The 72089-nt window shown below is 42.2% G+C and overlaps 4 protein-coding genes and 1 long non-coding RNA gene across 5 annotated transcripts in view; 3 read left to right on the forward strand and 2 right to left on the reverse strand.

Moving 5' to 3' along the window:
• The window catches only part of LOC143119654 (collagen alpha-4(VI) chain-like), a 7111-nt gene extending 3286 nt beyond the window's left edge, over positions 1-3825 (forward strand). Inside the window, exons 5-8 of the mRNA XM_076281273.1 lie at positions 631-1191; positions 1280-1930; positions 2346-2924; positions 3611-3825. Of these exons, the coding sequence (XP_076137388.1) occupies positions 631-1191; positions 1280-1930; positions 2346-2924; positions 3611-3630 (1811 nt within the window). The 3' untranslated portion in view covers positions 3631-3825. The remainder of the gene's footprint in view (positions 1-630; positions 1192-1279; positions 1931-2345; positions 2925-3610) is intronic.
• Positions 3826-18727: 14902 nt separating this feature from the next.
• On the reverse strand, positions 18728-20373 carry LOC143119283 (casein kinase II subunit alpha-like). Its single transcript, XM_076280668.1, has 2 exons — positions 20314-20373; positions 18728-19080 (listed from the first exon to the last, which is right to left on the reverse strand). The coding sequence occupies exons 1-2, from the start codon at positions 20314-20316 to the stop codon at positions 18760-18762; spliced, it is 324 nt and encodes a 107-aa protein (XP_076136783.1). The 5' UTR covers positions 20317-20373; the 3' UTR covers positions 18728-18759.
• Positions 20374-23423: 3050 nt separating this feature from the next.
• LOC143119284 (uncharacterized) lies at positions 23424-25002 on the forward strand. Its single transcript, XR_012986266.1, has 4 exons — positions 23424-23644; positions 23940-23985; positions 24380-24442; positions 24551-25002. It is a non-coding gene; the product is annotated as an uncharacterized LOC143119284 (long non-coding RNA).
• A 3265-nt stretch (positions 25003-28267) lies between these two features.
• LOC143119282 (uncharacterized) lies at positions 28268-33720 on the reverse strand. The gene is made up of 5 exons (XM_076280667.1): positions 33663-33720; positions 32279-32438; positions 31868-32006; positions 31555-31662; positions 28268-30514 (listed from the first exon to the last, which is right to left on the reverse strand). Exons 2-5 carry the CDS (start codon positions 32425-32427, stop codon positions 29555-29557), a joined length of 1356 nt encoding a protein of 451 aa, XP_076136782.1. The 5' UTR covers positions 32428-32438; positions 33663-33720; the 3' UTR covers positions 28268-29554.
• Positions 33721-56534: 22814 nt separating this feature from the next.
• Positions 56535-72089, forward strand: part of thsd7ab (thrombospondin, type I, domain containing 7Ab) — a 107589-nt gene continuing 92034 nt past the window's right edge. The window contains exon 1 of the mRNA XM_076281274.1: positions 56535-56688. Coding sequence (XP_076137389.1) covers positions 56535-56688 — 154 coding nt within the window. The remainder of the gene's footprint in view (positions 56689-72089) is intronic.

Consider the following 72089-nt stretch of genomic DNA (forward strand, 5'->3'; position numbering starts at 1 on the left):
TTGTGATGGTTAACTGTGTGAAATGCTGGCCAGTTTAATCTCATATGGTGACTGAAAACAAACAAGAGTTATATTCAAGACTTGTCTCATCATCTCTGCCACTATTGTGATATAATGTTACTGGTGAGCAGTCTCTGCTGGATAATATTGGTATTACAACCAGTGAAAAAGGCAATGGCCTGGTAAACCAGTGTTGGTCAAGATGTGCTTTCTTCATGAGCTGGGAGGACACAAAATCGATGTAGAAATAGTTTTAGTTTTTTTCTGTGATTTTCAGTAAGATTATTAAGCAGTTTGTTTCTGATGATTGTAAATTTAACAATAATAATAATAATAATAATAATAATAAGCTTTATTTGTATAGCACCTTTCATACACAGAATGCAGCTCAAAGTGCTTTACATTTGGAACATGTAACACAATAATAAAAAAGAATCAGTCATTCCTCTTCGTTGCTGTGGCCGTTTATGATCCAATCAGCAACATATCAGAAATAGAGAAAAAGAACATGTAACACAATAGAAAAAAATCTGTCTGTCTGATCAGTCATGTATGAGCTTATACCAAATGTAATCAGGCTAATATGTATATGTGTATAGTCATAATGTGTTATGTGTGTTTCTTTATTAGACTGTATCCAAACAGACAAAGCAGATATCTATTTCTTGATTGACCACTCAACCAGCATTCGCTACAAGGATTTTCGGCATATTAAAAAGTTTGTTTTGGAGCTCATATGGATGTTTCGTATTGGCCCGCACAAAGTACGTGTTGGCCTGGTAAAGTTTTCAAACAGTCCAAAGCTGGAGTTCAGACTGTCTCAATACACAGACAGAGAGTCTCTGGAGGACGCTGTGATCGCTGTCCACAAAACCGGTGGTAACACCTACATCGGACATGCTTTAAATTTCATGAGTCCACTTTTTAAAGAAACTATGGAGGACCGTGGTCATGCGGTTCCCAAGTACCTCATTGTAATAACAGATGCAAACTCACATGACCGTGTTGAAGTGCCAGCAAAGCGGCTTCGCCAGCAGGGAATCACCATCTATGCCATTGGTTTGAAGGGTGCCAATGAGAGGGAGCTGGATTACATTTCTGGTGACCCTAAGAGGAAGTACTTAATTAATAACTTTAATGCCTTCATACCAATGAAGGATGATATTGTGAAAGACATATGCTCTCAAGCAGGTGAACTAAATGCTTTTTTAAAATTATTATTTCCAAGCTGTTCTGTGGATCAAATTAGTTTGACCAATCTTTGATTTATCCTCCACAGCATGCAAGAACATGCTGGCTGATGTCATATTCCTGGTGGACGGCTCTGGGAGCATTGACTCGGATGAATTCTACAAGATAAAGAGATTCATCAATGTGCTGATTCAGCGCTCCATCCAGGTCCATCCCGACGCTGTGCGTGTGGGTCTGCTGCAGTACAGCGGCACCCTAAGGGTGGAGTACACGCTGTGCGCCCCCCAAACTCTCAGGGGCTTCTTGCAGACGGTGAACTTCATGCGGCAGCTGAGTGGGACCACTCTGACTGGTGGAGCTCTCAGTCTCACTTCACAGTTCTTTGACACCTCGAAGGGCGGGCGTCCCGGCGTCCCAAAGATCCTCATCGTTCTGACCGATGGAGAGGCACGGGATGATGTGGTGAGGCCCGTGCGAGCTCTGAGGAGGAAGAACATCATCATCTACTCCGTTGGTGTGGAGCGCGCCAACGTCACCCAGCTGAGGGAGATTAGTGGCCGCCCGGGCAGGCTGTTTATGGAGACAAACTTTGATGCCCTCCAGAATTTGGAGAGTGATATTTTGCCTAAGATCTGTCAGCCCGACAAGCCTGACACTACTTACAAGCCAGACAAGCCTGACACTACTTACAAGCCAGACACCACTCACATGCCAGACACTACTGACAATACTGTCATTAGTAAGTAGTTGTACACTGTCTATCCCTTTACCTCCATCACTCTCCCTCTCTTTCTGTCCCTTTACCTCATTACTCTCTCTCTCTATCACTCTCTCTTTCTGTCCCTTTACCTCCATCACTCTCTCCATCACTCTCTCTCTTTCTGTCCCTTTACCGCCATCAGTCACTCTCTTTCTGTCCCTTCACCTCCATCACTTTCCCTCTCTCAATCCCTCTATCTCCATCACTTTTTCTCTATCTCTCATTCACTCTCTATCCCTCTCTCTCCATCACTCTATCACTTTCTCCACCACTCCCATTCACAATCTCTCCCTCTGTCTCTCTCTCCACCACTGTCTACCTCTCAATTTCTCCCTCTCTCACTCTCTCTCTCTCACACACACACAACTACAAGTGTGTTTCTGTTCCCTTGTAGATTGTTCAACAACTCAGGTGGCGGATATGATCTTCCTAGTGGATGGCTCATCCAGTATTTTTCCGGATCAATACAAGAGCATGGAGCGCTTTATGATGTCAGTCGTTGACAGCATGAATGTCGGTGAGGACCATGTCCGTTTTGGGGCCATTGTCTACTCAACCGCCGCAGAGTCAAAGTTCACTCTGAACCAGTTCAAAACCGCAGAGGAAGTACGGAATGCCATAGCGAACCTTAACCAGCCAGGAGGAATCACCTCCACTGGTGCTGCTCTTCGCTATGCACTGGACTACTTTGGACAATCGTATGGTGGCCGTCGGGAGAAAAAAGTCCCCCAGATCCTTTTTGTAATTACTGATGGAGCTGCCACAGACCCTGAATTGCTTCCTGTATCGTCTCTAGAGGTCCTGAGTGAAGGCATCATGATATATGGCATTGGGGTGGCTGGAGCCATGATGACTGAGCTGCAGGTAATGACGGGAGGCAAAAATAAGAGGGTCTTTTATGTGGACAATTTTGATGCTTTGAAGACCCTACAAAAGAAGATCTCCAAAGAGCTTTGCGAAGACGACAAACAAAGTAAGTTCTCTTTTCTGACCACATGAACAGCCTCAGGCAGTTCAGTTCTCCCATTTATGCTGGATTATGTACAGTAGTTCTGTTGCTTTGAAGGTTTCGACGTTTTTTTCTTGTTAAAGGGACCCTATGCAGTTTTGGAAATTTTGCTGTTTTCTCGCTTTTTGCTCACAGTTTTCTCTACAGAGCAGAGCTCCCCCTACAGCTTCAGAGTATATATTTTACAACACTCCTCGCTCTGCCAGTCTGTTGTTTCTTCTCTCCCTATTCCTCCGCCAACGGTTTACTCACTTTTGGCTTCTTTTCGCCGGCTTTGCCATGACGAATGTCTGAGAAACTTCATCGCCACCTTGTTCTAGCCAGTGCCTGGCGTGTATGTGTGTAGTGCCGTAAAGCAATTTGTTCCATTGCGAGACCGCAAGACTTTCTGACTCTGAGGCCAGCAGCTTACCGGACCAAAGTTGCAAGGCTGGTTTTTCTGCTCAGAGACGTTAAGGCTAGGCGAGACGGCCACCATTCAACCCGGAAAAAGTCATATAACCATTTCAATGACTTCAAGGCTGTTAAGTTAACGGAAATTAAGCTAAAAAAGCTGCATAGTTCCCCTTTAAGTAGAAAAAAGAAGTAACTTATTTTTGGAAGGTTAGGTTTATTTAAGATTATATTAATATGTACTTCATGTTTTTTAGATGTGAGTCTAAGGCCCTGAGTTTGGCGGCGGAGCGGGAAACGGTAAACTACGTCAAGGCTGGGGCTCTGATATGGGCGAGACCTCTCTGGTGAAGTGAATTAGAATAAACCAATGACATGCATCCTGCGATATTGGCTGCCCGTCATGACAGGGTGTCCAAAACAGTAGCCTATAAATGTGTCATTGTGTCATTAAAGTAATTTGTTGAATTGATATTTGGGGTTCAGAGTGGTTTCACTTCATTATTCAAACTAATCTCTAATCTCCACGTCATGCGTGACACTAATTAAATGAGTGTCTAACTAAACTTCAGTTCAAGTTCACAAGCCTGTTCACATTCACACCCTCTGTTTCCATATACGATTTTGCTGATATTTCAAGTAGTCTGGGCTAATGTCCAAAGGATTGTCTTTTTGCAAGTTCCGAATATATGGATGGATTATGGCTTGATGAAAAAAGGAACGACCTCAGGCTATGGCATGGTACAAATTTAAATCAGGCCTACAGTAGTCGTGTCATTGCTGTTCGATCTTAGTCCACTCTCTTCTGTTCATAGAGTAAGTGCTTAATTTGGAAAATAGTAGATGCATGAGAAACATGCAGGGGCTCAAAAGTATTGTCACTTAAACACTCTAAAACAGTGGTCCCCAAACTTTTTCTTCTGAGGGCCAGCTCGCTATGCCTGGCTCTAAGAGAGGGCCAGAGACTCGGAGTATATCAGTAACCATAAATATCTTAGAACTTTGAACAACAGCAGTCTACTTTAGTTGAATATTCCATTACATTTAATCATGTAGGCTACTGCAATTTAATACCATTGTTAGCTGTGTTTATATTGCCATCATGCCATATCAGTGTAAAATGTAGCTCAAATGAAACTACAGATGAAAATACTAATAAAAAGACGTAAGCATTCCCAAAAGTATTAGCAGGGAGTCCCAAAAGTATATTTTATTCAAAATGTGTGAACTCTGAACTCTGTGTCTTTGCCTACACAGCTCAAGTTGTGAACAAGCAATATCCTACAAATAATTTAAAGTTCTCAAACTATGAGAGGTTTATGAAGTGCTGACAAAAACATCTGAAATTACCATTTTCACTCACCTTATGAGAACTTTGTGAATTGTGAATTTGAATGAACATTTGAATGAGTGGATAAAAAATAGAAATAATTATCCCAGAAAGACCCAGAAATAAGACTTGAATAGAAGTTAATTAGTTATTAACAATTAATTGATAAACTTTTAGAATACTTTGAGCACTGATGCAGTCAGCATAGGCCTCTTACATTGTTTGCAGGTAGCCCTACATTTCATTCCGTTTTCGATGGCAAATGTGAAACAGTGCCAAAACAACCACCAGTGGACAAAAAGAGTATTACATGTGTACAGTTAAGACTCGCCATAGAGAATGAATGGGGGAAATTACGGAGGTTATAGTTTGACGATGTCGTACTCCCGTGCAGGCCAGATAGCCTCGTGAGACCATCCTGATCTCGCGAGCTTCAGGGTTTCACTCGCAGATCAGTCTGGATACTTTCCGTTAAAGAAAATTTGGAGCAGTTCACCAAACGAGCGTCCAATCAGCGTCGGCTTTGAGGCGGGTTGAGTTGTGAGGCAACGAACAACATGACGGCATCCACAGAGATGAGCATAGCTATCGAGCAAGTTTTATTCAAATTAGAAAGTATTCCTGGGTAAACTGTGAAGCTATGAGTCTCAGCCATGCAGCTGGGAGGAATGAACGACACAGACATCCTCCATGGCTGATTCCAGTTCATAATGGAGGAATATAGGCCTACTATCTTCAGAAGTGTAGGGCCTACCGTGAAAACTTGATGGGAATTGTCGTTGATTAGGTTCATAAATGGTAAGTTAAAACATCTTAACGTTTGTCACGTTACCTAACTTAATTGTATGTTAAACGGCATTAGAAGAATACTTTGTTCATCTAATTGGTTGATTTGGCCCGTCGATAACCAACAAAGGTGGTGATAGACAGATGGTTTATCCAATCAGCTAACCAGTATGTCCGCCCCCTCCCAAAAGTTCTTCAATGAAAAGTTCCCAGATGGATATGCGGAGCAAATCCATCTGGCGGAGTCAGGTTACAGGCCAGATGCCACGGACATGTTTTGGGGGGCCACCCAAAATGAGGTGGCGGGCCGTATCCGGCCCGCGAGCCGTAGTTCACTGCTCTAAAACATAGGCTACAAAACCCATACATAGACAACAACAGTTGGCTATATTATTTACAACCATAATCTGTCAGTACTTCAGTGCATGACCAATGTAATGGCTTGCCTATAATTCTAATATACTAGTACACTTATAGCAGTATTATGCTGAGCTGCATAACTGCCCACACTTTAGTACAATTCCACACATCAATACAATCGTAGGTAGCATAGCGTCCCCTACTGGTGTGGTGTGATAAAACATGGTAGGCTATTACCAATACATCACAACCAACATATGAATGAAGACCACCAATTATCAAAACTTGCGGTGTTGTCGGCTAATTCATCCATTATCTGTTTGTGCACGTATTTTTAATTAATACAGGGGCGTAACGGGCCCGGACCAATCAGGGGCCCGCATCACACTGGAAATACATGATTGACGGCCGGGCCCCCTATCGCAATAATCGTCACTCGCGACCGGGCCTTTCACTGTAAAACGGACATTGTTCAGAGTTTAACACAGCCCAGCATAGTCCATGTTAAGATTATCTTTGTTGGACCAAACCAGGTAATAAATAAACTTGTTTGAGTTTAGGAGCAATGCACCTTGTCTAAAGTTATTCATTAGCCTTTAGGTTAATAGACTAATGATCTCTGCCTATTTACCTATTGCCCATCTTAATGGTTTAAAGTTCACGTATTCTCCATCAAATAGACTCGTTATACATTTTCGCGTGCAAAAATGCAACATACGGTTAGCTGTCTAATATTGTTCACGTTAATGACATTGAAAAAATATGCTTCTTGCTACACTAGGATACTCACCGTTTTTTCCTAACATAATTTGAATTTGAATTCTCAAGTTTCATGTAGCTCACCTGTGACATCCATCACCTCTGCTCGGCGACTCACATCACTATTCCAGTTGATACATCGGGCGCACCTATCTGCGCTCACACATAGCCTACTTTCGCTTTCTAAGAATATCAAAATTACGTTATATATATATATATATATTTTTTTTTTTTGGTAAGGGGGGCAGCTCAGTCAAAGAGGGCAGACGGGCAGTTCTATTATGCACTAGTGCTATGTTTGTGGCTAAATTAACGATTTAGCATAACATAATGACTCATTAATGCAATTTCATATAGTAGCCTAACCAGCAGTGTTTTTTCATGTGTTAGGCTATAGTGCGCCGTCACCAGCAGTGTTTTTTCATGTGTTGTGCGCCTTCACCAGTATTTTTGTTTTTGTGGTGCACGTACTCCTGATTTTGTCAGTCATCTCATCTCTTATATGCTGTGTCTCAAGGATCCTATCCTGTCCTATTCATGGTAGCCTACTCGTGGACATTGCGTTATCACGTGCTGTAGAAGGGGGGCCCGCCTTGATAATCCTGCATATGGGCCCGGTGTTGGCTCGTTACGCCACTGATTAATAGTAATAACAGACAAGGATAGGCCGATTACTATGGTAATATATCATAATCAGATATTAACTCCTAGGGTCATTTTTTTGGCATCATCACGGAGTAGCCTAGGCTATATCCCATCAGGATTCCATTGGAGATGGACACACGACTCATAATTGAGAAGCCTATGCAATATCACATACTGTAGGCTATGTTTTGCTGGATTAACAAAGTAGCAGTCTGGTCAGATGTGATACAAATGGGTCTGAAAAGCTACAACAATTTTTTCGGGAATTTAATTGCTTGGAAAAGCGGAAGAAATGCTACTGTACATATTATTATTTGAAAAAGTATTCAGATCAAATGTGCAACATTTATCAGCTGACACATTCCATTTAAAGGAATTGCTCAACACTGAGAAACACTTCTATTGGTCGGTGTGATCGGGATGGCTTTGCCAAGGATTTATTTCCACCTTGGTAGCAGGTAGCACGCCAGTCAGGAGAAATAGGAAAAAGAAAAGCCAAAACTTCTAACAATAATTTTGAATTAACCACTAAACTTCCAAAAATATATATCAAAATTAACTTTGACTATCCTCTTCAATTACAGGAGGGGTTTCAAGCGTTAGGAGTCTTAGTCCTATAAGCAGGTGCACTCAGTTGCTCATCTCAGACCATTCTACCTCCTGCCATATTCCTACCCTGAAAATCCAGAGTTCTCGCGAGAGCACAATGGAATTGTCTCTGCAAGACACTCTGGCAAAGAGCAATGATGCACATATCTTTTACCCCAACATTCCAAACCAGCTAAACTGATGAAGACAGTGCTGCAACGTTGGAGGACAGTACACATTGGTGTACATAGTGTTATCCGATTGCGTCAAAGTCCGAAATAATTCAGAGTAAACATGGTCTAGTGTTATCCAATTGTGTGCAGTGAGATTTTTAAATGCATGCTTGTTGCCGCCCTTCGAGTTGGGCCATTACATTGTACACCATAGCACAATCAATCAACAATCCATTATCTATCAGAATACACTCGTTATAAATATCCAGAAATACATTCAATACCATAAAACACAGTTTCATAACAAAGCAATCCTATTATATCATTTCATGACCTAATACATAGCATAAATTACCAGAATGCCCAAATACCCCTCTTGTCCTACACACTTGACCTCTGCTCATCTATGACATCACATCAAATAAACTTCAAAATGCTACTTTCTGCGGGTCTTTTCTTGAAGCAGGAAGTAAACATGCAACCAAAACTTAAGTATTTGCAAACGTAAGTAAGGTTTCTAAGTGTCCATATTTCCTCAACCTTCAAGTGGCCAACCGGAAAACAAGGCTCTTAAAGAAGCCCTATGCAGGTCTGGTTATTCCTTCGCTGTTTCTGGGTTTTCGCCGGATTTGGGCTTGCATTTTTCATGACATAGCTCCCCCTGCAGCTTCGGTAGCAAGTGACTGCTACACTAAACCCCCACTAGCTAGCGAGCTAGCCATCAAGAAACCAAGCTAAACACATACAGGGCTCACAATAAAACAGTCGAGTAAACACATTGTTCAAGAGATTATCAAACCACAAAAACGAAGTTCACCCAAGGGTAGGCTACTTACAATTTCAACAGCAACAAAGCCAAGTGGGCGTCCGTTTGGATACTTCCGCTGAGTCACATTCGGGTTCAGAAAGTTGCATATTCGTTTTTTCCGCGGAGAAGCGATAGGGGGAGATGAAGCACCCACCAAACAACCCAGAAAGTGTTGTAGAACCATCAGAACGACTCTCAACCTCCATAATTAAGGCCATTTTTACTAAAAAATATTGCATAGGACTTTTTTAAAGGTGCTCTAAGCCATGGCACACATTTTTTAGGCTAAAACATTGTCACTTACTGCAAACATCACCTAACCAACCGCTAGCTGTCTGTGTCCTGAATACACTGGAGCTCTGTGGACAGCCCAAGCTCAAAAAACGGCAACAAAAACAATCTGGGCAAACCTAGCCTATAAGAACATAACAAAACAAAAAGCAAATCACAGAAGAGATGCGCGTTTAGGAGAGTTTCAATTGCACGGGAGCAGCAGGGGAGGGAGGGGGAGGAAGTAGCGAGCTAGCTCTGTCTTGTTTGAAAGTCAACAGCAGTAGCAGCAACTGGAATCCATGCATTTCCACAAAATTATTTTTGGAATTGATCCCTTATCATACCTGTTCATTCCACTCGTCGCTCGACTTATCATGACTAAATTCAAAGTGGCGGCGGTAAACTTTGTGAAGGTACTGTCTGTATAAATCGTCTTGTGAATAAACTACCCGTGCTTTTTCAAAGTTCTCAATGTCTCGTTTTAAATGTCAAGGCCCTGGGAAGTCTACCAATGAAGTGTAGAGCTACTTTGAGCCTCGTAAATGATGTAAAACAGTAATTTATTTTAATGGCTAGGCCGATGCCCTAAGCACCTCCATCGAAAAACTGTTGGTAGCATCGGCTAACTAGCGCCAGATTTCTGAGTGCAGGGGACAAGCCGAGATGAGCTATGAGACATACGTTCACACTCGGTATCATGTTTCAACACACTTTAGGTCAATATCACACCGGAATTCTCCTTTAAGGGGATTTGTTTCGTAGTTATTCCCAGAGAAACTTTTGTTTTGGTTAGGGGACAGGCTGCCACCACTTTTTCTTTTCTTTTCAGTTTTTGGAGTCTGAGCTGCCTATAAATAGACCTTTTTTTTACAGTGTACTCAGAATGGGCAGCTGGTGGTTGAGGAGATGATTGCTCAATGTGACAAAAAAAATGTATGGGCTTGAAATCATGTACAATAATACATACATAATATGCTATCATCAATACTTACATAATATGCTATCATCTTCACTGGTGCATCATCTTCACCCACCCCCACGCAACAAAACATTTTGTAAGTGTATAATAACAAAGTGTATTATACTTTGTATAATAACAAAGTGTTAATATTGTTGTCCGTTTCTAGATTTTCGGTTTGTGCATTAGTCAGCTAAAAAGTAAACATAGCACTAACAACATTCACATGCAACAACATTCATGCATAGTAACCTATTCATTTGGACAATTTTACACAGCCCTAGCCCTGTGTGTGAAGCTAAAGTTACCTTTATTTTTGTTATAGTTTAACTTACTGTTGTGTATGGCTTACAGTAGCCACATTTACATGTTTACATGACAGGTTTTTTTTGTCGTTCTGATTGTATTCCGATCAGGTGCTCTCAAGAGCTTTAGGGCGCTTTCACACCTGGCTCTTTGAATCAGAACGTGGAGCATTTCCCCTAAAGATCGGTTTGATTGGGTATATGTGTATATATTCACTTTCTTTTTTATTTCCCTGTGTGAGATTTTGCAAATCTGCACCATGAGACATTTCTTGATTAGGTGTATGGATGCGTATGTAATCATATCTATAACAGATAAACAGAAATTTGGTAAATGGTGAAATTTATTTGTTGCAGTGTTGGTTCATGAATAACACCTTTCAAAATTGACATTCTATAGCGTGAAGTACAACACTTTATTACAATTTAAATTGTGTGGTTTATGTACTGAAACCATGGGCGTAGCTATAGAGTCAACATTTGGGGGGAGCAAATCTATCCAGCCCATCCATATACCACACACTGCCTGCATGAAAACCTTTACTGACATGGGATGGACATGTATGATGGGAATGACTTGTTAATAAGGGTGTGTGTGTATTATGACAGAAACAATGTCATTCCATTCAAGCCACAGAGTTCCTGGAAATAATAAAATCAACCTTGCGTGGGCCTTGTATATGCAATTTTCACCTGTGGAGGTGACGGCTGAAATCTGCTTCTTACAGGTGATGGGCTTCTCCTCACCTCTGCTGGAGAGGGTACATTCAAGCCCCCTCTCTGTTACAGCCCTGTTTTGTCGTTACCGACACCAGCAAGACCAATGCCAGCCTTAAGATCAGGATGAGCTGATGCTGCCTCCCCTGCCCGAGCCTCCTCTCTCACCTTTACCTCTGCTTTCCTGATATCAGCCATCACTAACGCCATGGGGGTTCTGTAGCCAGGTGAACGTAAACGAAGGAAAGCCCGGACAGGCAAGACTGACAAGTAGCAACAAGGGGCCTCATGTATAAAGACTTTGCATGGAATTCCTACCAAAGACACAGCGTAGCCTACGCGAAAACCTGGTTTTAGATTAGAAAGTTGTGTTTTATTTTCATAATCTTTGTTCAGTGAACACATACAACCGTCAGTTTGTTAGTTAACAGACATTTTCTGAATATGACGCTCATGAAGTAGATAGTGCAGTGGTCACAGACATGGTTTAGTATGTGGAGACCAAGGTTTGATTCCCGTATGATGCATTTTGGCAGAGTGAGTGCGCCCTTCTAACTATACATTGATGCAAACAGCATACCTTATTCAGAGTTTCTATTACACAGCTGCGCTATTCACACCCTGTGACGTAACAACAAAAACATGTTGCTCATTATTTTTTTTATTACATTGTGTGATCAATATGCCAGAGGAAATGCACAGGGGTGCAATAGCATACACTGATATTTGTACCAGACGGGGTATTACTAGAACACATTGCTGTGTGCACCAGGGTATGAATAGAATTAATTTCTAATTGCACCAGAGTACGAATAGCATACAAGGCTAACTGTACCAGGGGTGCAAGTAGCCTTACCTAAAACAGCTCAGAGGGCAACACTTATTATTATTATGTTACTACATTCGTTATCACCATCAATTATTCATATCGCAGACTATGAGGTTTGTAGCCAAGGCTGAAGCCAAATAGGTCTACACTAAACTGCAAACATTTTCAGTAAATCACATTTAGTAAGATATTGATATTAATAATATTAATATAGCCTAAATCATACCTCTCCTGACAGTGCGACCTACTAGGCTACTTGTGCTGACAGCTAGCCTAAATAAAGTTCCTGTTCACAGTGTAGTCTGTTGGATTCCCTGGTTGTTGTGTTGTGGTTTAGTTCTAATGTCTGTATTGAAGATGGTCAATAAAGCTTGACGGCTGGATCAGGATCGGCGATTAGATGATGATTTATTATAGATGGTACAACAATGAATATAAGAACACAGGCTACAGTAAGTCTAGAAAAGTAAAACTGCACAGAGTCTAACAGTTGTTGTGGTTGTTATTAGAAGCGGGCTACTTGAGCTTTCCGACAGAAGATGCTCCTTGAGTCTCTTCCTTGATCCGTCTCAGAGTTAAAACCTAAGACAAAGCCTGTTATACTAAAACATACAAATGTAAATCATGCCAATGTGGCAGGTGCCAACCAGTGTACAAGACCGGCTGTGACCAGATGGAGATTCTAGCCTGAAAAGAAAAACTCGCTATCTCCCTTGGCCCATGTTATCATGATGTTCCTCGGATGTTCCTAAACCCAGGGCCATATGACCTTCCTGATGGTAAATAGACACAGGCCTAAGCTTCCCTTAGTGTCCACATCTGGTCAGACCTTTGGTATAGACAAAGTTATGCACAATGGTATGGACCTCTCCCCATTGTACAGTATACTACACACAAGTAATATATGAACACATCAGAATACAGCGAGAATAACCCAGAATTCTACAAGTCTAATGCGACATTCATTTGAATTAATGCAAATTATTTTATGTTGACTTCTGCTGACATTGACACAGTGGTGTAGTCTAGTTAGCTATAGTGGGTATACAGTACTGTGATGTATTCTAATTAGCTGTAGTGGGTATACCGTGATCAACCCCAAATGATATTTACCTTTCCTTGCATATGCAGCTTAGTGTCTGGTTTCTTCCACACACAACACTGGGAATTAGGACCAAATAGTTCAGTCTTCGTTTCATCAGACCAGATTTTACTTACTGAGAGTCGTTCATGTGCTTTTTGGGAAACTCCCTGCAAAAAATGGCTTCCATCTCTGTCCACTCAACCATAAAGGCCTAATTGGTGAAGTGATGCACTGATGTTTGTCCTTCTTTACGTTTCTCTCATCCTCTCAAAGGAACTCTGGATCTCATTTATAGTGACCATTAGGTCCTTGGTTACCTGTCTGACCAAGGCTCTTCATCCCAAACTACTCAGTTTGGCTGAGCAGCCAGATCTAGGAAGACTGTTGGTTGTTCCAAACGTTTCCATTTGAGAATGATGGAGGCTACTGTGCTCTTGGGCGCTTTCAATGAAAGAAATTTTCTTGTATCCTTCCCAGATCTGTGTCTTCACACAACGCTGTCTCGCAGGTCTACGGACAATTCTCTCGACCTCATGACTTGGTTTTCACTCTGACGGACACCATCAACTGTGAGACCTTATATAAAGAGATGTATGTCTTTCCTAATAATGTCCAGTGAAATAATTTAGGCACAGGTGGACTCCAATCAAGTTGTAGAAGCATCTCAAGGACCATTGATGGAAGTAGGATGCACCAGAGCTCAATTACAAGCGTACAAGGGTGTGAATACTTATGTAAATGGAATATTTCAGTCTTTTATTTTTTATAAATTGACAAAACACTCCAAACACCTGTTTTTTTTTGTGGAGTGTTGGAGTATTGTGTGTAGAGTGATGAGAAAAAAACCTGAGTCCATTTTAAGATAAGTGAAACATAACAAAATGTGGAAAAGGTGAAGCTGTGAATTCTTTCTGTACTATGCACTGTATGTGTAACTGACTCATGCCGAAACTATGTACATTACCAACCTAATTTGTTTCCAATACCCCAATGTTGAGGAAGAATTTAGCTTGTAGCTAACACTTACCATAATCTCCATTGTAGAATGGTTTAGCTTGCTAGCAAGCTAACTGTGGAACTTCGGTATAACGTAGCCTGGGTGGCAGGTCATGTCAAGACTGTTTTCGGGAACACTTCTCATCTTCCACCACCGCATAGATTTATCGCAACTCATCGCAAGACTCATTTTGTTTGTTTGTTTGTTTTAGTGTTGTCATGCTCTGTGTGTGCTCTGTTTGTGTTGAATTTGAGTCTGAGAAAGGCACTATATTAATACAGTCAAGTCAAGTCAAGTTTATTTATATAGCGCATTTCATACACAGAGGTCATTCAATGTGCTTTACATAAACAAAAGCAGACAGTAATAGCAACTAGAAGGATAATAGTCAAAGAATAGTTTAAAAATAGTAGTACAGTTACAAAATATGACCGCCGCCCAGTCCAGCAGATTTTTCCACAAAAATAAATCACCCTGAAAGGCTTATATCTAACTGTCTCACTAAATTGCATTATCCACACTCAATTCTCACTGGTATCTGCTAGACAACAAGTACCAAAACATGATTAGTTCATAGATTTCACATGTAAAATTCATTGTATACAACCCCACCTCCATCTTGCCTGTTCATAATTCTGAGAAATTCTTGAAATGTGTGCATGTACATGTTTATGTTATGTGTGTGTGTGTGTGTGTGTGTGTGTGTGCGTGCTTGTGTGTGTGCCTGCGTATGTGCCTGTGCATGCATGCGTACATATGTCTACTGTGTGAGTATGTGTCATACGTATGATTACTGTGAATGTATGTTTGTGCGTGTGTATTTGTTTGTGCACCATGACCCCTGGAGGCAAACATACGGAAAAAAATGGTCATTCTAGGCCCTACAGTTCTCAAGATATTCACAGAGAACTGTGTCTGCCCTACCCTCCTTTCGGGGGGTCCAGTCCAGCAGGAGGGCTACAGATCAAAACGAAAAACGACGGTTCCATGCTATCCATGTGGGGTTACATGTCCACCAAGTTTTGTGTACCCCGGTCTTTCAGTGTCCAGGGAATCCTTGTTGGTGTACGTCACTAAATGTACACATAAATTATTTTATTGTAAGGCCCCCCATGAACGAAAGTACACAAAACTTGGCATGCATTCGGAGGGTGTCATAATGATCCTACACTTTTAATTTCTTGCAGTTTTGACCATGTCAGCCAGAGATATTGTGCTGAAAACTTTGCTTTTTATTTTTTAACTAGGTGGCGCTATACATGAAATAAGTGGTAATGGGATGGGTTGACATCTTTCAGTGTCCCGGGAATCCTTGACGGAAATTTGGGCATGCGAAAAAAACTAAACGTATATGACCGCCGATTCGCTGCGCGGCGGTCATAATAATTAAAAAGACAAAATAAGACACAATGTAGAATATTTTTCAAAGCAGATTCAGAATTTGTAACTCAGTGCAGTTAGCAGAAAGCATCTGAGAACAGTTTGGTCTTAAGTCTAGATTTAAAACTGGCGCCTTTTTGATCGGAAAGTTAGTTCCAGAGCTGAGCCGCATAGCAGCTAAAAGCTACTTCACCGTGTTTAGTTCTAACAGCAGGTTTTACAGCTCCATATGTTTCCATTCAATCCAAGCTTCCACCTTTCGCCTAAAAGGGGGCAGGTATGTGCAGCACATACAATGTTCCCGAATGTGCCAGTTGTACTTATAATGTATTGTCCGCCAGTCATTATTGGAAAATAAGTCCTGACAGGGCAAACAGGACAGTCTTGCTTCGTCCTGAAGGGACTTATTTTCTGATGACCGGTGAACAATACATTATCTCACTTATTACACGGCTACTTGCCAAAACGAGTCAAGAAACTTAACTCTATGGGTCTTTTCAAATTATTTTGAGCCTAATTGAATATATTAAATATGATTACTGCCTTGACTGAAACATTTTCTATCTTATGTCTCACATCACATCACAGTGGGCATGAATCATTTGTGTACTTCGGGGATAATACACCATTGTTAAGCTTTGCAACAACTATTCCATGTTAACTTTAAAGCCTTCATATTTTGTAATCTTTCCATTCTCAGTCACCACTTCTTTTGTTTCAAGGACCCCACCACCACTCCTAGAATCATAGACATAGCGACTGTGTTGGACTCTGCCTGTTTTGGGAATGTTGCAAGGGAATGGCGTCATCTGCTGGAGAAGCTGTGTAACACCGTCACTGGGCTCGGTCTTGACTGGAACCAGTGTCTGGATCTCTTCTCGTTTAGGAGGGTTGCGTTGTATCACTGTTACTGGAGGTGACCATTTTTTCTCCGGAACAACCTGTGGAAGAGGTATTTGTTGGGGGGCTCTTAGCTGCAGCCCTACCGCTCCCCTCCCCCCAAATTGAGCACCTGTTCCAGGGTTCACCTCCACGGCAGTCTTGACCTCTTTTCTCACCTGTGGAGGTGACAGCTGAAATCTGCTTCTTACAGGTGATGGGCTTCTCCTCACCTCTGCTGGAGAGGGTACATTCAAGCCCCCTCTCTGGTGCTGCCCTGTTTTGTCGTTAGCGACACCAGCAAGACCTACGCCAGCCTTAAAGGAACACGCCACCCAATGTCAGTAGTAGTATATGTTCTTACCTTAACTTTCACGAGTTGAGTCATACCTCTCCCGTGTCCGTACGTGCACTCAAACGCTCTGGTGCGCGGCTGGACTGTGTTAGCATGTTGCTATGCTAGCGGGCTTTGACGGCAACTAAGCGTAGAAGTAATCAAAAACATCCACGTTTTACCGACTTAAATACAGTTGCACGAGTAGTTGATAGAAATGCTACGGCCACGCAACATGAAACGTGGCGATTTTCCAAGCAAATAAACCGGAGAACTACAATGTGTGGCGCAATAGCACTTGGGAGTACTTCGACCTAGCGTAGTAGTATTGTTAACACCTAATTGTAGATCCTATCCACCACAGAGTTTAGAATCCATGCTGGATCGACCCTCAGCCTCTCCCTCCCCTCTGAGCGAGAGAGAGGCACACACACTAGAGATGCGCTGATGGGCTATTATTTCAACCATAACTGCATAGCAAAACTTATCATCCATCAGCCATCCATCAACACCAAAGTTTTTTGACCAATCTTCGAAACGGCACCCGCCCACCATCCGCTGGTTGTTTTAATGTAGGGGCTGATGCAGCGCTGCTGACGTGAGGCTAGAAAGCCCTTGCCTGTTCTAGGAAGACTGATCCAATGCAGCAAATATATTAAAAGTCGTACATTGGCTATGTTGTAGCCTATCCCCAGAATATCAGCAGCAAACTCAGTCTCTGTCTCGCAAAACAGTCTCCAAATAAAACGCACATCGGCCTGTTGCCTATACTGCCAGCTTGTGACAATATATCGTCCAAAATGCTTGATTGCATTGCATTCTCCACATTTTTAGCTACATTTTCATGTACCACATCAGCATTTTTGTTCAGTGAATCTTTTGTAAATTGCTTTACAATTACCGTCGGGCCTATAGGCCTATTGCCTGGCTTGCCTCAGCTTCGGTCACGTCCTTTTACAATTTTATCATTGTAATAAAAAATGCAATTTGCCACATAATTTCAACATGCTCCTGGCCTACTAATTAATGCCTATTGTACTTTATTTTTTGCAAAAAGAAAGAAATCCTTGATAAAATAACAAGTCATTCACATTATAGGCTACTTTACACACTGTTATGTCAGGGTGACTGAAAGCCTGTTCTGAAGACTCCCATTCATTTTGACTGCACGAGCGCGTCTTTTTCAGACAGCGCAATTCATTTTAAAGTAATTTACAAAAGATTCACTGAACAAAAATGCTGATGTGGTACATGAAAATGTAGCTAAAAATGTGGAGAATGCAATGCAATCAAGCATTTTGGACGATATATTGTCACAAGCTGGCAGTATAGGCAACAGGCCGATGTGCGTTTTATTTGGAGACTGTTTTGCGAGACAGAGACTGAGTTTGCTGCTGATATTCTGGGGATAGGCTACAACATAGCCAATGTACGACTTTAGCCTTTTAATATATTTGCTGCATTGGATCAGTCTTCCTAGAACAGGCAAGGGCTTTCTAGCCTCACGTCAGCAGCGCTGCATCACCCCCTACATTAAAACAACCAGCGGATGGTGGGCGGGTGCCGTTTCGAAGATTGGTCAAAAAACTTTGGTGTTGATGGATGGCTGATGGATGATAAGTTTTGCTATGCAGTTATGGTTGAAATAATAGCCCATCAGCGCATCTCTAGTGTGTGTGCCTCTCTCTCGCTCAGAGGGGAGGGAGAGGCTGAGGGTCGATCCAGCATGGATTCTAAACTCTGTGGTGGATAGGATCTACAATTAGGTGTTAACAATACTACTACGCTAGGTCGAAGTACTCCCAAGTGCTATTGCGCCACACATTGTAGTTCTCCGGTTTATTCGCTTGGAAAATCGCCACGTTTCATGTTGCGTGGCCGTAGCATTTCTATCAACTACTCGTGCAACTGTATTTAAGTCGGTAAAACGTGGATGTTTTTGATTACTTCTACGCTTAGTTGCCGTCAAAGCCCGCTAGCATAGCAACATGCTAACACAGTCCAGCCGCGCACCAGAGCGTTTGAGTGCACGTACGGACACGGGAGAGGTATGACTCAACTCGTGAAAGTTAAGGTAAGAACATATATTACTACTGACATTGGGTGGCGTGCTCCTTTAAGACCAGGATGAGCTGATGCTGCCTCCCCTGCCCGAGCCTCCTCCTCTCTCACCTTTCCCTCTGCTCTCCTGATATCAGCCATCACGCCATGGGGGTTCTGGTATCAGGATTGCTGTCCACCATTTTGGACACTGCTACGCAGTAAGGATGGGCAGCTAGGGTCTCCTGGATTTTGCTGGGCGTGACGGCGTGCGTAGGTAGTCTGACCCTGGCGCACAGCTCAGCGATGACATTGCCCATCGCCCAGACGTCTGAGCGTTTGTCCCGCACACCCTGCCGCAGCAGGATTTCAGGAGCGGAGTAAGCCTCGTTGCCTAAGTTTATGGCCGACGTTTTCCCATCCTTGAAGAATTTAGCCAGTCCTAGATCTATGATGACGGGCCGGTTAGTTTCATGTTCCACCTGTAACATTACACAATACCAAAGGAAGTGAGGAAAAAAATGACATTGTGTAATCAAAGCTGCCAACCCTCACGCATTTGATTGGTGTAAGCGCGTTTGGAGCCAATCAAATGAATGAATCTCATTCTCAATGTGTGAGAGTTGGCAGCTCTGTGTAATTAGTTTGTGCAATGTAGCACTGCAGCCAGCACTACGAGCTGCTACAAGCTGGGATAATGATACTTATACTTTAGGTAGAAGAGACAGGTAGAGACAGGTAGAGACAGGAACACAAAAAATACAAAAACAGCGCACATCCAGATCCAAACAGGTGCTGGACCCAAATATTTCAGTAATAAAACATGACGTTAGTCCGCACACTGAAAACTCCTTATAAAAAAGATTTAATCACCACATGTGACGTTTCGGGCTGAATGCCCTTCTTCAGACGGTGACCTGGGGTGTGTGTGAGCGTTTGATGCGGTGTTGATTGGCCCGGGCAGCTTGGGATGGTGACCCTGGCAGGGATACTGCAGAGGTGTTTCAGCGTCTCAGAGACGGTGCCAAAGCGCGCACTTCAGAACCAGAGGGATGTTGAGAGACATGTCTGAAGAAGGGCATTCAGCCCGAAACGTCACATGTGGTGATTAAATCTTTTTTATAAGGAGTTTTCAGTGTGCGAACTAACGTCATTTTTTAGAGACAGGAACACATACATATTAGGGAAATTACTTTATTCCAAGTCTCCCCTAGAGTTAGATAAGATGATACATACCCTTCTCTCGTCTGTGTGCAATAACTCAGTGTGACGCACCCACTGTTAGCCTAGTTTAGCATAGCTCATTGAGGTGGGAGGATACCAACAAGCCTATCTCCCAAAAGGGACAAAAGAACATAGCCCAAGTAGCAGTGATTTGCCTGAATGAGAATATAGTTCCTAGTAGGTAAAATTATGCTTAGAAAATCCCGGGTCTCTTATTTTACATTGCCATTTGTAGCCTATAGGCCTATGTTGTAAGTGTGCAAGTCACAATATGTTTGGGAAATGTTGGAGTTCTCTATCACTATTGGGAGCTATAGGCTAGTTCTCCCCACCTCCATGAGTTATGCTAAGCTAGGCTAACGGTGGGTGTGTCAGACTGAGTTACTGCAAACACAGAGACAGAGGAGGAGGGTATGTATCATCTCATCTAACAGGTTTGAACATTATGCAATTACTTCATAATTTCCTTCCCCGAATTGTGCAACTCTTACCATGATGTTGTCAGGTTTAATGTCCTGGTGCACAATGTCTTTACTGTGAAGATGAAACAGCCCTGCACACATGCCACTGATAATGGTTGCTCTGACAGTAGAGGTCAACTGTAGGACACATTTGAATTATTTAATGTCTAATGTTATTATACACACACACACACATATATATATATATATATATATATTTGCAAAAAAATCCTTTACCCATACGCAAGAAAAATATATTTCTCAATATATTATGTAACAATATATTTAAAGCGTATTCATATATTGTGATTTTTAAATGGTAATATATCTTAGAATATATTATATAATGATATATTATATATGCAAGTGATATATTACACAGTATATTAAAATACTGCAATTATTGCCGTTTTCATATATTGATTAAATACATTATTATACTATTTAATATATTATTTAATATATTGAAATATGTCCCATATTGTATGAGATTATATATCAGAAGAGGCATTCTAAATATATGTAAATATATGATAAAATTATGAGACATATATATGAAATATACCTCAATGTACAAGATAATATAATCAGATATATATGGGAACATATATCTTATCTATGTTGAAAAATATATTGATTATATGTGTATATATATATATAGTTGTATGTATTGTACAGTATATTGCATACATGGTACGTATGAAATTATCTAATGTAGTGTGTTAAATTGTATGCAACTGACATTTTCTTTGTATACAACTTAGTTTTGACTACCATTACCTGATGAATGAGAATCTTCAGATAATCTAATGTACAATTTCTGGAAATATTGAATAATACATCAATATACAGTACTTCCTTAACTGAATAAGGTTTATTTTTTAAAAACAACTAAATTAACAAAAACTGTAAATAAAAACATTTAGAAAGAACACCCGTCCTTCAATAAAAAGAAAAAAGAATAAGTGCAACAACAGAATAGTCCTGAGGGACAATCAAAGGACAACAAACAAAAGTGCACATGCTAAGGTCCACTGCCTGTGCTTCAACTGCCTGTGGACTTCTTCTTCTCTTGATGCCTCAATTCACAGATTCTCTTATTTATGGCCGTTCGGATATCGGCGATCTTCACACCTGGATGTTTTCTGAGTAACTGCATCTGTAAAAGATAACATAAGAAAGACAAATGTTATCCTCTGATTGTTGCAAAAGGAAAGATGAGGTGGATCCCAATACTGGTAATACTTTTCTAGCATATATTAATCCACTAAAAATATTTTTTTAGTCTTACCAAGTAAAGCTTTTAGCTTCTTGGGGTCCAGAGGCTGACGTCTCTCTGGTTGGACTTAAGTAAGACTTCGATGTTGAACAGGCCCAGCAGGAAGGTGCGGGCCATGCCCTTTGCTGTTGGTTGTGCCTTTGCCGTCTCCCAACAATGGGCAGCCACCCTGATGCCATCATTCCCTAGTTGCACCTAATCAATTGTGAGAAGGAAAGACAAACAGGAACAAAAAACAGAACAGTTTTTAATTGACGTTTTTAAAGAAAAATTACCAATGACAGAATGTTTTTAATCGATTATTACAAAAATGTACTTACTGATGTTGATTTGGGAGATGTGGGTTGAGGAGATGATGGTAGAGCAGCACTGGTCTCACATTCACTTTCACCTTCATAGCTTGAGCTTTCGGTCATCTTGTCTGCAATGAGGGTCTTCACAGCTGATAAGACTGATAGAATTTCTGGAAAATATGGCCCACAGAATTTACAACAGGACACCAAAGTTGCAAAAACATAACATGTTAAAAATAAAAAAAAAATAAAAAAACCTGTGGTCCATGAATTGCATATCACATGCTGCTTTTTCAATTTAGGTTTAATTGATGTTTAACAGATGTTTCACAACGTGTATAATTCATGTTTCAATTAGGGGTTTGCACGGATGTCACGTTCTGCCCGGTAACCATGGTAACCCAGCACGCGCGGCCATATTGGCGGTACTCGGTGAATGAAGTACAATGGAGTATTATGCACTTTGGATATCTTACGTGATTGTAGCCGTGTCTAAACAACAGAAAAGCTCATCAAAATGTGTCTAATGCAAAGGCATATAGGGCAGGACTTAGACCACAAGAAAATGCGCGATGTTTCGAGAAATTACAGTTTATTGGCAGCGCAGATCCATACGAGTTGGGTGAGGGAGACGAAGTACCAAGTTCAACCACAAGCGCCCCCCTTCTTCTGATAACTTCTGGCATTATTCTCCTTTCTCCCTGGTTTTTTAATAACTTTTGGAAGTCGATACCTACACCAGATGTTTTTCTCAGTCTGACCTATTGGTACAACCTAAAACACGGCAATAATTAACCATTTTCCTTGACGATGTTAGGCATTTACTTTAGTGCCTAATGCTTTCTATCTCCACTATGGCAACGTCCAGATCTGATGACACGCCGTGCAAACCCCTAATGCCAATTCAAAATGCATGTGAAGCGAGACGCATGACTAGGCTAATGGCCGTTAGCTAGCCTGCTAAAAATTCAAATGAAGCAGGACTCATGACTTTCGGCCTAGTCCCGCTCACTGTCCAAAAGCTAACTTTATTTGGCCAGCAAACATTACTTGGAAAATGAGGCAAAAACCTCAGCAGGTGCCATCATGATTATTGTATGACTAATTAAGTATAAAGACATCATAAGCACAAATACTTGCCTGCCAACTGCAAAATGTGTGCCGATTCAACTGGCCTCCCCTTTAGCAGGCTTTTTCACACCGATGCTGCGACACTCGACAAGATACTCTTTTTCCGTGACCCAATTCCATTCTATGACCCAATTTATGGGCACTATGCTAAGGGCGCCTTTATCATTCCCCTTCGACCAGCTCACAAGAGCAAACTTCATGTTTTCTTCTAACCGCGACCACATGCAGAGAACAGTACACTGATATCTTTAATTTTGGCTGGCTTGTCATTCTTCGCGCCCGATTTTTTATATGGCTCTGTTCCGCCAGGTTAAGGTGTCTATGGTAACAACTAGCTCGCCCAATCAGAGACGTTGCTTTTACACCGCAGGGTTCTGGGTAGTGTTGTAAAATTCTGCTGGTTAACTTAGCGTTTTAGCATCTGTGTCATTGCCTTATACAATGTGCTCGCTGTACAAAACATAGAGAAAATGTATGGGATATTACCTTCTGGAGTCGTCACTGCTGCGGTCTTTTTTTGATGCTGTGGAGGGTTCCGTTCTTCCCATCGCTTGAAGAGAGGTAACGTTATCGATATGGACGGAAGGAGAAGGAAATACATTGCCCCAGATTCAGAATATGAGATTCCATCAAGAACAAGGAGATACTGGAAAAGGAGGTTTGTGTTTTACTCCAACCTAGTCTAGTTAACTTACATTGTTAAATAGTTGTTCTGTATTTAGGCTACTGTTGTAGTTTTGTGGTTTGTATGATTTTACAAGCTTGTGACTTAGCTAAACGTAGCTAGCATGATGCAGCACACTGGCTAGCAAACTTGGCCACTCATTTTCACGTCAAGTGTGTAAGTGTGTGTGTGTGTGTGTGTGTGTGTGTGGGGGGGGGGGGTTGGCATACATGTTATACGCTCAGAACAGCCTCTGACAATAGATTTTTTTTTTCCATTCTTATTCTAGGAAGCTGGCTGAGGCCATCAACATGCATCTGTCAAAACAGGGAATGGTGAGTCATGAACATGACCTTTTGTGTGTATTTTAGTGACAATATGCTGCACTAAATGGCCACAATTTAATCAGATAACTGAAATAATAATGTTTCTTGATTAGTATCTATTTAGAATGTTGAGCAAAGTCTTGTGTCAGACCCAATGTTTAGTGGGATAATCGGAAAGCCCTCCATTTGAGAGATTTGGTGGCAAAAACTTATCATTGCCATCCACTTTGCAGGCGGTTGGCATTTGGCCTTTTTTAAGAGAGTATTATTTTTTTGCTATGATGTATTAAATATTGATATGAAGTACAGCTTAATTATAATGCAATGCATCCAACATGGATGTATGTGTATATACAGTATAACCATGTATACCATTCATATGCTTTGTCTTAAACTGGATCAGGAGTCCTCTGACCTCGACTCTGACAATGGCTCAGAAGACGGACACGATGGTGGTGGGATTACTGTAAGTAATCTACTAATAACTACTACTAATCTACTGTTCTGTGTTTGACTGTTTCACTGATAGTACTTCCTCTAAGACCTCTCTGTTCTCAATGTTCTTACACAGCAGAACTTGGATCAGAACTTGGACTTGTGACCCTTGGTCTACACTTTGTGCGAAAACTTACTAACGAAGAGATGCTGGCTATGAGAGAGACATTTTCAGTCACCACGGATACAGTAGTGAAAATATTCAGCAGGATTTTGGTCAAAGGAGAACTGTATTACTCAGAGCAATTCACTAGAGTAATGAAAAGGAACAGCTTCACTGTTTTGTTGGATAATGGACACATAATCACTGTGTATTATTACATTGTGGTAGAGAGACTTGATAACAGAAAATGTTTTGCTGTTGGAAGACGGTATGACATCACACTTTCAGTTGCAAATTTAGAAAATGTGGTTGGCTTGAAAATAGTGTTACAAGGCAGGAAACAGGTTTTTGATGTGATGAAATTCAATGGGACATGTATGTTAGTTGATCTGCCATGTTGATTATGAAATGTCATGAGAAAAAAAATGTTGAGGATGAAATGTCATGTGGAGAAATAAAAAGTGGACTCTTGTACTTTTTGCTGTAATGATTTCTTTTGAAATATTCTGCCACTTACATTTTACCATATATGAATCAATACATAGCCATATATAGTCTATCCATATGGCTTTATAATGTAAAATATAATGAATGTCATGCTAAATGTGATTTTTGGAGCCTGGAGCTTGCTTAACTCATAAAAAAATACTTTGTTACAATAAACATACATGCAATAATGTAATACAGGTTTGTTTGCACAGCAATACATTCTAAAATATATTAATCAATACATAGCAATATGTTGTCCATCCATGTATTGCTATATATTTTCAAATATATGTCTAAGTTTCTCATATATTGAAATATATTTCCCAATGTATTGCAATATAAATTGCAATACATATACAAAATACTTTTGTTTCATAAGGGTAGACAATAGCAAATCAAAGAAAATGACACTTAATATTACGGACAAACAACAATGCTTCATTCACTCGTATACAAACCTTTATTTTAGATTTCTGAGAACAGAAGATTGTTGTCTCAAGTTCTTCGCCTGTGATGAATTCCAGAGGAATGTTCCACTTGGATTCTTTCAACCATGGGTCTCCCAATAGCTTCACCACATTGAGATGCTGTGCATTGCTGTGATGTTAAAGGATATCATGAAACAATATCAGAGAATCTACAAGTAAATATCAGTTTTGGAGGCAAGTCTTCATCCATTTCACCTGTTGCTTGAAGGGTTTGAAAATAATTTAGCGTTTGTCCTGGGATATGTCTCTCTAACCTGTAGAAGTACCTACAGTACATGCAGTATGTCCACTAACAACCAAAGTCCCCTCACCATTTAACAGAGGTTCATTCATTCATTGTCAACATCCATTGACAACCAACCAACCTCAAACTTAACTCACCGATACACTTTGCACTCTCTCTCTAGGTCTGTCCAGCGTATGAGGCTGATTGGAACCCTCTTGATGCAAGCCCATTGGTCCTTGTACTTCTCCCTGTACACCTTCCCAAAGCAGCCTCCGGCCAGAGTTCTGGTGTCTTGCTGTGCCATCTAAAAAAAATCTTGGAATCACAACAGAATGAAGTAAAAAGTAAGGAGATGAACGAAGTGGGAGTGGGATTCATTCAGTAGGTACCCATTTAGTGAAAGGGGACACTCAATTTGTGGAGAATTGACAAAAGGGGTCATGTTCCTTCCTGGTCTGATCTACAAAGCTGCATAATACCAGGCGTTCCAGATGTAGTACTGACAGAGATGCAACTCTGCCAGTTAGTCCGCATATCATCAACATGAATTTAAAATTATTGTTTTAAAGTAAAATAACTACATTGTGTTGCTTTAAGAAGAGAATCCTAAACACAGGGAATACCTGCAAACATTTGAAAAAGTGTAAAAAATGTGTGTTTACTGTTGCTATAATTACATGTTACATGTCTAAAATCCTTGTTCTGCGATAGGCTGATTTATGTACAAGGAAGTTCTTCTCTATTCAAAATATTCTGGAACAAAATGTGGAAAAGGTGAAGCTGTGAATTCTTTCTGTACTATGCACTGTATGTGTAACTGACTCATGCCGAAACTATGTACATTACCAACCTAATTTGTTTCCAATACCCCAATGTTGAGGAAGAATTTAGCTTGTAGCTAACACTTACCATAATCTCCATTGTAGAATGGTTTAGCTTGCTAGCAAGCTAACTGTGGAACTTCGGTATAACGTAGCCTGGGTGGCAGGTCATGTCAAGACTGTTTTCGGGAACACTTCTCATCTTCCACCACCGCATAGATTTATCGCAACTCATCGCAAGACTCATTTTGTTTGTTTGTTTGTTTTAGTGTTGTCATGCTCTGTGTGTGCTCTGTTTGTGTTGAATTTGAGTCTGAGAAAGGCACTATATTAATACAGTCAAGTCAAGTCAAGTTTATTTATATAGCGCATTTCATACACAGAGGTCATTCAATGTGCTTTACATAAACAAAAGCAGACAGTAATAGCAACTAGAAGGATAATAGTCAAAGAATAGTTTAAAAATAGTAGTACAGTTACAAAATATGACCGCCGCCCAGTCCAGCAGATTTTTTCACAAAAATAAATCACCCTGAAAGGCTTATATCTAACTGTCTCACTAAATTGCATTATCCACACTCAATTCTCACTGGTATCTGCTAGACAACAAGTACCAAAACATGATTAGTTCATAGATTTCACATGTAAAATTCATTGTATACAACCCCACCTCCATCTTGCCTGTTCATAATTCTGAGAAATTCTTGAAATGTGTGCATGTACATGTTTATGTTATGTGTGTGTGTGTGTGTGTGTGTGTGTGTGTGTGTGTGTGCCTGCGTATGTGCCTGTGCATGCATGCGTACATATGTCTACTGTGTGAGTATGTGTCATACGTATGATTACTGTGAATGTATGTTTGTGCGTGTGTATCTGTTTGTGCACATGTGTGCACATGAAATGGGTTAACATGACCCCTGGAGGCAAACATACGGAAAAAAATGGTCATTCTAGGCCCTACAGTTCTCAAGATATTCACAGAGAACTGTGTCTGCCCTACCCTCCTTTCGGGGGGTCCAGTCCAGCGGGAGGGCTACAGATCAAAACGAAAAACGACGGTTCCATGCTATCCATGTGGGGTTACATGCCCACCAAGTTTTGTGTACCCCGGTCTTTCAGTGTCCAGGGAATCCTTGTTGGTGTACGTCACTAAATGTACACATAAATTATTTTATTGTAAGGCCCCCCATGAACGAAAGTACACAAAACTTGGCATGCATTCGGAGGGTGTCATAATGATCCTACACTTTTAATTTCTTGCAGTTTTGACCATGTCAGCCAGAGATATTGTGCTGAAAACACCTAATTTTTTGCTTTTTAATTTTTAACTAGGTGGCGCTATACATGAAATAAGTGGTAATGGGATGGGTTGACATGGCCCCTTAAGACCAACATGCATAAAAAAGGTGGACCTCCTAGGCCCTACGGTTCTCAAGATATTCACAGAAAACTGTCTCCGGCCACCTACAGGCCAGTTGGTGTATAGTAACATAAATTAATTTATTGTGTGGCCCCCCATGAACGGAATTCCACAAAACTTGGCGTGCATACAGAGGGTATCATAATGATCCTACACGTCCAATTTTGTGCAGTTTTGACTATGTTAGGTCACAGATACCTGCGATTACAACACCTCATTTTTACTTTTTTGTGTTTAACTAGGTGGCGCTATACATGAAATGAGTGGTTATGGAATGGGTTGACATGGCCCCTTGAGATCAACATACAAAAAAAAATGGTCCTCCTAAACCCTACGGTTCTCGAGATATTCACAGAAAACTGTATCTCCCCTACCCTCCTTTCGGGGGGTCCAGTCCAGCGGGGGGGCTACAGATCAAAACGAAAAATGACGGTTCCATGCTATCCATGTGGGGTTACATGCCCACCAAGTTTTGTGTACCCCTGTCTTTCAGTGTCCCGGGAATCCTTGTTGGTGTACGTCACTAAATGTACACATAAATTATTTTATTGTAAGGCCCCCCATGAACGAAAGTACACAAAACTTGGCATGCATTCGGAGGGTGTCATAATGATCCTACACTTTTAATTTTGTGCAGTTTTGACCATGTCAGCCAGAGATATTGTGATGAAAACACCTAATTTTTTGCTTTTTCATTTTTAACTAGGTGGTTTAGTCAGATTTTGATACATGAAATAAGTGGTAATGGGATGGGTTGACATCTTTCAGTGTCCCGGGAATCCTTGACGGAAATTTGGGCATGCGAAAAAAAAAGAAAAAAAAAATCTGACTAAACCTATATGACCGCCGCTTCGCTGCGCGGTGGTCATAATAATTAAAAAGACAAAATAAGACACAATGTAGAATATTTTTCAAAGCAGATTCAGAATTTGTAACTCAGTGCAGTTAGCAGAAAGCATCTGAGAACAGTTTGGTCTTAAGTCTAGATTTAAAACTGGCGCCTTTTTGATCGGAAAGTTAGTTCCAGAGCTGAGCCGCATAGCAGCTAAAAGCTACTTCACCATGTTTAGTTCTAACAGCAGGTTTTACAGCTCCATATGTTTCCATTCAATCCAAGCTTCCACCTTTCGCCTAAAAGGGGGCAGGTATGTGCAGCACATACAATGTTCCCGAATGTGCCAGTTGTACTTATAATGTATTGTCCGCCAGTCATTATTGGAAAATAAGTCCTGACAGGGCAAACAGGACAGTCTTGCTTCGTCCTGAAGGGACTTATTTTCTGATGACCGGTGAACAATACATGATCTCACTTATTACACGGCTACTTGCCAAAACGAGTCAAGAAACTTAACTCTATGGGTCTTTTCAAATTATTTTGAGCCTAATTGAATATATTAAATATGATTACTGCCTTGACTGAAACATTTTCTATCTTATGTCTCACATCACTGTACAGTTTTTTTTTTTTTACTGACAGTGGGCATGAATCATTTGTGTACTTCAGGGATAATACACCATTGTTAAGCTTTGCAACAACTATTCCATGTTAACTTTAAAGCCTTCATATTTTGTAATCTTTCCATTCTCAGTCACCACTTCTTTTGTTTCAAGGACCCCACCACCACTCCTAGAATCATAGACATAGTGACTGTGTTGGACTCTGCCTGTTTTGGGAATGTTGCAAGGGAATGGCGTCATCTGCTGGAGAAGCTGTGTAACACCGTCACTGGGCTCGGTCTTGACTGGAACCAGTGTCTGGATCTCTTCTCGTTTAGGAGGGTTGCGTTGTATCACTGTTACTGGAGGTGACCATTTTTTCTCCGGAACAACCTGTGGAAGAGGTATTTGTTGGGGGGCTCTTGGCTGCAGCCCTACCGCTCCCCTCCCCCCAAATTGAGCACCTGTTCCAGGGTTCACCTCCATGGCAGTCTTGACCTCTTTTCTCACCTGTGGAGGCGACAGCTGAAATCTGCTTCTTACAGGTGATGGGCTTCTCCTCACCTCTGCTGGAGAGGGTACATTCAAGCCCCCTCTCTGGTGCAGCCCTGTTTTGTCGTTAGCGACACCAGCAAGACCTACGCCAGCCTTAAGACCAGGATGAGCTGATGCTGCCTCCCCTGCCCGAGCCTCCTCCTCTCTCACCTTTCCCTCTGCTCTCCTGATATCAGCCATCACTAACGCCATGGGGGTTCTGGTATCAGGATTGCTGTCCACCATTTTGGACACTGCTACGCAGTAAGGATGGGCAGCTAGGGTCTCCTGGATTTTGCTGGGCGTGACGGCGTGCGTAGGTAGTCTGACCCTGGCGCACAGCTCAGCGATGACCTTGCCCATCGCCCAGACATCTGAGCGTTTGTCCCGCACACCCTGCCGCAGCAGGATTTCAGGAGCAGAGTAAGCCTCGTTGCCTAAGTTTATGGCCGATGTTTTCCCATCCTTGAAGAATTTAGCCAGTCCTAGATCTATGATGACGGGCCGGTTAGTTTCATGTTCCACCTGTAACATTACACAATACCAAAGGAAGTGAGGAAAAAAATGACATTGTGTAATCAAAGCTGCCAACCCTCACGCATTTGATTGGTGTAAGCGCGTTTGGAGCCAATCAAATGAATGAATCTCATTCTCAATGTGTGAGAGTTGGCAGCTCTGTGTAATTAGTTTGTGCAATGTAGCACTGCAGCCAGCACTACGAGCTGCTACAAGCTGGGATAATGATACTTATACTTTAGGTAGAAGAGACAGGTATAGACAGGTAGAGACAGGAACACAAAAAATACAAAAAACGCGCACATCCAGATCCAAACAGGTGCTGGACCCAAATATTTCAGTAATAAAAAATGACGTTAGTCCGCACACTGAAAACTCCTTATAAAAAAGATTTAATCACCACATGTGACGTTTCGGGCTGAATGCCCTTCTTCAGACATGAAGAAGAATAGAGACATGTCTGAAGAAGGGCATTCAGCCCGAAACGTCACATGTGGTGATTAAATCTTTTTTATAAGGAGTTTTCTGTGTGCGAACTAACGTCATTTTTTAGAGACAGGAACACATACATATTTGGGAAATTACCTTATTCCAAGTCTCCCCTAGAGTTAGATAAGATGATACATACCCTTCTCTCGTCTGTGTGTGCAATAACTCAGTGTGACGCACCCACTGTTAGCCTAGTTTAGCATAGCTCATTGAGGCTCCCAAAAGGGACAAAAGAACATAGTTCCTAGTAGGTAGAATTATGCTTAGAAAATCACGGTGTCTCATTTTACATTGCCATTTGTAGCCTATAGGCCTATGTTGTAAGTGTGCAAGTCACAATATGTTTGGGAAATGTTGGAGTTCTCTATCACTATTGGGAGCTATAGGCTAGTTCTCCCCACCTCCATGAGTTATGCTAAGCTAGGCTAACGGTGGGTGTGTCAGACTGAGTTACTGCAAACACAGAGACAGAGGAGGAGGGTATGTATCATCTCATCTAACAGGTTTGAACATTATGCAATTACTTCATAATTTCCTTCCACGAATTGTGCAACTCTTACCATGATGTTGTCAGGTTTAATGTCCTGGTGCACAATGTCTTTACTGTGAAGATGACACAGCCCTGCACACATGCCACTGATAATGGTTGCTCTGACAGTAGAGGTCAACTGTAGGACACATTTGAATTATTTAATGTCTAATGTTATTATACACACACACACACACACACACACACACACACACACACACACACACACATATATATATATATATATATATTTGCAAAAAAATCCTTTAGACAATAGCAAATCAAAGAAAATGACACTTAATATTACGGACAAACAACAATGCTTCATTCACTCGTATACAAACCTTTATTTTAGATTTCTGAGAACAGAAGATTGTTGTCTCAAGTTCTTCGCCTGTGATGAATTCCAGAGGAATGTTCCACTTGGATTCTTTCAACCATGGGTCTCCCAATAGCTTCACCACATTGAGATGCTGTGCATTGCTGTGATGTTAAAGGATATCATGAAACAATATCAGAGAATCTACAAGTAAATATCAGTTTTGGAGGCAAGTCTTCATCCATTTCACCTGTTGCTTGAAGGGTTTGAAAATAATTTAGCGTTTGTCCTGGGATATGTCTCTCTAACCTGTAGAAGTACCTACAGTACATGCAGTATGTCCACTAACAACCAAAGTCCCCTCACCATTTAACAGAGGTTCATTCATTCATTGTCAACATCCATTGACAACCAACCAACCTCAAACTTAACTCACCGATACACTTTGCACTCTCTCTCTAGGTCTGTCCAGCGTATGAGGCTGATTGGAACCCTCTTGATGCAAGCCCATTGGTCCTTGTACTTCTCCCTGTACACCTTCCCAAAGCAGCCTCCGGCCAGAGTTCTGGTGTCTTGCTGTGCCATCTAAAAAAAATCTTGGAATCACAACAGAATGAAGTAAAAAGTAAGGAGATGAACGAAGTGGGAGTGGGATTCATTCAGTAGGTACCCATTTAGTGAAAGGGGACACTCAATTTGTGGAGAATTGACAAAAGGGGTCATGTTCCTTCCTGGTCTGATCTACAAAGCTGCATAATACCAGGCGTTCCAGATGTAGTACTGACAGAGATGCAACTCTGCCAGTTAGTCCGCATATCATCAACATGAATTTAAAATTATTGTTTTAAAGTAAAATAACTACATTGTGTTGCTTTAAGAAGAGAATCCTAAACACAGGGAATACCTGCAAACATTTGAAAAAGTGTAAAAAATGTGTGTTTACTGTTGCTATAATTATATGTTACATGTCTAAAATCCTTGTTCTGCGATAGGCTGATTTATGTACAAGGAAGTTCTTCTCTATTCAAAATATTCTGAAGTAAAATGATTACGCCCTACTGTAGATGGAATTCCAAGGAACAGAAACAAAGCTTTTGTTGATCCTGAAAGGTACTCCATGTACACAGCCATTTCTTAACCCAAAAGATTATTTTTTTCTCGCTGATTTATTTCATTAGCAACAGGGGTAAATGTTGAACGCGTGTTTGCACTTGACATGAAAGGTGAAACCTTCCAGCTGTCCACCCTGTTTACAGAGAATCATATTTTCCTGTTAACTGCAGGGTAATGAAACTTGTTTGTTGAGTTGCTGAATGAAAATGAAACCATTTAACATTTGTCTGTTTTTAAAATGTGTCTGTCTTTAAAGTGTTATGAATTATTAGTACAACAAAAAGGAAGTATTGTGGCACACTCAGAACTTTATATGCAATAGTTAAATTACTTTTACCAACATTTTGGCCTAAGCCTTCGCCGCCGAAACGTTGGTGAAAATAAAAGAACCATTGCATATAAAGTTCTGAGTGTTGAATTGAAATACAGTTGGTCATTCTGTTCAAATGAATTAGTACACCATAACACTAGTCTCTTTACTAGCATTTAATGTTCTTAGTCCCTGTCACCTCACAATTACAAGCTGTTCCCATTGCAGTCTTGTGACCGGAGCTATCTGTTGTATAACCAACAATACATCCTCAGTCTTAGAAAGTAAGAATCATAGTGATTAATAAATCACAGTGTAACTAAAAATGATAGGCATTACAAAAACAATTCAGTTTTTCGAGTGAGATTGCAGAATTGTAAATGTGAGCAAAGCTTACCTCTGTCTGCACTGTCAGATGGCAGATATGTTTTCTGATTACGACAGCATGGGCGCAGGTAAGCAAGTCTGATTTTCCCTGATAGCCACACCTCTTTTATCTGATGCAAAGCAGACGTGAGCACAGTCATAGTCATAATGAATATTTACCAGGTGGATGACAGTCCAAGGTGTCAGTATTGATTGATTGATTGATTTTATTTGGCCATCTCGTTTTAAGATACAAACTTTGCACCATACATTTAAAAAGTCAGAATAACACAATAAAGCCATGAGGCTTATTTCCATTGTGGTCCCTTATGGGAGGTGAAACGGACAAGCAATAATTATTATATCCAATCAATACATTAAATAATTCCATTAAGACAATACAGTAGTAAAAAAACTACTATGATTGGCATCTGAGCCATTTTTTTCAGTGCCTGCTTATTAAAACTTCCTACACCTCTGACCATCTTGAGATTTCCTGGCAACCTGTTCCACAGACTAGTTGGTACATAAAAAAAAGTATACCCCTTTAGAGTATCAAAACAACTATAAAGCAAGTCAAATAGGATAAAATGTATACCCCATTAGAGTAACAAAAAAGCATTAAAGCAAGTCAAATAGGATAAAAATTGCTCATCAGTTGTACTGCTGTTTTTAATCACTTGATGGCAGTATATGACATACAGATAAGGTACCTAAGCAAGGCACACTCTCCTCTGTTCCTCAGAGGATGATTTACAGTATTTCTTGTTGGTTGATGAGACAAATTTAACACACATCAGTTGGCTGCTCTGTTTTCTTTCTCCGCACACCCCCCCCCCCCCCCGCACACACAAAAAAACTAAAAACTCATTCATGCATATTTCTACTTTGGCATGTGCTTATGCTAACAACAACATCTTAATATGCTATTTACCTCACATTCAGTGTCTGTTCACAGATATCAGTTGCTTGAAAGTAAATGCTACTACTGTATCTACAGAGCATGTAAAAATGAGAGATCAGCCCTGGCATGAGGGGCAGCTTCCTTGACTCCTGTCTGCATTCCAAATGAAGCCGCAGCTTTTAGTTTGTGCAGTCATTGTCTGTATCTCTGAATAAGCTAAGTGAAGTTGGTGAGAGAAGTCTCCGGTGGATCAACTCAGCATTAACTGGAGGCGTAATGTTTGCAGAAGACTGTGCTGAGACTGTGATATTGATTTGCGCAGCGAAGAGCGTTATTTATGAAACTGCTATTGCCTGCCCAAAGCCAGAGAGGATGCTGGGTGTACTGCGGAGCCTTAAAGGGATTTCTTGAATGGTTGTGGTATTTGCTGTACCACAGAGTAAAAACACTGCCTGTGTGTGTGTGTGTGTGTGTGTGTCTGTGTGTGTGGGTGTGTTTTCGTTTGTGTGTATGTTTTTAGCTGAGCCTAAGTTGTATGTTTTTTATCCATCAGTATTTTGATCTCTACATGCTTTAGAGGTGTTAAAATGTAGATTGTCTTGATTGTCCAAATTCCAATGAAAGACCTGCTTGGATGTGTGGTACACTAGTCTAGTTATCTTGTATCTGTAGCTGTATCTGACCAATGCTAGCTCCACAGTAGGAGTTATCTTGTATCTATAGCTGTATCTGACCAATGCTAGCTCCACAGTATGTTTTTTTATCCTCAGAGTCTGGTGTTGCATGACTGTGATATATCTGAGTATGTTTTTTCCCCCCGTAATGTCTGGATTATCCTAATATGACTTTTGTTATGGTGCCACACGAAATGGAAAAAGATTATATAACCCCATGAGGAAACTTTCTGCAACACAGTGCCCTGTTTTTGTAACATGACCCTCAAGGCTGTAATAAACAGTAAAGGAAAGTAAAGGCTATCAGTTCTCTGATTGTCCTTAAGTTCTTTGTGATGTCCATTCACATTCTAACTTTGAAGAGTGCTTCTGTGTGCCTGCCCGAGAGCTTGGAATGGTGGAGTTTGATGCCTGAACTCATCCAAGGTCAATTACTCATTTCTCATTGGGAGTGCAGTCTGCTAATCTTGTTTTTGGACCGTCAGGCTGTAGTGGGATTAGTGCTCTATTCTCAATTCTGTTTTTTTTTTCTGTCTTCTTTTTTTTGTTGTTGCTCAGAGTAGTGCATGTAAGAGTGCCTGGCATAGACATCAGGATAGGGTTGATGGTTCCATTTGCAAACCATGTCTACCTTTTGAATTTGTTTTTAATCAGCATTAATTGTCACACACACTCTCTCTCTCTCTCTCTCTCACACACACACACATACATGCAATGCAAGCTAGAAGCTAGTACCATATAGCTTTGTGTGGCTCTGTGAGAGGAAGGAGAGGGCAGGACAGATTTAATTGCAACCACTCGGTGCTAATCTCCCTTAAATAACCTTTTCAATTTATCAAATTGCTGTGTGATTTGCGAACGGACAGAAAGCACTGTGGTGGAGGGACATGTGTTTGCAAGGCAGGGGGGAGTAGGGCGGCGCTGGCGATGGTGGTGGTGGGGGCAACAAAGCCTATGCCTGCTGGTTCTAGGTCAAGCTCTATGAAGTGTAGCCACCATCGTCCCTCTACCCCTCCTCTAGGCTCCAGTGGCTGACTGGAGTTGGGGTTTGTGTGTGGGTGTGTGTGTGTGTGTGGGGGGTGGGGGGGGATATGAGGGGCACACTCTCTGAAGCCTTAACAGGGGACCAACCAAGCAGGCACTCTTTGACCATATAGTGCTGGGAGGCAAGATCCATTCAGTGCACCAGGTGTGTGTGTGTGTGTGTCTGTGTGTGTGTAGGGCACCAGGCAGACCTCAGATGTATGTTGGCATGAAATTGTATGAATTATTGGATGGTTGCTATATTTGCTTGCACTCATGCACTCACTTATAAAGGTCTTATAGTCATTGTTGGGCAGCCGTGGCCCACTGGTTAGCACTCTGGACTTGTAACCGGAGGGTTGCCGGTTCGAGCCCCGACCAGTGGGCCGCAGCTGAAGTGCTCTTGAGCAAGGCACCTAACCCCTCACTGCTCCCAGAGCGCTGCCGTTGAAGCAGGCAGCTCACTGCGCCGGGATTAGTGTGTGCTTCACCTCACTGTGTGTTCACCGTGTGCTGTTTGTGTTTCACTAATTCTCCGATTGGGTTAAATGCAGAGACCAAATTTCCCTCACGGGATCAAAAAAGTATATATACCTATACCTATAGAAAATAAATTCTTCAAAAAACATTCTGTTAGAATCTTTGAGCACAATAATGTGATATTTATCTCTTTTTTATGGTCCATTATATCACTGTAGTTCAAATTATTATTCTGTTAATAATATATAATGATAGTCGCTATTGCTGGTACGAAACAAAAGTCCCCAAACCACTGAGAATGTGGACAGTTTGACACCATCGTGTCTGCCAGCCTCCTTCTGTGACGCATGACAAGTGGCAGCAAGAGACTAATGAACAGCTCACAAGCCGGCCTGTCATGGGCAGTCAGGGCCCATCACCATGGTGACACAGATTGACAGGTGCAATAGCTGAAGGATCCGTCCCCTATAATGAAGGTGTTGCAGCAAAGGTCAGAGGTGATGCAGCTTGCAGATGTGTTTGTTCCGGGGAGTATTTTTAAAATGTTGTCTTTTGTCTTTTATCGGACATTTTATATATATATATATATATATATTTGAAAAGGATTATGATGGACATGCCACTCTGAAAAAACCTCTATATTTGAGCGTGCAGCGGGTGGGACAATAATTGACTGTGATAAGGATCACTGGGTTGACAGCTCTGTGATTGCTGTGAATGTGAAAAGGTGTGCTGTGGCTTTCATCTGCCATGACCACACACACACACACACACACACACATCCCACAGTCATCCCCCGTGGCAGTGGCGCAGCCCTATGGGGCCCCATTAGATGCCTTATTTGTTTTTGCACGTTTCTTTCTCCTTCTGCTCGTGAAAGTGGTGGATTGGCATGTGTAACTACCCGTGGCTTCTACTTCAAATGGCTTAATCCAAGGGAAGTTGCCAGCAGAAGAGTTGGGTTTGACCTCGTTCTATCTTGGCCTTGGTAAGGGGCTTGTCTCAACAGCTGACCCATTTAAAAATTGACACTCAAGAACAATGCAGACCCACTTCATCTCAACCTCACACCTCACTGGGAAGTGTGAACCCAGAGTTTTTGTCTGGATCAATTTCTGCAGCATTAATCCTTTGGAAGGGAAAAGATCCTGGAATTAAAACATGTCCTTTGCTACTGAACTGAAGTCATTTGCATCACATCAGAGTGGATTGTGAAATGAAACTAAATTGTTCTCAAGTTTCCTTCTGCATCTTTATAAAAATGGATCTTGAGTGCTTTATTGCAAATGAAAGAGGAACACTACTTAACTATGTACACTCAAGAAATGTCATGCCCTGGAGCGAACAGAGGTGGGAAGTAACGGAATACACATACATTGTTACTTTACTTAATAAGGAACATTTTAAATACATTGTTACTACTTAATAAGGAGCATGTTAAGTAGCCTATCTTTACAGGAGTATTCGTTTTTTTCTGGCAACTTTTTACTCATTCACTTACATATTAACAGAAATATTTTGGTACTTGTGTAAATGTACTTTCTACTCCTTACATTTTCAAATCAGATTTGTTACTTTCCTTTTAATGCATTTGAGGGAAGATCATTTTTATTTTGCGTCATTGTGCTTTCCAGACATAAAGACCGATATCAACCTAAATGGATAATGGCGCAACTTAGAAGGATGACAAACCAATGGGGCAATTCCATGCAAAGGTCATCCTTACCATGGAAAAAAAGTTGTGCACACACAAATAAAACTATTGTTAAAATGTTCATTTAGGTTTATATTTTATTGTTTGTAACTGATCTGATTGAATTTCATGGAGAATTACACTCTTTTTACATCATAAATATGGTGTGCAACCATACAGAAACAACAGTTTTCACATGGCAATATTATACATATTTGAAAAGGGGATAAATGGACTCAAAGTTCCAACAAATTGTTATCATTTGACAAATTTAAGATTTCTACCATGGTAGAGCAATGTGTATGCTCAGTTTGCCTTAAGAGCACAGCTCCTTACATTTGTAAGGTTTTTGTTTTTAAGTCATTGCCGGTTCGAGCCCCGACCAGTGGGCCGCGGCTGAAGTGCCCTTGAGCAAGGCACCTAACCCCTCACTGCTCCCCGAGCGTTCACTGTTCACTGTGTGCTGTTTGTGTTTCACTAATTCACTGATTGGGTTAAATGCAGAGACCAAATTTCCCTCACAGGATCAAAAAAGTATATATACTTATACATCCATAACGCTGATAAAATGCCTTGTATTCTTAGGATGTAAATGATTATATAAAATTTGAGGAATTGTCAGTATTCAGAGGACAGAGGTTACATTAAAAGTTATGCAAATTAATTCACTGATACTAATTTTGCCCCTACTCTAAGGCATTTTGTTTACCAATATGAGTCCAACTGTCACATCCATAACGCTGGAACTGCCCAATGGTTATTTGACAATGGAAAACATTATTTTCATTCATTTATCTTCTACTTCTTATGTAAAGTGTCAAATACTCATCATAATACCCTACCACACTGACAACAATGGAGGCCAGTAGTCTAATGCCTTTACCTACAGATGTTGGCCTATGTTGGGTAGGCCAGTAGTCTAATGCCTTTACCTACAGATGTTGGCCTATGTTGGGTAGGCCAGTAGTCTAATGCCTTTACTTACAGATGTTGGCCTATGTTGGGTAGGCCAGTAGTCTAATGCCTTTACTTACAGATGTTGGCCTATGTTGGGTAGGCCAGTAGTCTAATGCCTTTACCTACAGATGTTGGCCTATGTTGGGTAGGCCAGTAGTCTAATGCCTTTACCTACAGATGTTGGCCTATGTTGGGTAGGCCAGTAGTCTAATGCCTTTACCTACAGATGTTGGCCTATGTTGGGTAGGCCAGGAGTCTAATGCCTTTACCTACAGATGTTGGCCTATGTTGGGTAGGCCAGGAGTCTAATGCCTTTACCTACAGATGTTGGCCTATGTTGGGTAGGCCAGTAGTCTAATGCCTTTACCTACAGATGTTGGCTTATGTTGGGTAGGCCAGTAGTCTAATGCCTTTACCTACAGATGTTGGCCTATGTTGGGTAGGCCAGTAGTCTAATGCCTTTACTTACAGATGTTGGCCTATGTTGGGTAGGCCAGTAGTCTAATGCCTTTACTTACAGATGTTGGCCTATGTTGGGTAGGCCAGTAGTCTAATGCCTTTACCTACAGATGTTGGCCTATGTTGGGTAGGCCAGGAGTCTAATGCCTTTACCTACAGATGTTGGCCTATGTTGGGTAGGCCAGTAGTCTAATGCCTTTACCTACAGATGTTGGCCTATGTTGGGTAGGCCAGTAGTCTAATGCCTTTACCTACAGATGTTGGCCTATGTTGGGTAGGCCAGTAGTCTAATGCCTTTACCTACAGATGTTGGCCTATGTTGAGTAGGCCAGTAGTCTAATGCCTTTACCTACAGATGTTGGCCTATGTTGGGTAGGCCAGTAGTCTAATGCCTTTACCTACAGATGTTGGCCTATGTTGGGTAGGCCAGTAGTCTAATGCCTTTACCTACAGATGTTGGCCTATGTTGGGTAGGCCAGTGAATCAATGATTTCAAATAGGTTAAGAATATTCAGGCAAGGGTGCCTGCAGGGATATCTGTAATGGCACACACACACACACACACACACACACACACACTCCATCCCTTTATGCAGCCTTCAAAAAGGGAAAGAGTTACCTTTAGTCTGTTGTGTATGATTTTAAACGGTGTGAGTGATTTAACATTAGTAAAGCATTGTGCTTCATTCAACATGATATGATATTGTTTTGAATAGCAGTCTTGAAGTATCTATATATAAATTCAATAAAAAATCTATCTATCTATCTATCTATCTATCTATTTACCTCACTCTTGCCCAGCTGAGATTACGTCTGTAGCTTCGCTGCCTTCATCCTGTCTGTTTAAAAACAAAAACATGTTTTTTGTCCATGGCCTTGAAGTCTTGCCTACAGTAGGTAAATTAGCTAATCCTTGTTAGCTGGTTATCAGCAACAATGACAAGTGCATGCACTCTCATTCTCTCCTGCGCAAATAAAATGCATGTGTGCCAAGTAGTGTGTAGTTTTGCTGCATAAAGTTCAACAAGTTTTGAGTGTGCTTGTTTTACAAATACATAGATAGCCTGTACCGCCATGTAATTAATATAGACTACAGTGCAGGGAAATTATTGTTTGCCAACTTGGAGTGAATACACACAGGGAAATTCTCCATCTCTACTAATAGCTGAGTAGCACAGTGCATAAGACCAAGCAACTGCAGGCCCCACTGATTTCAGGTCAAGTTTGTGTCCAACAAATTCAGACTAGCTAACTAGCTGGGTTTGCAGTTAAATTGGTCTAGGCTTAATTTAAGCCTGACAAAAAATACCTTACTCTATTGGACACACATTGGGTTAATTTAACTTTTGTAAAAAAGTCCTTCAAAAAGAATACTTTGTTACTTTCACTTGAGTAAAGAAGTTAAATCAGTAGGCCTACTTATACTTTTACCAAAGTATGCAAAGTGTGTACTTTTGCCTTCTCATCAGCCCCCCACTGAGATGCCAGTCATCGTTTGGGACCCATCGGAAATGTGCCATGAGAAAAAGGGATTTAATTGGTTCTATCCTCAGTTGTCAGGCCACCCCATTAGCCTTTGCTGAATCCCCTTCACCCCCATTAGTCACAGCACTGATTGAGTACACCTGACCTTACTCCTCTGAGATTTTATGTGCATTTGTTCAGTCGACAGACCCTAATATCTAAAGTCACTTACAGATTAATTAAGTCACAGGTTCATTGGTCCGTGGGTCTGCAGAAAGTGGTAGCCGTGCCCTTGGACATGCATGTAACAGCCGTTTCTGCACAGAGCGGTCCGGGATTGCAGCCCAAATGTATTCTCTCTCGTTTTCTGTATGCTTCCCGCGTGTTCTCAGGATTTGAACGGCTGACCGAGGCCGTGTTTATGCGGTGCTCTAAGCAACAGGGTAACAGGGATGAGGCAGCAGGCCAGAAAGACATTCATCAGCTTTGTCAGACATATAGATTGATATGGATTGAACTTCTAACTCCAGCAGCATACAGTATCTTTAGTTCTGCAAATGAATAAGCAAACAGTCTAGATTAGTCAATATTAAATAGGCAAACAACGAAGTAAGCACATGGAAATGAACCCTTAGTAAGTATTGAGCAGCTTTACTAATTTACACTACAGACGTTTACCAGTTTAAACTGCCATATATTGAATGCCTTTGCAGTGCAGACTGCAGTCAATCCAGCTGGTGAATCCAATCCTTTATCGTCCCCACAGTGGTGACACTGAACAAGCACAGCACATTCTCTCATTAAAAGAAGCTTCCCACATGGGGGGAGGTGACTACCAGAGGCACTGGCCCTCGACTCTTTGGTCCGAGGCTGTGCTCGCAGCCTCTCATCAGCCTAATTGGTTTTGCTCACGGTCACTTCACATGAGGCCGATGGAGATTGGCTGGGCCGGGTAGCGTAAGCTGCTAATCCCGCCGATCTTGCGGTACCTCTGCTGCCTCTCTCTCCACTTTTCCCATGTGCAACCTGAGGGCATTATGGCCAGCCTACAACACGGACAACACAAGCACTCCCAACAGCCATCCGTCAACGGCCGCACACGCTACCAGAGCTGACTTTTGCCCTTGCCCCCGACACAATGACCTTTCTGTCACATGGTCTTTAAGGCTCGCTCATCGGTGCAGTGAAGTGTAAGCCATCGTAGGCTCGAAAACACTTTGTTGTACTTGCATGGCTTACATACCTTGCTTAGAAAGCATTTCTTGACAAACCGCGGGTCATGAGGCTTATTGTTTGCAACGAGTTTGCAGGCTCATTACTAACGGGAGCAAGGGAGGGTATTGACCATACTGTCCTGCGGATCATCTGTTTAAGTAATTAGTTTTCCCGGATGGCTCTGGAAGGGTTTGGGAACCATACAGCCTTCTCAACATGGACAACATGGCACACTGATTTATTGGTATTCTAGTGTGCCTGGTATTAACATACACCAGAGCTTTTTCATCTCCTGCATCAGGATTCAACAACAAATCTAGTTCATAAACCATCAGATCAATAAACAAAACAAGTGGGTTTTTCTCTTCCAACTTGGCTTTGCAACAAGTCATGCCTTTGAGCTAGCATAGAGAAAAACTTTGTGGAGCATAAAATGTCTTTTTCTATAACTTCACACCTTTCACAGCACAGCATGCACAGTGTGCTATCTTACTGCTAGGACTTTTTCACTTCATGTTCTGAGTTGGACTAGGAGAATGTGGGTAATTCATGTTCACTTTAAATTACTAACAAAAACATATTTTCTTGCCATTTCAAAGTGTGACCCTGAGTTAATGCCATCTTTGACAATGACAATGTAATCCTTTCTTTTGAAATCACTCAAACCCATTTTGTTTGAACATGCATTGTGTAGTGCCATCATACAGTAAATTGCTCCAAGGCACAGACAGAAGTAAATACCCATGCTTCAGAGGATTGGGCTTCTTTGACAGACAATTGAATCATGATTGTGGTGCACGTGGGTTCATGGTCCTCAGTGCGCATGCATGTTCTGTGGGTGAGATGCACCCGTGGCGACTCCTCTACTGCCAGCCTGCTCTGACTTTGGCACTGCTGTCACTGTCCTTAGCGTCTTAACTCGTGTATGGTGCACTAATCTTTCCCAGCGGAGCCTGACAGGCGTCCACATTCCTTATAGAGATGGAGGAGGAGAAGTGGCAGCCTCTCCCTCACCTCCACACGACAGCGTTTCAAGAGGAGAACCTAGACAAATATAATAACACAACATACAATCGTGCAAAACAGAAGTTGTGATGCAAGAGTGAAAAAAAGCAAAAAAAAGCATCACATTCACACCGCCTGCACACTCAGTGTGTGTATCTGTATGTAATATGAAACATTTATCTCTGTCATGAAACATTCTCTTGGAGAAACTGTCTCAAGGAAGACAAATATTAAATTTCCAAAGCTTAATTTTTAATTATACAAAACTTAACATCATTAGATTATTATATTATATATTATTATACAACCCCAAAACAGAAAAAGTTGGGACGTTGTGTAAAATGTGAATAAAAACAGAATGTAATAATCTACAAATCTCTTATTTGGTTGCAAAAAGGACACAGACAACATATCAAATGTTGAAAATGACAAATTTGACTATTTCATAGCAAATATATGTTAGTTTTGAATTTGGTACAAGCGACATGTTTCAAAAAAAGTTGGGACGGGGGTAACAAAATGTTGGAAAAGTGTAATGCTAACTATCCAACTAATTAGGATAACTGGCAACATGATTGGGTATGAAAAAGAGCATCCCAGAGAGGCAGGGTCTCTTAGAAGTAAGATGTAGGGGTATTCATCACTCTGTGTAAACCTGTGTGCACAAATGATGAGTTTCTTAACATGAAATTGTGACGTATTTGGGAAGTGCATCATACAGGACATAATATTACTAAAACATTCAGAGAAGAAGTCTTTGCAAACAAGGGAAAGAGCTGAAAAACAATATTGGATGGCTGTGGTCTTTTGGACCTCAGCTGGTACTGCATCAAAAACAGACCTGTCAGGCTCGGGAAAACCTCTGATAACCATTGTTTATGTGCACAGTTTGATACTCAATCCAACAACTGCAGCCAATTGTAACAGCCAAAATTGTATTGAGACATGGGACAGAAAATATCACTGTCTTATCTGGGCCTGAGCTTGTTTAAAATGGACTGAGGTAACATGGAAAAAGGTCCTGTGGTTAGACCAATCTAAATTTGCCATTCTTTTTGGAAATCATGGACTCATCTGGGCTAAAGTGGAGAGGGCCTATCCAAGTATCCAACCTATCCAACTTGTTTTAGTGCTCAGTTCGAAATCCAACATCTATGACGGTGTGGAGGTGCATTAGTGCTTACAGCATAGGGAGGGAAAGTAATCTCATCGCCATCTAGTGGTTGCGTTCCTAGAGTTTAGCGGAGGGGATGGGATTTTTTCTTAGAAAAAATATATCTCGGTGCACATTGGGATCTTAATTTAATGCCTTCCATATGTTAGGCACTGGGGTCACCTCTATTGCTTCAAGTGGTCATACCTTATTTTTAGGATCAGTTGAATTGTTTTATGTTTTTGTCGTAACATGGTGATAACAAACTACAGTTGCATGTGACATCACAGGTTTGGGCGCTTAATCTCTAACTGATCAATACGGCAATTTGCTTAACTGGCTTACATATCTTTGTAATAACGGAAGGTGATGTAAACCGCGTGGTGATAACCTTTATGTCTGGATAACTGGTGTTGTGCTTCTACTCACATGAAGAGCTGGCAGTAAGTGTTAAGTGGCAATGCTAACCAGGCTACCGTGAGTAACGTCGAAGGGTAAAGTCACGTGGCTTTTTTGTAGTTCGTTTATGAAACAAAAGGAGCAATTTCGATTTTTTTAAATAAGGCAAAATAGGGTCTGACATTTTCACAGTTAGAAGATTATTACTGTATAGACACTGAAAAATATTTTTGGTGGATAAGATCGCTGATTTGGCTTCACAGTATTTTTTTAAAAATAGGTCTATGGGACTTAAAGGAACACGCCACCCAAAATCAGTAGTAATATATGTTCTTACCTTAACTTTCACGAGTTGAGTCGTACCTCTCCCGCGTCGGTATGTGCACTCAAACGCTCTGGCGCGCGGCGCGAATGTGTAAGCATGTTGCTATGCTAGCGGGCTCTGCCGTGGCCGTAGAGAGAGTAAGATGGCATTAATCAAACACATCCACATTTTCCCTACTTAAATACAGTTGCACAAGTAGTTGATTAAAAATGTTAGGGCACACAACATGAAACGTGACGATTTTCCAAGCGAATAAACAGGAGAACTACAATGTCTGGCGCAATAGCACTTGGGAGTACTTCGACCTAGGTAGTAATATTAATTAACACCTAATTGTAGATCCTATCCACCACAGAGTTTAGAATCCATGCTTGATCGACCCCTCAGCCTCCCCCTCCCCTCTGAGCGAGAGAGAGGCACACACACTAGAGATGCGCTGATGGGCTATATTATAACATTGCTGTGTTTATAATATGGGATGTTTTTAATGTAGCCTATATGGGATGCGGCGCTGCTGACGTGAGGCTAGAAAGCTCTTGCCTGTTCTTTCTAGAAAGACTGATCCAATGCAGCAAATATATTAAAAGGCTAAAGTCCTACATTGGCTATATGTTGTAGCCTATATCCCCAGAATATCAGCAGCAAACTCAGTCTCCGTCTTGCAAAACAGTCTCCAAATAAAACGCACATCGGCCTGTTGCCTAGCCTATTCTGTGTGCCAATATAGCTTATCGTCCAAAATGCTTGATTGCATTGCATTCTCCACATTTTTAGCAAAATTTTCATGTACCATATCAGCGTTTTTGTTCAGTGAATCTTTTGTAAATTGCTTTACAATAGCGTCGGGCCCTTGTCAGCAGCCTTCGGCTTGACTCTTGCCACTATTCACTCCTTCGTCTTCAACATTCCCTGTAGAATTCTCAATATTTTTGGCCTCAATGTGTCCAGTTACATAGTCTGTCTGTTCTTAGTCTTGGATTTTGTGAAATAAATGTCTAAATATCACCTGTTTGCTGCAGCTTCGGTCTGCACGTCCTTTTAAAACAGCATCTTTTTCTCTCTCGAGCATTTAATCTGCTGCCGGCTTGTCTCTCCACGTCGTCCAAAATGCCAGAGCGTTTGAGTGCACATACCGACGCGGGAGAGGTACGACTCAACTCGTGAAAGTTAAGGTAAAAACATATATTACTACTGATTTTGGGTGGCGTGTTCCTTTAACATTGGAGCTGCTCTTCGATAGGAACGCAACCACTTGGGGCGCTGGTTTTCACTTTCCCTCCCTATGGGGATCTTGCACATTTGGCAAAGCGCAATGAATTTCGGGGTTCGGGGGTTCCATGTTCCATATTCCATATGTGTTGTGCATGCATTAGGCTACTTGAAAAGAACCAGTGTTGTATAAAGTACTAGAAAGCAATACTTGAGTAAAAGTACAAGTATCGTACTAGAAAAAGACTTTGGTAGAAGTGAAAGTTGCCTTTTAGAATATTACTTAAGTAAAAGTCTTAAAGTATCTGATATATACTGTACTTAAGTATCAAAAGTAATTTTCTGATATTTAATGTACTTAAGTATTTGAAGTAAAAGTAAAAAGTAAAAAGCAAGCGGTTTTATTTTGAACTTTTATTGTAAACTTTATTTTGGCTTTCTTATAGTAAAGCATAAAGCATATTCAGGGTTCCCATATCTTCTTAATCTCACTCATCAAATCAAATCACATTCTTTTCTAGGACTTTTTAGGCACAATTCTCTGAAATGAAAAATAAATAACTTATTTCTTTCACAAAAAAAAAAAAAATGACCTGCTTGTAGGGAAAACATTTTGGTCATGTGGCATGAGCATTTCTAGGGCTTACGAAAGAAGCTGGTTTTCAAAGTTGCCAGAATTCAGTGCCCGGGAGTTTCAGGCCCAAGACCCACCATAGTGGTGGAAATTGGATAAATTAAGCAACATTTCAGCTCTTACTATCCTGTAGTTTTTATTAGTACCATGGTTCAACAAATGTGTAAAGGTTATATAATAATTCACTTCAACTGAGAAGTTAACAAAAAATATTCCACTATTACCAAAATATTCCTACTAGTTACCAAAACAGAAAGAAAGAAAGAAAGAAAGCCTTTGAAATGTAGCCTATCCCATGCTTCCACAAAGAGGCATATTGAACTAATGTTTAGGCTACATGTTTTTTGCATGGGTAGGCTATATTGTTGTTTGGTGATTTAGCCTACTCCTTTACTACTGAGCAAACAAGGCATATAGGTTTATCATGTAGGGTAATTGCTCTTTCTTACATTAAATAACTTTAATTTATCCTCTCTACTTGTCCCTGTAGTCATGGCCTCCTCATCACTAATTTCGGGCTCATCATTTTCAGTGGTCGACTGGTTGATCTCTCTCCTGGCCTCTTTGTACCCTCCATCCTTCCTGACGCTTGTGTCTACTGTAGGGCCGGCTTGGTTATCCGTATCTGAGAAAACTTTTTGGAAAAGACTATATGGACCCAACCAACTCTTTTTGGGGAGGGGAGAACTCCCTCACGTAGGCTACAACCAGTGGCGTAACTATAGTAGGTGCAGCAAGTGCAGTCGCACCAGGGCCCGTGACCTCCCGGGGCCCGTCGCTACCCCCGCCCTGCCTCCTTTTTTTTTTTTTTTTTTTAGAACTTTAGAATGTTAGAGCACGGAGAGTGAAGCGTCACTTTGACGATCTATCGGAAGATGAGCGCTTAAACGATGCAGAGAGATACTTCAAAGTGCAGGTATTTAATGCAACTCTGGACATCATAATCAGTAAGCTCTCCCAAAGATTTGCAAGTAGCCTATGCGGGAAACTTGTCATGTGTTTGAGTCTTTACGTCCTATGACCCTTCAACTCGCAGGTGATGATGAACTGCTTGAAAAGGCAAGACGTTTGTCAGACCATTATAGCAGGGACATTGCACCGACATCCCCAACACAACTCCTCTCATTCAGGTCTTGCTTTAAAGCAGAGATTCGCGGCGTCATTAGCCTACTCTGGAGCTAGCCTAAATTATTGAGCACATCGTACTGCTCTACAATTACATCCATGCAGAGGCCCCCTTTGTCTTCTCCAATTCTAAAATGTAACAAAATGTAACAAAACGTAATAAATCCCAACGGGTGTAGAGGAGAGGCTGAAACTGACTGACAAACTTATCATACAAACTCTGGAGATAACGTGGGTAGGATTGAAGCAACTATAAACGAATGACGTGGATTCCTGTAACTGTCCATGAAAACAAGGCATAGCAGGTAAATATCGTAACAAATAGCCTGGAAATGAAACGGCTTTAAAAACATGTATTTCACTTGTCTCATTGGAGTGAACGCAAAACATGGGGCGCAAATAAATGAATTAGTGGCCCTGCCTCACTCTCTCCCAAAACCCCCACTACTGTTTGGAATATATCAAATACACCCCGGTCCACTCGTCGTCCCCACAAATCAAGCTTGGCTTTAAATGCAGCGACTTTATCTGCCAGTTTAAAGACAGTCGTCATTCTCCCCTGGAGTGACAGGTTGAGGTCATTAAGCAACCCGAATATGTCACACAGGTAAGCGAGTTTTGACACCCAGTCCTCATCACTAAAATGTGCAGCTAACGGTAACTTTTTTTCTGTAAGAAATCTCTGAAGCGGCTCTCGCAACTCAAACACTCTGGCCAGTTGCTCAATCTAGCAGTTTAGCTAACTTCGTGTGACACTACCATTCGCCAAGAACTGATCAAGTGAAGTGAGCTGACCTGAGGCTGCGCAGCGCTGAAGGCAATATGTAAAAGTGTTGAAGGCGGGACAGACAGACGTAAGAAAATAGACCTTGCAAAATGCAAACATGCGTGCAATCAAACAACTGCATATAGGCCTATGCCATGTAAAAACGTGACATTATTGCGAATTAAATTTAGTTTAGTTTGCATGCATTTTTTTTTTAAAACTCATGTCGTAGGCTACGGCCCGGTTAGGAATGTCCTGCGGCCCGTTAGTGTTGTTGGTTAAGGTTAGGTGCATTGTCCATTCTCAGTAATAGTATTGATATTAGTTAAGTGTCTGTTGGTTTTATTTGGGTTATTTAGCGATTATGTTAACATATTTGAACACAAACACTTCTGTTTGTCTGCGGTTAAAACATTTGGTAGCCTACATGGTAAATGATGTCAGAATGAATTTTGGAAGTCCTTTGCTAGTTAAGTTAGTTGATATACTGCTGATAGTCAATTGTGGTTCTTGTGTATATAATTATGGATTTTGTTTGTTTTAACAGGGTTGGCAAAATGCTCATCAAGGTCCAGTACCGTGGACTAAAAAAGTACCTCAAACTGCAGCCTGGTTTTTCTTATGAAAGTTTCATTGAAGAAGGTAAGGTTTTATGTGAGCTTAGCTAATAAATTTAAAATCCACGTTTGCATGCATCTGATATCAGATCACTTGGCCAGTGGGTGAGGTAAAAAAAGATTTTGTAAATTTCCATGATTTGTTAAAGTCTATATTCTTAAAAATAATAGGGTTATATTTTTCCCTAATATTTTTCACGTGTAATAAGTTGCCTCATTTTTTTCATGCATTCCTACTGTGTCATTTTTTACAGTGTATGCATGTTTTGAGCAACACATATTCTGCCATCCAGGCAATGTCTTTTCCAGGGAAGACCGTGATTATTTCAGGAAAACTGTGGCAAAATGAATTCTGCACATATTTAAACAGTATTTCTCCATAGAAGAAGAGTCCAGGCAGGCCCGGAGTGGGTAATCGGGAGAATCGGGAGAATTCCCGGTGGGCCGCTTCACTTTTGGGCCGGTCGAGGGAAAAATATTGACATTTGTCACGTTAATCTATCTTCTCTTAAAGTTGGCTACACACGTTCGCATTCTATGCCTAACACCGCAGCCTCTGCATGGGTTGTTCTCCCCTCCCAAGAAAAGTTAACTGGTTGGGTCCATATAGCCCGTCTTTCCTAAAAAGTTTTCTCAGATAGCCTACCGTAGTGATAAGCATCAGGGAGGATGGATGGTAGAAAGACCAGGAAAAAAAGACGAAAAGTATTGGAAGAAAATGCTGCCAAATGTGCCAAACTTCCATTTTTTTTTTGAAGAGGACAGACATAAGTGGCAACTGGTAAAGAGAGATAGCCATAATTCTAACGGCGTAATTGGGCTAATAACCTACTGGACGTTGTAGCGTTGTCAACCTATTCGCAAGTAACATATTTTAAAAATGAATTAAAATATTAGCCTTTTTGTATCATCCAATATGGCGATTCATAGACTTTGCAAATATTATGCAAATATTGATAACACAACTCAAGCTTGATCTGTGTATAGCATAGGCATAAAAACAAAAGTAGCCTCTGAGCAGCAGATCAGCCAGTCCTTCGCTGAAAATGATGAGCCCGAAATTAGCTACAGTATGACTACAGGGACAAGTAGAAAGGATAATAGAGTTAACCATATGAATTAAAGTTATTTTACGTAAGAAAGAGCATCGGCTATATGACAACAGTAGGCTACATGATCAACGTATATGCCTTGTTTGCTCAGAAGTGGGTGTAGTAAAGGAGCAAATCACCAAACAACAACATGATAGCTGACCCATGCAGAAAAAAACATGTAAACAATACAGTAGTTCAATATGCCTCTTAGTGGAATTGTGGGATACATTTCAAATGCTTTATTTCTTCCTTCCTGTTTTTGTTAACTTATCAACCTGTCCTTGTGGAATAGTGGAATATTGGTAGCCTATAATAAAAACTACAGGATAAGAGCTGAAATGTTTCCATATTTATCCAATTTTCTAAAAAAGTGGGCCGGTCTTGGCCCTGAAACTCCCGGGCTGAAAAGTGGCCCCACTCCGGCCCTGAGTCCAGGTGCTAAAATGGTCTGTCTGCAGTCCAGACTTGGAATAAAAAACATGACTAAGAATACCCCATACTGTTGAGCAACTGAAATCCTATATCGGGGAGTAATGGGACAACATTTCATTCTTAAAACTCTAGCAACTGGTCTCCTCAGTTCCTAAACATTTACAGAATTTTGTTAAATGAAGAAGTGAAGCAGCACAGTGGTAAACATTCCCTGTTCCAACTTTTTTTGAAACATGTTGCTGGTATCAAATTCAAAATGAACATATATTTTCCAGGAAATAGTCCAAATTTTCATTTTCAACATTTGATATGTTGTCCATGTCTTTTTGGCTGCTAAATATGGGTTTGCGAGACTTGTGTTTCATATTATCACATTCTTTTTTATTTGCATTTTACACAACGTCCCAACTTTTTCTGGGGTTGTATATCATATCCTGTTTATTCAAACAAACTACTTGGCTGTGGTGTATTTGTATATTAGTAACACACTCTTAGTACACACACTTAGTAAGTAAAAGTAAGTGAGTTTAACTCACAATCACAGCATCACAAGCCTTCATATTGTGTCTTCACTGCTGCTGTAGTAGTGTGGCAGAGCTGATGAGATTATTGTGATGGCTTTGGTTACAATCCCCTTATAGACTTTTTTTAATCAATGGAGCAGAACACTTCAGCAGCCAGGGGTCAGAGAGGGAAAGTGGCAGGCGCGGCTCCCGTGAATGAACCCATTTCCACAGGCCAACATAGCATGAAAGATTTGCAGGGGTTTGGCAAGGCTTTTGGGATTTGGCAAGGAAAGGGATGGAGCTCATAGCTCAATAGCTTATAGTCTTGGCTTTTATTTTGACACATACATTTTTTGTACTACATGAAATATTCAGGACAACACCTTATTATGACCGCCGCGCAGCGAAGCGGCGGTCATATCGGTTTAGTCAGATATTTTTTTTTTTTTTTTCGCATGTCCAAATTTCTGTCAAGGATTCCCGGGACACTGTAAGACCGGGGTACACGAAACTTGGTGGGTATGTAACCCCACATGGATAGCATGGAACCATCGTTTTTCGTTTTGATCTGGACTGGACCCCCCGAAAGGAGGGTAGGGCAGACACAGTTTTCTGTGAATATCTCGAGAACCATAGGGTTTAGGAGGACCATTTTTTTTTGTATGTTGATCTCCACCTAGTTAAACACAAAAAAGTAAAAATGAGGTGTTGTAATCGCAGGTATCTGTGACCTAACATAGTCAAAACTGCACGAAATTGGAAGTGTAGGATCATTATGACACCCTCTGAATGCATGCCAAGTTTCGTGGAATTCCGCTCATGGGGGGCCACACAATAAATTAATTTATGTTACTATACACCAACTGGCCTGTAGGTGGCCGGAGACAGTTTTCTGTGAATATCTCGAGAACCGTAGGGCCTAGGAGGTCCACCTTTTTTTGTATGTTGGTCTTAAGGGGGCATGTCAACTCATCCCATTACCACTTATTTCATGTATAGCGCCACCTAGTTAAAAATTAAAAAGCAAAAAATTAGGTGTTTTCATCACAATATCTCTGGCTGAAATGGTCAAAACTGCACGAAATTGAAAGTGTAGGATCATTATGACACCCTCCGAATGCATGCACTTTCGTTCATGGGGGGCCTTACAATAAAATAATTTATGTGTACATTTAGTGACCGTACACCAACAAGGATTCCCGGGACACTGAAAGACCGGGGTACACGAAACTTGGTGGGCATGTAACCTCACATGGATAGCATGGAACCATCGTTTTTTCCTTTGATCTGTAGCCCCCGCGCTGGACTGGACCCCCCGAAAGGAGGGTAGGGCAGACACAGTTTTCTGTGAATATCTTGAGAACCGTAGGGCCTAGGATGACCAATTTTTTCTGTATGTTTGCCTCCAGGGGTCATCTTAACCCATTCCATGTGCACACATGTGCATAAACAGATACACACGCACACACATACATTCACAGTAATCATACGTATGACACATAAAGTACTCACACAGTAGACATATGTACGCATGCATGCACATGCACAAACACAGGCACATACGCAAGCACACACACAAGCACGCACACACACACACACACACACACACATAAACATGTACACGCACACATGCACACAAGAATTTCTCAGAATTATGAACAGGCAAGATGGGGGTGGGGTTGTATAAAATGATTTTTACATGTGAAATCTATGAACTAATCTTGTTGTGAGTGTGGATAATGCAATTTAGTTAGACAGTTAGAATCATATAGGCCTTTCAGCGTGATTTATTTTTGTGGAAAAAATGTGCTGGACTGGGCGGCGGTCATATTTTGTACCGCTCTGTGGTACATCTAGTTGTGAATGAGCACAGTGATGTAACCTGTAGAGAGGAAGTTGAACACAATGCTACCTATTACTCACTCGCTTAATAATGTTCCCACAGGGAGTTGAAACATAATGCATTATTAATGTCCAGGATAGCTGTTTCTTTTGAGCTGTTCATTTTATAAGTGAGGGGGCTAATTTGTATCAATATCCTGATGAATCATCTCCAATGGTTTTTCACTCCCCTGTGGTTTGAGGGTGAACTGAGGGAAAGCTGAATATATATCCATGCTGGTTGGCGGCTGTTTGGCAGCTCCGCTGGGATCCGGTTGCTCTGGGACAAACAAACAAGCTGTTTATCTGGCCCAGTTAAGGACTTGTACAAGCAAGAATCCCGTGAGATTACGCCATGAAACCTTGCGTATCATGACGGGGATATGGATTTGAACTGGCCCCTCCTTCCCTTGTCGCCATCGCTGCTGCTGCTGCTGCATCTCTTCCCACTCCTCTATTTTTATACGTTCATCCTCCCTCCATTAATTCTCTTAACCTGCACAGTATCGGTGCCCAATCCTGTTTGGATAGATGGCGTCCCACGCTACCAAATCACAAAGCATCTTTAATCAAATCATACACTCTCCTCTCAGGAAATCTCTGCAGGTTCCCAGGCAACTGTTTTTATCCTTTAAAAAAAAAAAGCCCTTTCAAAAATAACCAACCAACCAAAAACAACTAAAAGAGAAAATCTTATACCCTGAACAAAAACCCCTCAAAACAAACAACAAACTCTGCTCCTCTGCTGCATTTTAAGGATCAAAGCTCCTTGCTCCACTGGATTGTCAAACGAGGATTTCACTCTCTTTTCTTTTCCCTTTCCAAAGCGTGTTTCCCACTACCAGTGGAAGGGATATAGACCCCCGGTGATAAATGTCCAGTGACATTAAGTGGGGCAGGTTGTTTGTTGGAGCAGGGTTCACTCACTGCCACTGGCTCCAGCGGTGCAGCCGACCGAGGGAGGACACACACACACACACACACACACACACACACACACACACACACACACACACACACACACACACATCATGAACCCCCCGGGCCTCAGTCAGTGCCCATAGTGCTGACAGACACTCCACCAAAACACCATTCATAAAAAGCACACAGCATGAATTCTGCATGACTTTAATTGAGTGAGGGCGTCAGTAAATAATTTACCCGTCTCGGGGTGAGCTTACTGTGTACAGTATTCCTTAAAGAACCCCAAAGCTGTGGAAATAATGTGCAAAGAGTAAAACATATCCAGCAAGGGCTATCATTTCTTCAAAAACACAAGTTACTATAACGGTAGTGTTTATTTTTCTATAATTCTTCATAATCTTCTATTGTTTTGAATGATTGTGAATACTTGATCAAGCATGTAGTTTAAGCAGCAGAGCTGAAATGTTAACAAAGCTGAAATGTTAACAAAGCTGAATTGGCCAGACCTTCAGCCAATAAATTCTCTGTTCTTTGAAGCATTTGCGAGGCATTTGAAATGCTGCCGAGTCCTCAGAGGGCACTGGTTTTTTGCACGCTAGTGAAATACTCTGGTCCAGAGCTGATTTATAAAAACCTCCGCTTGATTTAGAATATCTTCTTTTATGGTTGCATTTGGCATCAGTTGTTCGTTGAGTCGTTGAGTCTTTGTTCGGCTTCAATATGCTTCTTTTTAAAATGTGGTCTGTGGTCTTTGATACAGTGATGCGGTCTTACAGACGAACCACACTGAATTTTGTATTCACTTTTATTCACACAGATTTTTTACCGTGTAGCTCTTAGTAAATCACTGAAGCTCCAGTCTCTCTAAACCAGCCCTGCACAATAAGTCACTTGTGAAGTTGCTATTTGTCATCTATATTGCTTGTCTCACTGAGCTGTTATTCCTCCCTAAGCCCCCTCTCCTGCCCCGTCTCACCAAAGTCCCTCCCACTGAGAATCTTTGCATGCCACCGTCTACGGATGGTTCTCTCTTGCCTCTGGTCCTTTGAGCTCCCATCCTTACACATCAGAGGGTAACGAGGAGCGAGAGAGAGACAGACAGACAGACAGACAGACAGACAGACAGACACACACACACACACTGAGAAAGGGAGGGAGGGAGTGAAAAGAGAAATGAGTGGGAGTGAGAGGGAGGGAGGAGAAAGAGTGAGAGCATGAACAGATGAGAGAGTGAGAGCAAGTCACTTGGAGATACTGGAAGATGGGAGAGAGAGAGAGAGAGAAAGAGAGAGAGAGTGAAAGAGTAAAGGAGTAACTAAAGGGAGGAGAGACAGAGCACAGGCGAGAGAACAGCAGAGTGCGAGATAGAGGGAAGGACTTAGCGGTAGGTAAGCTAGAGAGAGAGAGAGAGAGGGAGTAAGAAGGAGAGGGAGGGAGGGGAGGTGCCGCGTTAGCCGCAGTCAGAAGGCAGCAGTAGCAGCAGTAGTGGTGCACGCTGCTCCCGGCTCGCTCCTGCTCTCCATTGTTCCCCCGGTAACAGCCGGAGCTCGTTCCCCCACGTTCCATCCCCTCCCGCCAGCTCACGGAAGAAGGGAGCAGAGCAGAGCACGCGGAGGAAGAAGAGGAAGAGGAGGAAACAGTAGAAGAGGAAGAGGAGGAATCTGTCACCCCTTGCCTGCCCTTCAAAACGGGGAACTGCCATCAAACCCATCTCCCCAGCAACACTCTTCTCCCTGTCCTCTTCTCTGTGGAACCTAAGTGCTGATTTGTTTTTGTTTTTATATATTTAAAAAAAAAACAAAAAAAAAAACCTCCCCTGTGGCTATTTTTTTTTTTTTTTTTGCGGTGGCTGTTGTTTTTTATTGTGCTTGTGGCTGTGTTTTTGTTGTTGTTGTTGTTGTTTTGGTTTTGGTCCTTTTTTCCTGTCCTCCGTTCTTTGGAATTACACGCTTTTGATGAGCGCCATGGGGCTGAAGGGGAACAGTGCAAGGACAGCCTGCACCTGGCCCTGCGCTGGGCTCTGTCTCTGGAGGATACTCCTGCTGCTCACCGGTGCCTGGACGGTGCACTCGCAGACCTCAGAGGAACCCAAGTCATCACTGTATTTCTGGGAAACAGGTAGGCTCATTTCCTCTGAGACTCTTTTACCTGAAGTTATTGAGCTTCTCTGATTGTGTAGTCCGCAATGGGGCATACACACTCTATATGCATTGTGTGGGTAGATGAAAGGATAATTTTTATTTCATTTCCTGAGTGAACTGCTGTTTTTCTTTATTGGTTTTCTTCCACACCCAGTGAACTACAAGGATGTGTTGTAATTTTGCCAAAGACCCAGGTATAAGTGCATACTACATGCATATAATGTGTCAGTTTTGCCACTGAGAGGCTTTGAAAATTGATGTCTGGAGAGCTTCCTGTATCAGTATCTTAAGTGTATATAGACGGCTCTAAACTGTGATAAACGCAGTCAGATGATGGGAAGAGATAAACAGATGTGTCGGCTTCCACCGCTCCGTGTGTGTGTGTGTGTGTGTGTGTGTGTGTCAAGTCAAGGAGTCGCAAGAAATGGGGAGTCTTGGAAAGTATTAATTGAGCACACACTTCATTTTTGTTAGCAGGGAGAGGGGGTACTTTATGAGAAAAGTGTTGTCGTGTATTGATCTGCCTCCCGGCGGTGTCATTTTTTGCTGCCTCCCTATTGATCCCTGCAGATCAATGCCACTGAGAGACCATGAAATGATACGTTGGCTAAAGTGCAGCAATGTGATAAGGTTTACGGCTGAATCGCATAATTTACTATGACAGACTGCGTGGACAGACAGAGAGCCTTTAGCTGGCGGTGCATAAAGGTACCCAGATGACCCAAAGGGACACAGTCGATGCTGCTGGACTACATGCACTCATCATCTGCGTTCAGGATGGTTGAACAAACCTCTTCGTAGATGGAGAGACCCGCCGCTGTCTGGTGTGGTCCTGGTGTGGCACGGCTGGACAGTCCAGATCTTGAAGCGACGCAATGTTGCTTCTACGCTCCTGAATTTTTAAAGAGGATGGAGCTGAGTAAGGAGATTAGAGAAGCCGGGATTTATACTGTGAAAACATCCTGTAGAGCGGGGATGGGGAGAAATGGAGCACTGGGCAAACTTAACCTACATATATCCCCCCGTAGGTCACAGTAATTATGCTTTCCTCCACCGACGCAGACGAATAAAAAGAAAATAAGAAAAAAGAAAAAGGCAGAAAAAACCCTTGCAGCGTTGCACTCTGCAGGCTTCTTTTAACGAGACCCAAGCAAAGCTACCTTTCTTTTTTCCATTTCTTGCCTCATTTGAAATGTGTTAATCAAGAGCAGTTTGTTTTCCAAGTGGGATTACGCTCTTATTGCAGAGGTGGGTGGACATTTTGTGTGTCACCACCAGCTGCACTGCATGAGCTCTGGTACTCCAGCCCGAGGATTGGCCTATCGATACATCCATCATGAGGCTCCATATACTCCATCAGCAATAAACCTTGCTGTTAGTTCGGGGACTCATAAAATTCAGCAAATGTTGACGCACTGAAACTGGAGTAGAGGCGGAAAAAAAGAGTGTTGAAGAGCAGGAGAAAGAGAGAGAGAGCTCAAAGGGGAAGGGAGGAAGCGGCAGTTTTGACGTGTGACATGTGCATAAGTGCATAATGAAGCAGACGAGAGGTGGGAGAGGTGTGTGTGTGTGTGTGCTCTAACCTGTGGGGACGGAGAGGGGGGGGGGTACTGCTTTTTATTGGCAGCCATAACTGCTGTCTGGGGGGGCTGATGATGACAGAAACCTCGTCTGAGATTTCATCCCCTTGATGAGAATATTTAAATGTGGAGAGAGAGGAGAGGTAGAGAGAGAGAGAGAGAGAGAGGTATTGAGAAAGGGGGGGGGGGTAAAGCGGAGCATGCTCCTGAGGTAATGCAGATGTTAGGGGCGTGTGTGTGTGTGATTATTTAATGATGAAGACAGCAGTGCTGTTGACGCGTAGAAGCTGCAAATGTTGGCATCACAAATCTCTGATCATCATCAGGCGACTAGAGAGAAAGTGCTTTTGTCACTTTGGGTTTTCTGATCAGGTTTTTCTTTATCCACGTCGCTGTGCAGACTAACCCTCCGGGATGGAACAAATGCTTGAAAAAGAGGTGCAATCGATGTAATCAGGCCATCTCTGAGGGTCAGAGGAGGATGGACAGGGATTAGCAGGTGTGGAATGTACTCTCGTCCCCACTGGACTGCACAGCCCACGCAGATGGGACGGAGCGTTTAAGCAAAGTGGTTGAGGCTGAATGAAACGCTGTCGTGAGCAGGCCGAGTTCAACTGCCTCAACCGCTCTGCGTTACGGGGCCCTCTCTTAGTTTTCAACTGTCACGGTGCATCTCGGCTCCCTCAGATCTCGGGGTGAGATCTTGCGGCATGTTAAAATGCCCCCTGGGATTTGTCCCTGGAGAGCTTGGCGAGTTTCTAGCCTCTTCTTGTGCCCACTCTAGCCTTTTAATTAGGAGCTGCACAGGGTCAATAGGCGCTTGACCCCCTGACCCTCTTCCACAAGAGTCTCTCCCGGCGCAACGCTCTTAATGTTTCCGCTTGACTAAATCAGGTGAAGACAAATATTGGTTTTCCTAAAAAGAAGAGATGTGAGATCAATGAGGCAAATTAAAACCTGATGAAAATGTGAGATTCTCTCTCCTTGGAGACTCGCAATAGTCATAAAAAAGAAAACTGAAGGCAGACTTCAGTAATAAGAGCAGACTTATTGGCTCATCACCAAATGTGTATGGCTCCCATACTGTATCTTTCAATGAGCTCTGTTTTAAATTGGATTGAAATTGAATCCTTGAACAGGCCTCAGATAAGGCATCAGGCTGAAAATTGAGCTGACTTGGCATGTTTATGTTATGTTTATAATTACTTTCTGACTGACAAAACTAGGTGCTGAGGTTCTCACAGCATGCTGATACTAGGGCATGGCCGCTCATGGGACCAGCGGACTTATTACATTTGGGCCTCTGGAAAGCGCCAGTTAAGGACATTACAGAGAGGAGGGTCGCACACACTGCATATATGAAGAACACACTTGTTCTATCACGTGTCATACTGAACACCTGCGCACAAACATGCATTTCCTACTACATATACAATACACTCAGTATACTAACACAAAGGCACACAAATGCACACACCTACACACACACACACACACACACACAAACACATGCACAAACGCACAAACACACACACACACTCACTTCCTCCTTCACCCCAGACTGAGTCTTTTTGGGCTTCATTCTCTGCACGCCTCATTAGTTTGCTGTAGTGGGGTGACACTCTGCGCCGGGGGAAAGGGAACCGTCAGCATCCTGCCAGCGAGCCTGCTCCTTAGAAACCAGAGTAATTACCGAGAAGTTAAGTCAATATGGCAGCACATGGGCAGCGCTCCTATAGATGTAAGCGCTCCCATCTCCCTCTCTGGCCCCCCTCGCTGCATGCAGATGAGACAAAGTGGGACGGAGATGCATCCGTCAGCCCACCAGAACAGTCCACCGGGCTCTCCGAGGACATGCGGCTGCACATTTACGATACCAGAGAGGAAACATTATGGCAGGACCAGAACAGTATTGACATTGTAACCCACAGCTCCCATAGAACTTGGCACAGCCTGTTTTTCTCATAATCTCCTTATTGACCCAATCAGCTACGAGTTTGTTCCCATTGTTTGCGTTTTCACTTGGGAAATAAATCAGGTCATTGAGCTCTCAATGTGTTCTCTTTGGCTAATTGGCATTAGCAGCTCTGTCTAGTCTGCAGAGCGCATGGGACAGAGGCTTCCCTGGCCAGCCCAGTTGTGAATGGTTGTGGACTCTTTGTCATGCCCATGGAAACCTTCCAAATCTGCATTATGATGTCTTGTTTGGGATACTCTTGACTCTTGTTTCTTGACTCCATGTTGTGCAGTCCACCAGCTCTGCTGGCTTGAGAGAGCCCCTTATGTTTCCCTCCCCCCCCCCCCCCCCTTAATAAGCCTTATTAAGACTTCCAGAACGTGCACGAGGACTTTCCCTTAATCACCCTTAAACGGCTCTCTGAGGAAGAGTCGGCCGTCAGCCACCGTACACGTCCCGTGCTGTTTGTTTGCACTGTAAGCCCTGCAGACACACCTCCATGTTTGTCACCTGAGACGGACAGGGCGGCCAGTAAGCATGCACTGTAGGGTCTTAACATGCATGCAACAGTGTTCCGTGCTGCGGAATTTGAAGCCAAATCCTGGACATTTGTGGTGACTAAAACAGGCTTAAAATAGACTGAAACCGACCTGAGGGCAGTCTGGTCTTTGGCCTGTAGTCTGACTTGTTGGAGGCTGTCTTCGACATCATTACTGTACAGTGGAAAGCTTGTATTTGAGGATGCATTTTAATGTGGCCTTTTAAAGCCCTCATTTTCATAACACCTGGAGGGGAGTAAGCTCCAGCGATGCTATTGGTCCAACAACACTCCAACACCCCCCAGCAAAAGACCTCAGATTTAGGACACGCATAATGATGAGCGAGATGTTCTTGGAGTTCATTTGTCCTCGTGATCTCATCCGGCTGTGTTTTTTTTTATTTTTTAAAAAAGAGCTGAGGGATGCTGTTTGATTGGACATCATTTGCAGAGATGGCCTCCAGTATGCTGTGGCAGCAAGATTCAGGGGAGAGAATAAAAAAAGATATGTGCTGAATTTTCAAAAAAAGTGGGGAAATCACGATACCATCACCATTACTTTAGCATGATTTAAATCGTTGCTTTGAGTGTCAATACCGGACACCGTCTGTTTACTTAAACATATTCTACCTTGCAATCAGCATTAGTGGATAATATTCTGCCAGGAAGGGAGACCAATCTGGACTGTGTATCATGAATGGACGCTGTCAGTGCTGAGAGATAAGGAAGTGCTGTTTACCTAAGACTCTGATACAGTCCAGTGTCTTTTCAACTTTTCAGATCATTACATCTCTCATAAAGACAGACAAAGAACTTCCATCATTACGTCCTTGGAGCGTGGCTTTAACTGCAAGACATGCTCCAAGGAGGGATTGATTACTGTGGAAATGAGTCGGCTGTTTCCCTCATGTCCTCTACACAGACGCGCATTACTGGAGATACTAACAGACTCCATGTGAGAAATAAAATACAATGCTAAATTATGTTGTCAGGCTTGTGGATAAGAGACTGAATTATGAGCTCCCTCTAAAATTTCCTTTTGACAAATGGCTCATAAACAGCAATGATTCCAACATTATGAGCCCTCATTTTGAGGAATGGCAATGGAGTATAATTTGCACAATGTTGTCTTACAACTGGTCCCGTCTTGATGTGGTATTAGGGAAGGGACACTACATTGCAAAGGGCTTTCACAGTCTTTTACAGTGTGACTATCCTGCTATAGAGCTATAAAGCATATAACCAATTATTGAGATGCTGGGAGTAACGTGTTAGAAAAGTAATGTAATTACTGTAATATATTGCTTTTTGCTGTAACGTGCTAATGTAAGGCATTAAAAAAAATGGCTAATATTTTGCTCAGTACAAACTTCAGTAACGCATTACAATGCATTTTAACCCGAAATTAAGTGGTGTTTTGTTTTTATACAAATTTGCAAATAGTAGAATGTTATCTCCTGTTACTGGTTGAAGATGACTGTGGCTGCAGCAGACTCAAAGTCGGACTCTACATTTGCGAGATGGACATAGGCCTACAGTCATTATTCTCACTTTGTCAGAGACAAGGATATGAAGAACAAAATAGCAATAGCTTGTGCGAAATAGCATAAGCAATTTAATGAAACATTTAGAGTGGTGCCACGCTAATCTTTTTGATTCTTGATATGCTCTTCTAGTGCATGCCAGCTTTGTGCTGTGGACTTGAATTAAGGAGAATAAAGGGATAGAAATGCAAAAAAAGCTTTAGGTTACTCTATAGTGGGCTCTCTAATGATTTTAATGAGTAGGCCTAAAGTAACAGTATTTCTATCACAATTTACCAGACTTTGACCTTTTCGTCTGTTTTTAACACATTTTTGGCTATGATTGTTCCTTGTATTGCATCATGAGCCATCACTGTGTCTATTGCATTCTACTGTTGTTAGCCTTAAGGCCTATCTCAGTTATAATGCTTTACCACATCGCCCTCCACTGGATGTGCAGTGAGCTGCATTGAGAGTAATAAGCTACATTTAGATTGCCAAATCCATATTTCCAGGTAAAAGTAACTTAAAAGTAACGCAGTAGTAGTAGCCTGGTGCCAGCCAAACTTAGCCCCGCCCACAACATGTGAGGTAGGGATGTTCGGTCTGGACTTGTTCCGTTGTGGAGCAACTATGCCCGTTTACACATAGGATAAATTGGTTGTATCACTGAAAACAATTAGTTCTGAAAACAAAGTGGAAATGTGGGAAAACTCAGGTTTCACTTTCATCAAGGAAAAAAGAGCGTTTTTGCATTGTGACATGTTGTTCAGTCAGCAGGCAGCTAGTGGATGGTATGGTGATATTTGCTGTAGGCTATGTGACAAAAAAGTGTTTTAGCTTTTGAAACTCACAACATGGCTTCGAGCAACTTTAAGGCATTTGTGGAGAAGAAGGATGGTTCGGGTAGCCTAGAGATCTAGACGCACCCTAGTGACAGCAAATGTAATTTGCAGCCAGGGTAGTCTAGCAACTCTCCATTGGCTTGCGAGCTAGAAAAATGAAACTTCTATCAGGCCAATCACATCATGTATAGAGTTGGCAACGGTTCCGCGTGAATCTCCTGCTACTTGAAAACAAAGAAGATGAATGCTGCTGCTGGCGAATAGCGGTCTTTGAATCGCGACTCGAGCTTTTTTTAAATTGGCAAAAGTTTGATCAACTAGCCACCTAGCTCTGCTGGTGGGAAAATGCATGGGACTCATGAGTTGTAGCGCTATCCTATTGTGTGCAGAGGAAATTTGAAAGACAACCGTTTATCCCGCCCTTCGGATTAAGCAGTGCCAATGGTAAGTTCCCAGACCTTACATCTTGATGTGGGTCTGACTCGTCAGGCTATGTTCGGGTGTTCTTCATACAGCTCACGGTAGGCACTAAGCTATTTCTTTGCTCTGATTGGTTAGATCTATCCAATTGAGTGCAGAGGCATTTCCCCCACTGTATCGGTTTAAACATGCCCCATAGTCACATCCCAATGGAGCAGTATCAGACTCAAATTCTGACTAGAATTGAGTATGATGAAGTCAGGCTACAGTAGTAGTGTAATGCCTTACAATTCAGAGACAGTAATACTATAATGTAACAAATCACTTTAAAATCACTAATAAGTAATACATAATACATTACATTTTTGAAGTAACTTGCCCAACACTGCCATTACCCAAGTCAATAGAGCAGTCCCTGTGGCCCTGTAGGGCTTGTTAATCTAAATGGTTGGGGCTTACACTAAATCCAAGTTATTGCACATGTGGCGAAGCAGTACGGATTATAGATTATTCTTCATCTATAAACTTTATTTAGAGAGGGCATAAGAGGATTTGCCCATTATATTATATTGCAGCATATTCCCAAGGAGTAGAACATATGATTGTTAAGGATGCACTGCACTGGGTGTGCGTTCTGTTAATGTAATTGTTAAAGGCATAAAAAAAGTACACAATCTTTGAATAAGCTTTGAGTGATTTGAGTAAGCAGACCCGTTGCCAGTCTGTGGAGAGGGACACTATGTGTGTGTCAAACACAAAGTCACATTTTTCTGGCCAGAGGTCAGCAAGTGTAGTTTCTATGTTGCTTGGGTTACAGACACAGTATTGTCTATTTCTAAACATGTTGCCCATGTTTGAGTCTTAAACAGTCTTTTAGCACCTATCCTGAACACCCATTCGGAGGGCTGATGATACTAAGCAAAGTAGTTGTCACCTTTAAAGACAGAGACTTGTCTCAATGCAGAGGCTGTTGACAGTGTGGCAAGTGCTGTGTTATTCAAGGCCCTGGATGTGACTGTTTCATTCCACCTGCACCCCAATGCAGGAGTGAAAAAAAAAGCTGCTCTTCTGGCAGACTTCTTTTTTTATTATTCTAAATGGCGTTTCCATGCCTCCCTGGAGAAAAAGGTGGCTCAGGCGGAGGGCCACTTTCTTTCTCTTGATCTCTTGTTCTTCTTCTCCCTATCTGTCTCTTTCTGCCAATGCTAAGACAGAAATGGATTCCCTTTGTGAGAGCAGTGACATTTAGTCAGCAGCACTGTTAGTTGCAGCACCAGAAAGAGAGATAGAGAGAGAGAGAGAGACAGAGAGAGAGCATCCTGTTATCCCACCCTGTATGAGCATCATTCAGTGATATTGTGATATCTCCATAATTAGATGCCTGCCCAAGACCCCACACAGCGTGGTTGCTTGCACTTAACCATGAGGGCAGTGGCTTGTGAAACGAGATCCCTGTATCTGTGCAAACAGTTTATGAAATGGATGACCATCATGTGAAGTGTCTCACCACACCACACCGCACTACCAATGAAATCATTCTCACACTGCCTCTCTGGCACATTTATCAGAGTGCCTTTGGATAGGTTCGCGAATGAAACCATTAGCCTGTCACACCAGCTGGGACTGTTTGATAGAGGCCATGATTAAGGGAATTAACATCTGAACGTGTTTGCATGATGCTAGCACGCGGATGAAGCCCTTTAATGAGCCTAATTGGAGCCAGTGAAGGTCATTTTTCTTACCGGAATGGAGTGGTGCTCTGTAGCCACTGTGTGTAGATGTGATGGGGAGGGTATAGCTGATGTTGTCTGTGAGTGGAGGGTCGTGTGGCTATTGTGACGTGGTCTCCCACAACCCTCAGACCCTCTCCCCCCGTCCTCCGGAGCGATGGTTGTGGCACAATCTTTAATGTCAGTCTCACACGGGTCGGCTAATCACTTCTGACAATCCCCAGGATTATGGGCTCCTCGGCAGATGGCTGCAGGCTGCAGGACTAGACCTCTGCATGGCCAACCTGCCTCCCTCCCTCCCTCCCTCTCCTCTTCTCTTTCTCTCCCTTCCTCTCTCTATCTCTCTCTTCCATTCTCTTCCTCTCTCTAGCTGTTTGCAGGCCTACGTGTAAGTCCACATGTTCTGCGGATGTCAAGCGGTTGGGCCATTTGGAATTCCAAACTTAGCCGGCTGTTACGCTACTCTCCTCCTAGTATTTCCGATGGACATTGAGCTCGTGTCTGAACGAAGCGAAGAACATGCAGAGATTCTGTTCATGTGCGTGTTCAACCACGTTCAACCTGTTCAACCGCACAGAGATTCTGTTAATGTGCGTCGGTGTCGTTCACACATATGACCGCAGTATGTCAGCATCATATCTGAATCACCCAAAGGGTCGGACCTCCGTTTAACAAAGCTCCACATTTCTGCAGAGGACGTGTCTAAAAGCAGCTTCTATCTCCCTCCTTTTCTCTCTCTCACTTTTCTTTTCTCTCTATCTCTGACTCTCTCCCTTTGTCTCTCTCTCTCTATCTGTCTCTCCCTTTTCCTTTCTTGCTGTCTATCTTTGTCTCTGTCTCCATCTCTCTATTTCTCTTTCTTTCCTTTTCTTTCACTCTGTCCATCCCTCCCAGATTTCTTTGCCTTGTGGCTTAATCTTTACCTCTGTCTATTTGTCCTTTTTTTCTTACAGTGGTCTTTACTCTTCTCACTCCCTCCCTTTTCTGTTTTGCATCTCTCTCTCTCTCTCTCTCTCTCTCTCTCTCTCTCTGTTCTTCTCCTGCTCTGTCTCTAGGTCTCTGCCCTTTTCTTCCCTGCTCTTTCTCACTGTCTCCTTCCCGTTCTCCTTGTCTTTGCATCTCCTGCTCTTTCTCTCTCACAGCATCATTGCTCTCCTGGCCCTCCTCCTTTTCTGTTTTTTCTTCTCTGTATTTTTCTCTCTCTCATTTTATCTTTGAAACCGCCTGTGTATTCTTTCTTTTCTGTCTCTCTCTCTCCCTCTGACTTTCCTGTATATTCTCTTCCCTCTCTTTCCCACTCCCTCTCCTCGTCTGCTTATTTCACTCCTTCTCTCTCCCTCATCCATCTCCACACCCCTCTCTCCCTCTCCCTGCGTAGTTCTCACAGTCAGTCTATCTATCCATCTTATTCTCTCCATTATTGACTATTGCTCAATGTTCTCTCTTTATTCCTCTCTTTCTTGCTCACTGGTAATTTTTATTGTTTCTCAAATGTTATTGAATTCCATCCATCATTCCAACATCCATCCATCTATCCATCCACTCCTCCACCCAGTAGCTCTATCCTTGGAGATGATTTGTTCTCAGGCAGTCCTCTATGTTCCACCCTGACCCCGCCATGACTGAGATGTCTCGTGACTGCTGTCGTGCCAATACTCCTCTCTGGAGCGTCACTTCTTACCCACAATCCCCGTTCCCCCTCCCCTCCCCTTCCCCTCCCCGGGACACAGCCTGTTCTTCACACCTTCATCCTCCAAGCAGTGTCCTCAGGGATCTCTCTCTCTCTCTCTCTCTCTCTCTCTCTGTCTATCTCTCTCTCTACCATTCAAAGGCGGGAAAAAACCCTTCTGCTCACACGTCTAATTATAGTTTGCCGTGTGGCTCAGACATATTGTCAACAGAGATGACATCCCGTTCGCCGATCGCCTTTATTAATTCAGCCACTTCCCCCCCATCATCTCTCCCAGAGGTCTTTGATGTCGTGGTTTGCCTCACTTGTACATAGAGCATGTGAAACTAATAATGAAGCCACATTTAATAATATAAGAATAGTTTGAAAAGAGCAGCTACTGGCTGCTGATATGATTGGGGATTCATGATCTACTCTGGAGAGCAGTCACACTCTTGAGGGTCCTGGTCAAACATGGCTGACCATTTGTGCTCTGTTACTATGAACAAAGAAACAAACCATTCCCCCAACCATCTAAATCTACAAATACCTTTTGGATTGTTTTGTTGTGATGAACAGATGTTTTAGTGACTTTTTCAGCAGACACTGTGTTATGGCCTAATAAATACTCACGTGCAAGGAACTGGGGCATTCTGTGTTGTGGAGTAGAGATGAACTTTCAACCCACTGACCAACATAAAATAATTCAAAGCGAGAGCATGCCGATGCAAAAAGAAACACAGGAGTACTACGGCTAAGCTTATTTGCAAATGAACTGCTATCAAGAAAGGAAGGGGAAAAAAACAGAAAGAATACTGCATATTGCACCAAAGTTACATAAGCAGCCAGGCTCCATGATGCCAAGGTTCCACAGCTAAGGCCTGCTTGTGGGCTGTCTTACCTTTCTCTTCCTTATTCTCTGAATCTCAGGGAAAGGTTGCCAAGTGTTAGGCACTCCAAGCCCTCTTCCCTCTCAGGGTAGCGCTATAAGCGCATCATGATCTCACATGGCTAGGCTGTCTCCTTCCCATCGCCTCCCACACAGTTCAAACCTAACAGCGGTGGCACACCACTTCCTGTGTACGGGCACTAGCTGTAATGAAGATTGTGAGGGATCTCTCATTTTTTCTCTCTCTCTCTCTCTCTCTCTCTCTCTTTCTCTCTGTCTCTCTCTCTCTCTCTCTTTCTCTTTCTTTTTCACAGAGAAGGGATTGGATTACATCGCTGTCACAGCTGTCCGTTATGGCACAAACCCCTTTTTGCAATGGTGACAGCTGCCGCCATGGCAACGGCGCTGTGACGACTGTATTATGTTAAGCGTTTGCCTCGCTCGTCAGCTTTCCTTTCCCTCTCTTTCTCTCGCTCTTTCCCCTCCCTCACTCCCCTCTTCCACCTTTTCTCTCTTGTGCTTGTGGAGTCTCTCTATACACTCTTCAGGTTGCACATGATGCACAAAACCTGCTTTGACTCCCGTTGAATCAGTTAGCGGTTTCATTATGTGGGAGAAGTGCTGCGAAGAAAACCCCGGGGTTCATGCCAACAGAGCTTTCCCATGACAACATGAGAGGTTTGGAGTGCATCTGGGTGTTTCAGAAGGTGCACACACACACACACACATGCATGTGTGTCAGTGAGTGAGTGAGTGAGTGTGTCACTGACTGCTTACATTCCTCTCTTTCTCTCTCTCCCTCTGTGTTTGTGTGTGTATGTCTGTTTATTTGTGTGTGTGTGTTTGTGTGTGTGCATGTGCAAGAGATATATAGTGAGAGAGGGTATTAGCTTCAGTGTCGAATATAGGTCAGTTAAAGATCCTGGTGTTGGTGAACCCTATTGGTGGGTCCCAGCAGAGGCTGGCTTTTGGGCTCTGTGTGTGTGTGTGTGTGTGTGTGTGCATGTTGAACCCTATTGGTCAGTCCCAGGACTGTGCTGCTTTGCCCCCCCCACTGCCCATTGGCCACTCATGAGCACCGACTCTTCTTTCAGAAACACAGTGGTACAAAAACACCCACTGGTAATACATCTAAATCTGTCCAAAACCGCCCAGCAGGGGAGTGAGGCCCTGCCGGCCAGTCCGGATGGCTCTCCTCCATTAGGGACCGCTGCCTCACTGATGAAATCTTTGCCTGGCCTACGGCAATTTTCAGAGGATTAATATCATTAAAGCCTTTTCCTTGCCACTATATGGCTCTGCTTGACTGCTTTGCTCTGTGTGTGTGTGTGTGTGTGTGTGTGTGTATGTGTGTGTATGTGTGTGTGCGCGTGCGTGTTTGTAAGTGTGGGTGAATGTGTGTGTGGGTTTGTGCGTGTGCGCGCATGAGTGTATGTGTGTGTGCATGCTTTTATGTTTGCATGTGTGCATGTGTATGTGTGTGTGTGTGCGTGTTTGTGTGTGTGCGCGCGCCTGTGTGTGTGTGTGTGTGCATGCTTTCATGTCTGTGTGTGTGCATGTGTGTGTGTGTGTTCCGGTGGCCTTAGGACACCAAGCATCCGGTATTTATATGATGACAGATTGGACAGTAGGAGGCATGTGGAGGGGCGAACGAGAACGATAGATAGAGGGTAGGAGGTAGAAAGAGAGAGTGAGAGACAGATAGATAAGTCAGAAGACAGATAGGTCTCTTGTTTCCACCTCATTCATTAAGCGTGATATCTGCTCACAAATGAACTGGTTTGAATCCAGCACATTCAGTATGTGTGTTTGAAGGAAATGATTAGTCTGAACTTTCAGCCAAAACATGAATTAAATTCCCTGGAAACTCCCTGATTCCCTGAAGCATAAACAAATCAAGCCAACGTCATCCATATTCAGAATGCAATACTGCATGATTGTGTGTGTGTGGTCATGCCTGTCATGAGTGCTTCAATTTACACCTCACACACAGCGCAGGCAAGACTCTAAGCTTTCACCCTGGACATTTTCTTACACTGTGATTGTTCTCCAACCCCCCCCCACACACACACACACACACCCCAATTGGCCAGAAGCTGGGGCTGTGGATCACAGTGTGATCCTGTGGCAAATCTGTTCTGGGAACACGGTGCTGCACAGTGTGTGTGTGTGTGTGTGTGTGTGTGTGTGTGTGTGTGTGTGTGTGTGTTTGTGCGGGTGCTTTTGATCCTGCACCTGCTGGGGTGGTCTTTGAACAATGTTCTCTGGATTTAACTCAACTGACCCAGGAGCGCCCTGAACCACAAACAAGCTTTCCTCAGAGATAACCTGGTCTGACCATCTCTTTGTGCCAGCGTCTGGACAGACCTGGATAAAAAGGGCTCTACCTTCAGGCCACATACTGACAATTGCATTCATACAGACATGTACGTAAAGAACATTGATTTGTTGGATTTTCTTTCTTGGATAGTTTCATTTCAATAAGTGATGGAGTCTGAAAGAAGACTTGGCAGATTAAAAAAGCTTGATGACTCACGAGACTTGCTACTATCTACGGCGTCCCTCTTGGAAAGAAAAGGTGACTCTTTAAATTCTGACTGGCCTAGTTAAAGATTAAAGGCACCCTATCTCTTTTTGATAGCACATAACCTCATAACATGACGAACGGCACTTCTGCCATTGTCTGAGCGGCCCTCTAGGCAATTACCGACCTAGAACAGCAGCCTTGACAACAATCTTGACAACAAAGACTACTGCTAATACTTGCACATATGCACATATTTATATTTATATTTAATTTATATTACTGTAAATCATACCACTTTCTTAACTGTATACTGCTGTCTACACTGCACTATATATCTTATACTGCTTATACTGCACCACCTGTCTATACTGTGTATATCACATTGCACTTCTGGTTAGACACAAACTGCATTTTGTTGTCTCTGTATCAATTGAATTCAATAGTAACACTACTGCACAATGACTGAGAGTGTTACTATTGAATTCACTTGATTCAGCCTGGCATGAAATAAAGTGATATCTAAAGAGATCATCTTTTAAAGTAGTGTGCCCAGGCTACGCGTTGTTTCTTAGACATACCTTGATGCTGTTACATTGCTTGGCTTACTCCAAGCCACAGAGTGCAAATGCCCCCCATTGTTAAAGCAAATGTTAGGGACTCCCTTTCGCCAGCATGATCATTCAACAGGATTTCGGCCCAAGCTTATTAACAGGACGTTAATCCTCCCTCTCACAAGGTCGTTTGCCTCCCCCAGCTCACTCCACGGCCGGGCACATGTCACAACACAATCTCATGGTTTCCACTGACCCGGAGTCTTCGCAATACTTGCGTTACGTGGTAAAACGAATATACACTAGAGTGTGAGTTTTTCACTGAGGTCAATTTTTAAGTGACAACACTGATGTGACCTTTTCTGAGAAAACACTATGTTATTTTAAAGACCAATAAAAAATAAAAAAGACTCAAGATGTTGCACATTCTGCAGGGACACGTATGTTGTGCTGATTTTCTCACCTCCCTACCTGCTACATCCGTGACCTTTTCTAACAGCTCCTTGTTACCACTATGATTTGATTCCTCGACAACAGCCTGTTGTGCCTGAGCAGTGCAGCAGTGTGAATGTTCAGATTATGGTGTTGACATGATCCTCAACATGGCATCGATCCATGTTATTTTTTTAAAGACCAAAGAAATCTCACATTCTGTGTTGTTCTGTCAGATGTTGTTGTTTTTTTTTTTTTTATAAAAAATCAATGTTTTGAGCAGCATGCAATCTTCTGTTGAGAAATGTCAATTGTATAGGTTTCAGTGCACACATACTGGGTGTTTTGCCATTATGAGAGCAAGCCATGGGAATAACAAGAGATTTCAGGTGCAGTACCATCTAATATTAGCTCAGGTGGTCATACCGGTGGTGCTGTTGATGGAGGTCAGTGTGTCCAGTCCAGATCTCTTGCTGACTCTGTCATCACCATCTTGTTTACCTGGCATGTCTCCTCTCACTCTTTCTTTCTCACTCACTCACTTTCTCTCACACATACATAAACACACAAACACACACACACACACACTCTCTCTCTCTCACACACACACTCACACAAACACACACACACAAACACACACACACACACACACTCTCAGACACACACACACACTCTCAGACACACACACACACACACATACACACACACACACACACA

The sequence above is a fragment of the Alosa pseudoharengus genome, unplaced genomic scaffold (assembly GCF_046254945.1).
Source record: "Alosa pseudoharengus isolate Yale_2024_CS ecotype anadromous, Long Island Sound unplaced genomic scaffold, YU_APseudo_1.1 YU_APseudo_1.1_scf_12, whole genome shotgun sequence".
In the NCBI taxonomy this organism is placed as follows: Eukaryota; Metazoa; Chordata; class Actinopteri; order Clupeiformes; family Clupeidae; genus Alosa; species Alosa pseudoharengus.

Bases quoted from the DNA above. Each gene is read 5' to 3' on its own strand.
- LOC143119282 (XM_076280667.1), bottom strand. From the start codon at position 32,427: ATGGCACAGCAAGACACCAGAACTCTGGCCGGAGGCTGCTTTGGGAAG. The intron at 32,007-32,278 runs GTGAGTTAAGTT...TTAACATCACAG, and splicing joins AGAGAGTGCAAAGTGTATCG to CAATGCACAGCATCTCAATG. The intron at 31,663-31,867 runs GTTTGTATACGA...TGTGTCCTACAG, and splicing joins CTCAGAAATCTAAAATAAAG to TTGACCTCTACTGTCAGAGC.